The sequence below is a fragment of the Anopheles bellator genome, chromosome 1, assembly GCF_943735745.2.
Source record: "Anopheles bellator chromosome 1, idAnoBellAS_SP24_06.2, whole genome shotgun sequence".
Lineage (NCBI taxonomy): Eukaryota > Metazoa > Arthropoda > Insecta > Diptera > Culicidae > Anopheles > Anopheles bellator.
In genome coordinates, this window is record NC_071285.1 from 8,713,052 (window position 1) to 8,782,418 (window position 69,367).

General features: G+C 49.7%; 6 protein-coding genes across 8 annotated transcripts; 4 read left to right on the forward strand and 2 right to left on the reverse strand.

The window, feature by feature from the left end:
- Nucleotides 1-18,039: 18,039 nt before the first annotated feature.
- Nucleotides 18,040-19,810, forward strand: LOC131216685 (uncharacterized). Its single transcript, XM_058211244.1, has 4 exons — nt 18,040-18,050; nt 18,507-18,660; nt 19,396-19,532; nt 19,624-19,810. Exons 1-4 carry the CDS (start codon nt 18,040-18,042, stop codon nt 19,808-19,810), a joined length of 489 nt encoding a protein of 162 aa, XP_058067227.1.
- A 1,275-nt stretch (nt 19,811-21,085) lies between these two features.
- On the forward strand, nt 21,086-22,758 carry LOC131205757 (grpE protein homolog, mitochondrial). Of its 2 annotated transcripts, none has more exons than XM_058197998.1 (3): nt 21,086-21,246; nt 21,366-21,576; nt 21,639-22,758. In XM_058197998.1, the coding sequence occupies exons 1-3, from the start codon at nt 21,176-21,178 to the stop codon at nt 22,062-22,064; spliced, it is 708 nt and encodes a 235-aa protein (XP_058053981.1). In that variant the 5' UTR covers nt 21,086-21,175; the 3' UTR covers nt 22,065-22,758. The 2 variants fall into 2 exon arrangements, with proteins under 2 accessions (XP_058053981.1, XP_058053980.1); XM_058197997.1 differs by having other exon boundaries at nt 21,363-21,576; nt 21,639-22,757.
- On the reverse strand, nt 22,275-25,305 carry LOC131205756 (putative pre-mRNA-splicing factor ATP-dependent RNA helicase PRP1). Of its 2 annotated transcripts, XM_058197996.1 has the most exons (8): nt 25,135-25,305; nt 24,982-24,997; nt 23,682-24,942; nt 23,349-23,612; nt 23,164-23,286; nt 22,894-23,084; nt 22,660-22,822; nt 22,275-22,597 (listed from the first exon to the last, which is right to left on the reverse strand). In XM_058197996.1, exons 1-8 carry the CDS (start codon nt 25,182-25,184, stop codon nt 22,470-22,472), a joined length of 2,196 nt encoding a protein of 731 aa, XP_058053979.1. In that variant the 5' UTR covers nt 25,185-25,305; the 3' UTR covers nt 22,275-22,469. The 2 variants fall into 2 exon arrangements, with proteins under 2 accessions (XP_058053979.1, XP_058053978.1); XM_058197995.1 differs by having other exon boundaries at nt 23,682-24,997.
- Nucleotides 25,306-25,656: 351 nt separating this feature from the next.
- LOC131208445 (large ribosomal subunit protein uL14m) lies at nt 25,657-26,189 on the forward strand. The gene has a single exon (XM_058201204.1). It carries the CDS (start codon nt 25,716-25,718, stop codon nt 26,169-26,171), a length of 456 nt encoding a protein of 151 aa, XP_058057187.1. The 5' UTR covers nt 25,657-25,715; the 3' UTR covers nt 26,172-26,189.
- LOC131208435 (probable ATP-dependent RNA helicase DDX56) lies at nt 25,978-28,392 on the reverse strand. Its single transcript, XM_058201192.1, has 6 exons — nt 28,306-28,392; nt 27,491-28,239; nt 27,168-27,267; nt 26,755-27,098; nt 26,549-26,690; nt 25,978-26,490 (listed from the first exon to the last, which is right to left on the reverse strand). Exons 1-6 carry the CDS (start codon nt 28,366-28,368, stop codon nt 26,221-26,223), a joined length of 1,668 nt encoding a protein of 555 aa, XP_058057175.1. The 5' UTR covers nt 28,369-28,392; the 3' UTR covers nt 25,978-26,220.
- A 526-nt stretch (nt 28,393-28,918) lies between these two features.
- On the forward strand, nt 28,919-33,719 carry LOC131206998 (1-phosphatidylinositol 4,5-bisphosphate phosphodiesterase gamma-1). Its single transcript, XM_058199607.1, has 9 exons — nt 28,919-29,083; nt 29,149-29,350; nt 29,409-29,932; nt 30,030-30,739; nt 30,816-31,203; nt 31,272-31,453; nt 31,524-31,707; nt 31,772-32,840; nt 32,915-33,719. Exons 1-9 carry the CDS (start codon nt 28,919-28,921, stop codon nt 33,172-33,174), a joined length of 3,684 nt encoding a protein of 1,227 aa, XP_058055590.1. The 3' UTR covers nt 33,175-33,719.
- The last annotated feature ends 35,648 nt before the right edge of the window (nt 33,720-69,367 follow it).

Genomic DNA, 69,367 nt, shown 5'->3' on the forward strand with positions numbered 1-69,367 from the left:
TCAAACGTCTTGCTATAATAGGATTACAGCTTAATTCAGGCGACAACAAGCGGCCTTCGCTCCGGGAACCCAAACAAAAACACAATCACAGTTTATGAACCACAAAATTCTGCACTCGACTTTTTTCCTACCATTTGGGAGAAACATCAAAAGTTTGTCCTTTTTTGGAGACGGTAGCGGTCGGGTTTTCCCAGCCCAGCGGAGAAAAAGTGACAACGGCCCGTGCCCCGTGCGCGCCCATCAACACACTGTTCGGTCGGTTCGGGTCGACTTACTTCCAATTTGTAAAGGCCCTACCAATTTCTTCTTCTCACTATGATCAAATTTCCTAATGATGAACTCATCGCCGAATGATTGGTTTTAAAAGAAACCGAGGGCCAAGAAAAAGGAGCGAAAAAATGTCAAAAAGGATGGAACAGAAGCCCGGCGGAACCTGTCAGACGCGGGACCACGGGGCTGGGTTTTGGTGGCGGTGCATGTGTCGTGTCGGTCGCTGGGAAATGGTACAGAAAAATATAATGAAGTCTCGATCAGTTAGTAATCGAATAAAGTGCTTCCAGAGAACCGAGAACATTCCCGGGGCCTTTCTTCCCTAGCCTTCGGGCCGCCACCTTTTGAGGAAGCTCTGGTGGGGCAGAGCCTTCCTTCTCGGTTGGAGGCTGTAATGAGCACACGATCGTTAGCGGAATGAGTGCGCGAACAGCGGACGGATGTGAAACTTATCCTCTCCACGAGAGGACGTGTTCCAAGGAGTTCGTTTGGTTCGGGTTTCGTAAGCCGTTCACCTGTCAATTGGAGGACACACACTCTTTCGTTTGGTCTCTTGGCGTTCTTTGCAATCCCACTTCCATTACTGATGGGATTGGTGTCATTTTCCCTTCGCCCAGCTTCTATTTACTCAAAAGAATTGTCTCGCAGCGGAACGCGGAATCGCACCGCGAAATGAGTAAATGAACCGAGGTTGCGATCATGGCCGACCGTGCCGTGGCCGTGTTGTGACAAATGACGAGAGGTTGCTTTCAAATATTTTGACATATTCCCCAACGCGTTGGGCATTGTTTTCGGATGGCGACGCCGAATCCGTGCGCCATTATTGGACCTCTCCTAATGATCCTTGTTAGCCTTCGGTGGGGGATCCGATTCTCCCGGGATGTTGTGTTTTTTCCCTGCTCTGCGTTCCATTTGTGTCTGAACAAATGGGTTAGAGAGGAAGTTCTTTTCCTTCTTTCGGTTCCGAACCCCCTTGGTGGCCGGGTTCATTTCGAAGATGGCTTACGTTGGCGAAACAAAGCGCGGAATTAAAAATGTCAACCACATTCAGCTGGAGCTCAATTCACAGACGCCCGCTAGCTCTAAGCAATGGCCGCTGGTTTAATTGAAAAGTGAAGAAAGAAATAATAATGTACCACCGCAAATAGAAGGGGGTGGCCCCGTGATTATGGTCGTGGCTTCCGCTTCCATCACACGCATCGTCGCCGGGCCTCAAATGTTTGTCGAAAGCGAAGCACATTTGTGGGCCCCTTTGTGGCGCTATGCGAAGCTATGCTTTCAGCCGCATTACGGTGCACTACGGCGCGGAACTCCATAATGACTCCACTTCAGGTATAATTTTTTAGTTATTCACACCGGCCGCCGACATGGCCGCTGTGGACATAATTTGAGGCAGACACATTACGAATGGGACGATAATTTGTGTGCACTTCCGGTTGTATGTAGGCGTCGAAAAAAGATGGCGCCGATTGTGCATTGCCGTAATGGTCCCTGGCCCTGGTTGTGGTTAGCAGAATACATTTTTTGCCAAATGTTGTAGTAGAGAATTAGAATGAAAGCACTGTCAGCATTGGAGCAAGAAGCAGTAGTGAAACTTCTCGATTCTTTTCAAATATTAACCATAATATTTAAAAAGTCATTTCCAGAAGTTGTTAGTGATCGCTTTTAATGTTGAAATGAATGTTTTAATGTTTTAATGTTTGAATGAAGATTGAGAAATATTCGCTCCGTATGGCGGTCGAACGGTGCGAAGAATGTCCGGCCCTTAACGAATCAAAACAAAAAAAAGGAAACGAATCAAATATCGATCTGTTTTTTCTAATGTTTCAAAAATATTTTAACAACAATATGGTAGATTATGAAATGTATTCACTGTCACCGAGCAAGCAGATCATTTGCACTGGAGGGCCCAATAAAACCGCTTGTTAGCAGCATCCGATAAATAAACTTGTGAAACATTTCTGTAAGGTTTTGAGGCGTTTCAGCATTTTTTGCGCTAGTAATATCATTGTTTTCGTAGTTAATGTACTATAATTTTTTAAATTGTCTCTCTTCTATCCTTCGTACACTATTGAAGAAATTGATGCTAAACTGTTCACAAAAATGTATTCTAAAACAACAGCCTTTCAACAAATTTCTGCTTGACTTAGATATGGTAATCGAAGCTTAGTTTTCAAGTCACCTAATGTTTCTCTTAGATATTTTAGGACTTACAGGCAAAATAGGAGAGAACAATTTTCATGCAATGCAATTTTGTTGACCATTAATCTTTCTTAAATAATTTTGGAATCGGATTTTGCTAACTTTTTCTGAGTTGACTTCACAATGTTCCGTAGCTTGATTGGTATTATGTTCATGTTATGGTCGGAATCCAACCTTCAAACTCTAAAAACATTACATTCTGTTCGGTCCGTTAGAAAACCGATTAGTAGTAGTAGTAGGATATTTTATCAAAACATGGATTACATAGTAACTTCACCATAACTTTTTAAAGAATTATAGGCTTCTCCTCATTATCTGTTAACGATTTTTCTGATAGGTTAAGCTATTGTTTATTTATTGCTAATATATATAAAAAAATTCAAATTACCTTCCTTCTTTCTCTCTTGGCATTTCTCCTCGAACTGTGCCATGGAGGTTAAACTTGAGCTTTCGAACTTGTTTTGAATAATGAAACAGACACGAGAACTCGACACATGTATTAGCGCCTTTTGATAAGTAAAATTATGATTTGGGAAATTTCCCCCTGGGGTCTGCCCTCAATTCGGTTTCCTCAATAAGCAATTGACTGCCCGCACCAGACGGCCACTGGTTTAGGCGAACCTGTGTGAAGTGGAGCAACGGGAGGAAGCCGGACTCTATCAACCCCTCAAGCACTTCAAGCGACCAAACGGCCAACCAACAAATAACCAGTGAGTGGCTTGTAGCAAAAGGAAAAAAAAAAAACTGAGCCAGCACAACCAGAATATCTGCGCCGGACATTTTAGTCGCAGGCGCGTGATGGGTAATTTTTTTATTTACGCCTCCATTTTGACACTCCACGCTGCCAATGGAAGTGAGGGGGAAACACGCGCACCAAATGGTGCCAATAGCGGACCCCAGACCCGTAGTGGCCCCGTGGCTCTACATCTGCCCTCGGCAAGCTACCGCTACTTTTTATGTGGCCTCAGCACCAATAAACAGGACTGGTAGCGCCTCGGAGCCGCTGCAGAAGAATGAGTTGTTTGCATTTTCGTTTCAAATTTTGACAGCCCTCTCGTCACCACGAGGGGACCGGAGCCCGGCGGCCGGAACCCCCGAAAACGCAATGTTGCAACGGCCTCGACCGGATAAAACGCCATCATCAGATAGGGCCGAGATCGAGATGTAACGATTCAGCGCGGCCAGCTGCCGGTGGCGGCGGTGGTGGTGCCATCCGGAGCCCCTCGGAATCGGTGCTGATTGGTCCCGATACACTTTGGCTTGGGTGGCGTTTGGCGTGTTATTTATTAAAAAGAAGGCACACAGAAAAAGCGAAAAAAAACGGAACGTGAGGCACAGAGGAATCACTACCTCGCAGAGCGCGCCTTTCATAACCATAATTGACGTAAAGAGGATGTTTGTCCTTTCCCGGGTCTCAACAGTTTCACAGGCCACAACACTCTGCGGGCTGCGGGAATATCCTTCTTCGGTTTCGCCGTGGCCGAAAAGGACTCGAGGCTGAGTTCTTGCACTCGACAGGAAGGTGAGAAAAAGGTGCACCATTTTGGCACCGCTCCGATCGGTCCGCAGAAGGTGTAATTTATAAAGAGAGCGTCATCTTGCGCCGACTGTTTGTGGATGAGTTTCTGCTGCTTCTGCGGCTGCCATTGTTTGCGATTGTGTTACAGATGATATCTTATTTTTCTATTATTGTTGCCTCGGCTTCGGGCCGGCTTTGTTGGCTACCTGACAGACAGATCTGGACGATCATCAAATTTGGAGACTAAACTTTGGAGTTATCTGACAGGGAAAGAAACACATGGGTCTTGAGGATTAGATTCAAGCACACTTGAAGCCGTTGGGAACCGAGACCCCTCACAGCAGCGGTGGAGTTTGTTTTTCCAAACGTGGACCGAGTAATTCAAATTTATCTCCCATTCTACACGCCAAACCGGTGTCATCGGAGGCGATGTCCTTTGTGCAACTTTCAATCCCGGGTCCATCTGGACGGTTCGTCGCTGGGTCCCTCTTTTTTTGCGCACAAAGGCTATTGAATATGAATGCGAAATGAAATGGAGGCAAAAATACGTTTTCCATTTTCCCGTGCTGCAAGGAAGCAGTAAATTATCCCGCGCCTGTCCCATCGAAACTCCAATCACACCCAGAGCGGGCGACATTTTTCCGTTTATATTTCACTCTCTGGCCATCCGGGGGAGCCTTCCCGTCGGGGGCCCCACTTCCGGCTGGCGAGTGGCGAGAAAGGCAACATTTTCCATACCGATTTGCACATTAATAGCAGCGCAATGTCCCGTCCGCCGGCGCTTCGGTCCACCCCCCGGAAAACTCGTTGACGGTTGACGAGAAAATACGCCTTTTTCCTATTCATGCTATTCATCGCACAAAACCCTGATTCGATCATCATCATCAACCGGTCCCGTTCGGGAGTCCTGCGTGTTTTTTTTCTTGCGCTGGGTCCTTCGAGGACCACCAGACCGCCGCCTTCGCCGTATCGTTAGTTCGACATCTTCGTTAGTTCGTTATCGGCTGGCATCGTTATCATTTATGGTTTATCATTTGTCATTATCCCAACTCACTGGGCCGCCCACCGTCCCGGGGGTCGCCCTGGGAAAACGCGGTGCGGCGGTTTCGCTCCACGTTTTCGCCCGATTCAAATATGGTTTCGGAGTTTTGCGTCGCCAAGTCGTCGTCAAATCCGCTTCGCTCGGAGGTTTCTTTGAAAATGGTCCTGTCCGCCCTGCTTCTCGCCATTAACCTCACTCAATTCAAATTTTGCTGAATCATTATGCTCATCGCCAATGCAATCAGCATTCAGCGGTGGATTACGGGGAGAGATGTTTTACATACCGCAAAAAAAAAGAAAATCGTCACATCATTACCACAATAATGAGTCACTTTGGTGGAAATCAGTGTCGCAGGCTGAGATACTTGCTGAGGTCGGACGAAATTTTCGGGGCGGCTCCAACGGCGCGAGCAGCGCGAGACGACCGCAAATTTGGATGACTGAGTTCGGACCCCCATTCGGATTGTTATTTACTAAACCATGCGAAGAGCCTAGTTACAGTTTAGGTTACTTTACTCCTCTCGTTTGTGAATTGAACAAATTATTTCGAATTTGCACTTTACCAACTTCAACATAAAGATGAGCGTACTAAACTAATGAATGTCGGACTTTTTAAAGTCTTTATTTTGCCAACCAATTACCACAGTTTTCATTGTATATACAGCAACAGCTGTTTTGGCAATTTTTCATTGTATTTGACAACATTTCAGCAATTTAAAATTTAATAGCAGCAATTTTCGCTGTGATGTTAGCTTTCAGTCCTTCAATGGTCTTTGGTTGGTGGGCATAAACCTTACTTTTCAAAAAGACCCACAGAAAGAAGCCCAAAGAACTGCGGCATTAAGAGGACCAAGGTCCAAAGAACAGCGGAACAGTTTTCACTGTTGAACTATTATTTTCAATGCAGAGCGCTGCAGTTTTATTCCGTTTTTTGGTGTAAATTACTGCATAACAACAACGGCATAGACCAACGTTTTAAAATTTGGCTGACTTTTAAAAATCGACTAAAAAATGACGGAGTTATTTAACATTTTAATAGTATGGGTTGAGATGGAACACCCTACAGTTAGGGAAGAATCGCAATCACTTTTCTAAGAAATAAAATAGCACCAACCGCATTTTAAAAGCTGATGCTGATGGGTAATTTTTGTCAACAAGTATGTTTAATAAATAGTTTAAATTATAATTTGTCGGCACAACAATGTTCCGAATTTTTCGAAGATTTTTTTGACCGCTTTTTGCACCTTCAAGTGTCAACTAGGTTCCGTTCCGTCATTCCGTTGACTTGATTGTTGGCAAAAATAAACAAATGAAATTAAATCAAATCCACACAATCCACACGAACATTGTACCAAGATTATGAATTGGTGCGTTTCTAATTTCTGCATTTTGTTTTTAAAGATAGTCAAACTCAGTCAGTTTCAGTTTGTCAATCAGTTGTCAGTAGTCAGTTTGGGCAGTTGAAAGTTTCTCGGTTTTGTTTATTGATTGATGTAAAATTGTTTAATTTATAATAAGATTATTGAAATGGATCTTCAAGCTTTTAATGTCTGTAATGTATGAATGTTTTTTAACTATGTGTTTGAAGAGGATGCTGTTTTAGAAGTTCCTCATGTTAAAAGATGTAAGCTATGCGCCCTTTGTTGTTGTTTTTTATTTTTCAAAAGGACACAGCCCTATTGTGCACTAAATACATTTTTGCACTCAAGTTGATTCGAACTGACGTCTTTCGCTTTGAAAACGATTAATCGGTCTAGACGATGATTTACGGGCCAGCCACGATGATTACTCTTGATGGCCTCTCATTCGTTGAAATTCTTTTTCTTTGAACCAAAGAATTCCCAGCCCAATAAATCATAACCATCCGGATCTACAGACCCGAACGCTGAAAATAAAAAAATAGCCTAATGAGATGGAAATGGTTAGATAAAATTACAACCCATCCCGGGCACCCCACAAATGAGTTCCTTTGAGGGCTTAGGACTGTTTGATAAAACACACGGCCTTCAACCCGTTCAGTAACCCGTCCTTGTTGCGAATATTATGCTGCTGCATAAAATATATCCTCATTATTTCTAATGCGCTCGTTATTCCGATGGATGCATCTCGATTGCATCGCCGATTGATTTCGGTTCCGTTGCATTTTTTTTTGCGCCATCTTTCGGTTGGTCCCTGACAAAGTGCATTCGCTCCGTGTGGGCGGCGTCATGTCCCGTTCCTGCCCTGCCCGAATGTAATCATTAAAAGCAAAGTACCATAAAACAGCCATATCAGCCACCGGGCCGGGAGCCTTTTGTTCTTAGCGTTGGCCACCGAACACGGTCGCGGCGCGCGGCACCCCCCTCATTTGCATGATACGATCCGCCCAAGGAAGCAGCAAGCACAAGATATGGGATTGATGTGTGCCGGTTCCGTTTCCGGGCTTTCCGGGTAGCATCCGGGGACGGCATTCGATGGCAGTGAGATGGGAATAATTATGCTCTTCTGTGTCGTGGCGCTCGCTCGGCCCCATTATGCGGTGTTTATAGGAAAATTGTGATGCCAGCGAGCGTTGTGAGTGTTTGAAAAGCTTCTTACACAGCAGAGTTCTGTGTCCATTTCAAGGAAAATTACTTAGATAAACTTGTAACCTATCCAAAGATTGGAGACCGATGTGAGCGCTTTTCGAATTGCTCGAAAATGTGAGGTTCCCAAGCTATTGAATGCATCTGACTATGGTAAGTAAAATACCTTTTCCACAAAAAATGCCAATCCCACGGAGCGGTTCCCTTATCAAGTATTGGGGCTGCTCCATACTGCACCAGAGACCGGGAGAATCATCTTCCATTAAACGGATATGGAGGATTATAGTCCCACGTTCCACACTCCGAAACGCTCTCGACTCTTTTCTCAAGAGGTTCCCGTCCGGTTCCGCGAACAGCGCGTCCGGAACGCTCGGTCCACTGTCCTGGGGGGTGCTGGTGGGTGGGAAGGATCCGCCACAGGATCGACGATAGCTAACGATGCCGCTTGCCAATCCTCCTCCTTATGTGCCGTTTGGCTGTGTTGTTGGTTCGCTCGCTCATCAGAAGGACGAACCGTGCCGTGTGCGCGTATACATGGCCGCCGCGGACACGAACTCCGGGCGAGGACCAATCGAGAAATGAGCGTAAAACGCCGGGCAAAGGAAAAAATCCCGAGAAATGAATTCGCCCAACCCCAGAACATAAAGGACACGGGCGGGCAGAAAAAAGAAAACCGCTGTGCAAACCGTTGCGCAAAGGAAGCGGACGGACACATAAGGCCCGGAGATCCCGGGCGTGCGAATATGTCTGTCACGAAGGGCCGGGAATCATAAATCAAACATTAAACCACACATACACGCACGTATGTGCCCGCCCAGAACCGCATCGGTGGACGACGAATCATCATCGTTCGCCCGCTCGGAACCGGAACCTCGCCAAGCGGAACTCGCTCGCGGAAAATGGTAATGAAAAACCAAGATCGCCCCGAGCCAAAAGGGATCGGGAAGAAAAAATCGGAACAGAAAAGTGAGTGGGAATGGATTGAAAATGCCGCTTCTCGAAATCGAACTCCCGCGAAGTGAGGAGTCGCGCGGAAAATGGCACGGAAAACTCACGCAAATCACCACCCACCGTCCCGGCCTGCCATTGGCTGTTTGACTCCTGGCGGCCCCCTTCTTTCTGGTGGTGGTGGAGGCCTTTGTTTGGCCCATTCCCTCGGTTGCGTTAATGGCATTTTTTAATAATCATTAGAACGGAGGTAACGAGCGCGAACGCGGCAGCAGCATAAAGCAGCATAAAACGGGGGTGTTCCGGTGGCAAGGGCCCGGTGTGTCGTCAGCGTAATGGCAGGAAGCCCTCTCCATCGCCGCAACGTTGCACACGAAGGAATAATAATTTCTGATTCCACGGCCGGGGGAATTGGGTAGTGTGTGAGCGAATCGCCCGCCGGAGTTGGCCGGAAGTGCGCCCCCTTGCTTTCCGGCCGGCCCCGGGCGGCCATAATGAATATGGGCTCATGGCTTCGGTTCGGTTCATCTTTGACTTGCCGCCCGTTGCGCTAATGCGCTCGGGAGGCGGCGCACAAATCGGGAGAGTGGCGTGCGATGTTTGATTCACGTCAACCGTGAACCGGGTGCATAAATTGGAGGCCTTCTGCACCCAGCCACGGCGAGAATGGTTTCTATCAATTCTTTGCAATTCGAGGAAACAATCTACAGTTCGATACAGTGTCCGCGAGCTGAAAATGGGCAATAAGTTAAAGTACCTCCGCCGAATCCGAAGATGGAGGGATCGACTGATTAGTAATTTGATTATTAAATTGCTATTATTCGTTCATTTACCTAACATCGTTTGGCTTTTGAATTCCGAACGAATTTGGTGCGTAACTGCGCGTGTAATGAAAGTAGTAGAACGTGCAGAAAGGGTTTGCGGTTTGTTGGCCACCTTTTAAATTCATTTGTTTGAAAGGCACTTTAATCAAATATCCGTGAGGCATTTATAATCCTATGGTAACTTGGATGACTTCATCGGATTACAACTTTTGTGGTTTGTTGACGAAAAGAAAATCGTTATATGAGGAAAACATTTTGAATGTGACGTAATGGTTATATTCTGTGGCATTCAACACAACAGTAAAATTCCACTAGAAATTTCTACCGCTTCTATAGAAAGTGCTACTTCAACGTACATTGTGATAATAAAGTATCCGGAAATTTGTGATTAAAAAATAATGCTTTATTCGATTTTGTGGCGTTAGATTGCTACACATGTCAGTGACTTATGGTGAAAAGTTCGGCCATTTTAAATTATCACTTAATCTTTGACAGCTGTTTTACTGTGCTCGTGTCTTGGCCCATCGCCGATTTTTTTCTCTTCCAAAAAATGGATGGCAAGGAATCGATATCAAATTTTGTGTAGAAAACGAAATTAAGGGCGCGGACGCCTTCAAAATTTTGACTGTGGCTAATGGTGAAGCTATTGAGACCAAAAACAGTGCTAATCGGTGGTTCAAAAAATTCTCAGAGGGCCGAGAAGATGTAAACGTCGAAAAGGTAAGTTTGGTTGAATGTGAACAGTTTCGCTTACAGTTTTCTTCCATTACAGGGTCGTGGTGCCACATGAGTTGTTGCCGATAGATAAAACGGTCAATAAAGAATATTTCCTGCGAGTTATGTGCAATTTGCGTGAAGCAATCCGCCACAAACGTGAAATCCAAAAACGAAACCCAAAAGTCGTGAAATTTTTTGAAATGACCGCTTTGTGGTCAATTAATTTGGGAGAAGGCAGAAATCGCCGATAAGACAAAATACGTTCAAGCAAAACAGCTGTAAAAAATTAACTGGACTTTAAAAATAGCCGAAATTTTTAACATAAGTGAGTAACATATGTAGCAACATTAGGCAACAAAAAAATCGAAAATCAAATAAAGATGTTTTGTAAATCACAAATTTACGCTACTTATTTGACAGAATGTATAAAAGATTTGGTGTGTTTGTTGAACAATTAAACTTTTCGTACTTTTCGTGTGCCAAAGGAAAATTGCTACAGAATTGTAATTTTTTAGAATTTATATTGCTTTGAATACAGTTTTTTTATCTTAAAAGAACGGACCGGTATTTATGAATACAGTCAATTGAATCCTAATAAGGGCGCACTAGAATTGATAGAGTAATTACTTACGATTCATCTTGTCAAACTCATTTTTTTATTCTGTTACTACAGATAATATTCTTTATAAAATTAAACAGTATAAGATAAAAGTGATGCTTACGCATTCCGAGCGCTCCGATAACTATTTAAGCCAGATTTCGAAGCAACGAATCCCCGACGGTTCCTCAAAAATCCCGTTTCCAAAGATTGCTTCGCGATGCTCTTGCGAGGCCACCGCGGGAAGTAAACAATTATGCCCACGATTCGGCCAACTCGCGGGTAAACGAATCGAATTAGTTTGTCATTGAGGTGCAAATTTTGGGTGACGTTCTACCGTCTTTTTGCCTCTATTGCTACTGTTGACTCTATCGATAGGACTTTTCGGAAAAACTGCCCGTTGCCTCACCGGGTGGACGAGAAAAGTTCCTTCGGTTGTTCGCAGTGGCCACAGGCAAACCGGCAAAAAGTCACAATAAATCAAGCGAAACGAAGCGAACTTTTGCGAGGCGGGAAAAAGCGATTCTCCGCATCGGTGTCGGTCACGAAATACGGATGAAATTTGAATATCCTTCTCCGACGGTTCGGGACCAGGCCTTTGGGCACTGGCGTCCCCCCCGGGGAGTGGGTAGACCGGAAAATAGGTGATTGGAAGACGCGCACCTTTGGCCTTTGGTGGTTGTTCATTAAAACTTCGATTCAAACTTGTTGGCCGCTGTCGTTGGGGCGCGAAAAACAGGTATTTATCACTTTAGTGTCGCGTTTGGCGCACCAACATCAAAGTGCCGTGTTCGCGGGGCTATTGCTATTAATAATGCTTTAATGGCGCTTCCGTTAGTCATTATCTCGTTAGTGGGAAAATTGTGCGAAAGTGGCATCGGACGGGGGATTGGGGTTCGCTCTTTGAGTTTGAGTTCCTCTCCTGTTCGCCCGTTGCTGTCCAATGAGGCGATAACAATGGAAAAGATTTCAGTTGAATATTTACTTTTGGTTGTGTCGGAATATACAAGATACTACTATTTAACTACTACTACTATTTCATCTCATATTGACTGTAACATGTCTGTTCATAAATGTCGTAGTTTCCTTGATCTCGCATCCTTTTAAAGGCCACAAATCCGGTGTGCACGGTATTACGCATCCCAACCCTTATGGACATGTATCAAACGACCTCTTGACCCACAATCCTTGATTGACCTTGATCAATTGAACAAAATGAAAGCAGTAATCAAAAATTACTGTAGAAATACAAGGTACTTAACAAACAATGGTGATAAGTCTTCAAATCAAGAGCATAGAGTTTCGGTGCGGTTTCAATATTCGTTATATTTGGTTAAACCAATCCTACAATTCAACTATTCTGTAGAGACCTTAAACCTATTACAAAAGGGAAAACGTTTCATTCCAACAGTATTAAATTCGATTAGTATCACTTCTAGTATTCCATTATTAATTTCAAAAGTAACGAACCATTTTGCTTTCAACATTAAGCGTAACATTGTAAGAATAAAGAAGGTGTTTTCAAATATTTTCAATTTGAATGTATGATTTATGTGATCGATTAATGTTGCAACTGCAAGCACGTACTCATAAGTATCCACCTCGCCCAAGGATTGTCGAGGAATAATTTGAACAAACCGTAAGCATAGCAAAGCTAAAAAGGGCGTTCCAGATGAAGGGACCTGAAAGTGCTTCAGGTTTTATTCATTTATTACAAAAAACAATCCCAAAACGCTTGACACCGTGCGCTTGTTGCATAATTTGCATAACGATGCAGCGCCATTTTCCGAAAGCCGCTTGCGCTTTCGAAAACCCTCGCGTGCCAAAGGTTAACTGCAAACGGGAAGCTCTTTTTGTATACCGAAATTACCGTACCGGAAATGGTTTTCATTGCGGTGACCGTTTGAACGTTGGCAAACAAGCGGCTCAAAAGCGGCGTAACATGCACAAAAACATCAAACGTTGGGTGAAGTGGTTGTTGGGGATGACGCAAATTTAATAAAATTTAACCTTCGCTAAAGTACACTTACCTTCACTTTGATCCCGTCGGCAACGGTGAGCTTTTGATCGTTGTTGTGGCCAAATTGCAATTCCCGAATATTAAGCATCTCACACCGCTCGGACGGTGTATTTTAATGGTGATTCTTGGTGGGTGGTTGCTCGTACTGTTCATTGATCTAAAATATGTTTTACAAGAGACTTGTAAATTAATAGACGAAGCAGCGCATAAATTTAAATGCTTAATAGAAATGTTAATGTTTCTGACCTTATTTCAAGAGTATTGAATGTTTATAACGAATTTTCTAAGTAAAAAATTGTTTGTAAATCTTTAACAAATCGTTTTCAATCGAATCTTAACTTTTTCAAATCCCCGAAACAATTGCATAAAAAAATTAAAAATGGCGGATCCGTACAGCGCTCTCTGTATTTGAACAGTGGTAAGCTAACGGTGGTGAATGTCACGGCTATTTTCCCACCACCACGATCTTTAGTTGAAGTTTTCTCCGACAGATGGACTTTCCAGGATTTAGAAACTTATCGATTATAAAAAGAAAAAGATTTTCCAATTTTACATTAGATTGGATTTGAATTTCTATAGTTCAACAACATTTTGATTGATTGATTTGTGTTGATTTGTGTTACACAAGTTTCTTGGCAAACTGTTTGTTTGGTTTTCAAATGCAATCATGTTCTTTCCTATCCTTTCCTATCCTCCATCTGAGATTAAACAAAAACATAACCAACAAACAGCATTTTCAGTTTAACAACGTTTCTAAATAAACGCTTTTCTTCATACCAATAAACCTAGTATCACAAAGTTACTAACTTACCTTGATTTTTTCAGTAACTCACACGATTAACACAAGATCACGAGATTTTCACAGAAGATTTTTCACAGAAGAACAAATAGAAAATGTTTCCTCTTACTTCTCCAGAGAACGTTCGCGACTGTTGTTAAATTGCAAGGTGCATAGGAAAATAGGTATGCAAGGTATATCAAGATCAGTAGAGAGAGGGTAGGTTGGGATTTTGGGGTATGAAGTTTTTTAGTGTGTAGATTTTCGGGGTAAAGGTCCGTAAGTCGCTCAGACAATATGAAAGTATATAATAGTAATATAATAATAATATAATAGTAATATAATATCGGAATATCTAAATAAACAAACTTTTTAATTGTATTCAGTAGCGAATTCAGGGTTTTTTGAAATGTTACTAATTCGAGGATGGATTCATCGCGGGTAATTAATTGGGCCGATGTTACATAATCACATAATCATTGTTTCTATAATTCTTTAATCTATTAACAAATGATTTCTTTGTTGTTTTATCACCTTCTCTGTCTAAACTTTCTAAATTGTAAGTTGTTTTTTGGAGCATTTGTTAACAAAGTTCAATCAACGTTACTTATAATGTCGTCTTTCGAAGTGACCTCCGAGCGGAATTTTGCAGTACAGATACTAGCAATGGCAGTGAGTATACTTGTCTGTTTTTAACGTTGATGTTCTGAAATTCGATGTCATCTGAATTTTTTCAATGAGTTCATTCAAATTTCGATTATCATTTAGGAACTTATCGCCTTCATTTGCTTTTAAGTGCGCTTGCAACACCCGCAGAAAATAAATTTTATGCTAAAGTTACTAAGTAAGGTGCCTGAAACCACAGAGGTAGAGAGCGCAAAAGGAGCACCATGCCACAGCAAAACGAGCGCTCGTTTCTCATTTCCGTCCCGTTTTTAATTGGATTCTACCGATCCAAACGAGCATCCGACTGCACCAGCCGACATATATTATAACTTTTAGTTTCTTTCCCGTAATTAAACACTCCAGCGATGCACCGACTCGGGCCAACGCGAAAGGAAGCTTTCCACACGTCTTCAGCCGGCAGACGGCAGAGCACACAGAAGCACCCGATTCTGAATGGATATTGAGCCGTGGTGCAGCCTTGGGGACGGAAAAACCACATCTTTTTCCTTCCCGTACAACGTTTATTACTTCGTTCGCGGCCCAGTGGGCCGGCTGGCATCCTTAGCGGGAGCGATTTCGCCGAGTTAATTTTCCCCGATGGCCGGGCCACCGTCGCAGCCGGCCCGGAGCGACGGAAGGCGCCGAAGCGCAAATGGAATAATGATGATGCTTGAATTAATGCTTTCGTCCTTACGGTGATGCGATCCCTCCCGCGGCCGGTACGGCCCTTTTTCATAATAATTCGCAAAAGCCAGCGAAACACGCGATTTGCGGAACAGAGTGGCGGAAAGGTTCGTAATGGTGAAATTCAGTAATTAATTTTATGGACGATTCTCAATTTTTTTTGCGCTCCTGGAAAGCAACAAATCAGCAGCATCACGGCTTTGGCTTTGGAGTATAATGAAAGTTGCGGCTACGATTTTTTTTGCGCTCACGACGGATCTTTCACCCCGCAAGTATTGTTGTCCGCTGCGCTTGGGTGACAATAATCGAAAGGATTCACTGGAGATGCATATTCATAAGACAAGCGCCGGCATTAGCGATTCTAGCCGTCGGCTCCGGGGCTGGGAGGGACACCCGATTCTTACTGGCTGCACTTCTGGCTCGGTCTCATAAAAGACTTCTAAAGGTTTGGCGGCCGGCCCGCTGAATAGCTGGCGAGGCTGGGGGAGACATTGTGTGCACGTTGCAAAAATGAGACCCTCCAAAGACGCTTCAAAAACTGCAGATCAAGCGGCCGACTCGTTCGTGGCCACTCTGAGGGGCAACTTTTAGAAGAAACGAAGCCATATTTAGCATATTTATGCTTCTTAATTTTTCATTCGAGGATTTGGAATCAAAAGTGATACACATATAGTGAAGACATACATTTGAAGTTTCTCCAATTGAGATTGAGTTGTCCAATTTTGAGTTATGAATTCCTACTACTGTATGGTGCCATTATACTTAAGGTTCATACGTTCACACTCGTTATCAATTTATCACTTGCTGGCGTCCCCAAACGCAAGAGGATTGCAGTTGTTGGCCTCAAAATAATTTGACGCTAACCACCGTAGTAAGTGGTCGCGCTCGGATGATAAAATATTCAACACACCGACCGGACCCGCCCAAGTGCAATTGCAACTGAGGCGCCCAACGCCCCCATTCTCGCGTCAAGGAGGGCCCAAACGAGAAAATCTGCTCACCACCATTAGATAAGTATAATGAGGTTGCTTGACGTCGTTGCTGCCCTCATCCGGCCCGGGAGATCACAGGAAATCGGATTCGTCAGCCATCCTGTGGGCCGTGGAAAGGGTGATGGGTTCATTACGCGCCAACCGCATCTCATTTTCGGTCTCGTTAATTAAATTTCCATCCAAACACCTTCTTATCACATTGTTCTCCGGGGTGCTGTTGAAAAGCCATTGTGGCGAGCAACAATTGCCGAGAATCTGCCCAGGCGTGATGTAAATTTGCCATATATTTGCCACGTGATGAGCCCCTTTCATACGGTCTTATATTATCATTATTCAATTCGATTCCTCTAATGAAGGGCATCTTGTGGGGCTTTATAAACATAAAACCTCAAACGATGGAAAAGTTATGAGAGGCACTTTGACTGATTGGAAATTGGAAAATTGCATCATTAGAGCCACCGGAATGCTCCACAAAGCAATCGAAACTGAGGAACTAAGGAGATACATTCACCCGAAAACCGACGTTAGAGTAAGGACTCAATTACCGTCGCTGGTTTGGAGGGTTTTTCCTTTCTTTTCTGAGTTTTTATTGAAATGGACTATGCTGTTGTTTGAAATTTTTTGTATTCCCAATTTCTTTTGAACGACATGTTTTTTTTATATCAGAACAACAAGATACCTTGGAATGCCTCAGAGGAATCGGATATCTCGATATGTTATCGCTAGCCGTCAGTTTAGCTTAAGTAGATTCTCGTTGGCCAGTTAAGGAAAAATGGAATATAACTCACAACGATGATGCAATTGCATTACTCGGCCACTTACGCATACTTTAAACGCCATCCCATTAATATCCTTTTTGATAAATGGACAGACCAGCGGGGCATTGTGACAAAGGGTCATCAATTACATTAACCTTTTTGGTAACGTACCAAGGCGTATGGATTCCTTTGGTAGCTCCCAAAGTTACTTGGTCATGGCCCCGCACGAAACCTTTGAAACCCCGGCCACTTTACCAACCGAGGCACCGGGTCTTAAGGTACCCGATTCACACGGCACGTGTTAAACCCTACCCTAAGGATGATAAAGTGTCCGATCCATCGCAGGTCCCATCTTCCGCCTGGTTTAAAGTTTCAACAATTGCTTCCTTAGGTCTCTGGAACCGCCACGCCGGTTATGCAACAGGGGCCCAATACCCAAAGATGGTTCCGTCTGGATCTGATCGGACGTACCTTCGGCGAAGGAGAAAGTACCGTCGGTTCACCAATTTTTAACGTACTTCGCTGGCTGTTAGGCTTCGTTGTTTGTAGGCCACTCGTGCGAGGTCCGTCGGTGGAATGTAGGAGAAAATGTCAACTCCAGGTTGGTGTAGGCAGATGAAACATAAACCCGTTTAGTGGGGGCCATCTTCATACGTGCATCATGCAGGCTCGTGACTCGTTAGGGTGAGCTTGAAATTAAATTTATAGCCCGTAAATCGAATGGCAGCGTGACGACCTGCCTCAACGACGACTGGAATCACGTGTCAAACCAGGCAACGGCGATACTGTTCGTGTCTAAAGTTCCATCACCAAACGCACCCGGAAGAGGCCGGTACCAAACCCGGTTTCGAGTTGACCGGTGTGGCCGCGCAATTGAAACGTAATCCATCGTGGCGAGTGAATCGCGTGGCACGCAACTCGTACTGCGCCACTCCGAGAAGGTGCGTAGACTCGGACCGATTTCGTCCCCATCTCCCAACCGGTTGGCTGAAGAATCCCAAATAGTGGGACCTGGCCACGACGGCGACGGTGACTCCCGTGGCACTTGTGGGGATGCCGATTGCGCGCGCCCACTTTCGTTTTCGGCCGCCGGCTCGGCCACCGCGCGGACTCACTCGTGGTGTGCGCAATCGACGAAAGCGTTTAAGTCCGCTCCGTTGGGCTCGTTGGGCTCGTCGGGTACTTCGGGCCGAAAGTGCGCCAAACTGGGGCCCAGTCGCGTAACCCTGGCCCAGCTGATTGGAGGATCTGCGCCGCAGCAGCACGCGATCGAAAAGTCTGGACCGATCGTGCGCTTAGTCCGGAAGCTGGAAGTCGTTCTTGCGTTCCGATTTTGAGATCGAGATCAATCGTTTTGTGATCGAACGAACGGTTACGCAACGGCAAAACTTTAAAGTGATAAAACATTAGCGACGGAAAGAGTGCCCAACAACGTGATTTGTGATTCGTTAGTGCAAAATGGGATTAAGGTAGGACACAAGACGCTGATAGCATTATCAGTCTGATACGGACAGTGAATAAATAATTTTAATTGGTTAAACCGATTGGTAAAAGTTGTTGTGAAAGTTGTCAAAACGGGGTTGGTGGCCGTATTTGGCTTTATTGTGAATTATTGTTTGAGTGATCAACAACCCCCAGTTTGTTGCGTAATAAACCCATAAGCAGCGACTTGTGAATTATTTGTTAGATGAAACCACACGTAGAGTGTAAATTGTTTTCTGACGCAAGGCGAAAGTAATTAATCATTCCAACAAAAAAATCATTCGCTCATCATTTAAATATTGACAACATTTCCCAATAAGGCAGCCAACACTGTGGGTTGTGGGTCCCCACAAAACTTAAGCCCCCGGGCGGTGCATTAAATGATTACAATTTCGGGAGTGTCGCTGGAGTAACGGAGCCCCCCATTCGATACGTTGTTGCAGGTTCCTGGTTCTTGCCATCGTCACTTTGGGATCGCTCTACACGCTGCACCTTCTGGCGCAGGACTTTATGAAGCTGTCCAAACCGCTGTTCATGGCGTCGGGAAAGCGGGACCTCGGCCCATCATTATCCTACAATCGGACGGCAACGCTAATGGTAAGCAGTGGGGAAAAATTAACCGACGGCCGTCGCCAAAGTGCACCACCCGTTTCGTGTGCGGTTCTCATTCAGTTTCCCGTGGGACTGGCGAATGGAAAACCACTTGATTCTTTTCCATTACGATTGGGAATGGAAAAGAGCATCTTACGCTGACACGGGAACCGGCACATTCCATCAGCCTCCGTGTGTGGCAAGATCCTTTTCAGAAAGGCTGGGAGAAAGACACGGGCCACGCCACGAGATAAATAGAGTGCGAGTGGAAAGTGTGATTATATGGACTACTTGTCCAGTTAATGCACCAACGTTCCGTCATCCATTTCTAGTTCTCGGGAAAACCAGAATGGCCCGCCAGCGGCTTGCGTAACCGCCATTAGTTTATTATTTCCCGTACACAGGACGGCAGGACCACACACACGGTAAAAGGACACCTCGCCATGGAAAAGCACTATGTTTCTGTTCCGTTCTCGTACTCGGTCCGGAATCAGTTTCCGCCATGCGCTCGAGCGCCGAGACAGCGTCAGAAAATAGGAGGAGCGATGGGCCGCGATTTTCCCTTACCCTGGTGTGCAGCGTTTTCCATTACATAGGGAGTCCTTTTTTTGTTGGCCACGAAGCCAAACCTTTGGCGGGCTGCCGATTGTAAATCCCACATTCACAATACTTTTTACACAGAATTAAATTATGGATTGCTCCAGAAATTAACGAAAGCTAAACTACCTTGCCATGTTGCAGGATTTCGAGGCGAAAATTAACTGGAACCAAATGCTGCGGGCCGATCCGTGGAAGTGTGCCCTCTCGCTCGTCTGCCAGCTGGCCGCCGGCGCCGAGCCACGCGATGGGCAAGCGAAGATAATTTATGAATTTATTGCGTAAGTTTTGGGGCACATCATATTTGGACCAAATGCCGGATGCCGGAACCCAATTGGCCGATCGATAAGGGTTAATGATTGCTCTTTGCAGATTTAGTGTGGAAAACAGCAAAACGGTCCCGAAACCGCTGCAGGAAGCGTTCGAAAGTGGCCTCCGGTACAACGGAAACCTTTCGGTGGCCAACAACCACGAGAAGTGCTACGGCCGCTACCCTTTATGTCTGTACTCGGCCAAAACGATGCTGCGGCTGATGAGTTTGTTTGCAGCACAGCGATAGAAAAAAACGTGGAATGTGTCATTTAGAAACTACTTTGGGTAGGAAAGTCAAAAGCCATACTGTAGGAACCAATAGCAAATAAAGTAATGTTAAATAATTAGTTCGTTTCCGTTAGTTCGTTACCAAATAGATTCCCCATCAATGTGATACTCCAAACTTGCTCCATCGGCACCAGGTAAGTCTCAGCCTAAAGGCAGAGTGAGAAACGATCCTTCTCTGTGCTAGATTTCGCATGTGAAGATCCTGCCTTTGTGGTGCCCGAACCGGGGCCAAATATTTTGACATACTTCAGCAAGGAGCTATTGTTTCTCGAGGACAACCTTTTGTGCGCTGGCTGACCTTCAGCAGACGTGAATCCAAGACACAGCAGTTTCCCGCGACGGATGGATATCAAATTTCATGCCGAAGGTGTAAAAAGGGATAAAGGATTCGCAAAAGAAGAGTACAAATATGTTTTACTTTCCATTTTATTTTAAAGAAGATTAAAAACAAAAAGTACTGATGCTTTGTGCCAAATGTTCTAATATTCTGAACACTGCCAACAGTTCCAGCGACAAGTGCAATTTAAACCGACGGAATCATTTTAATATAATAAGTAATCAGTAACTCAATTTGCGAGCCTGCGACGCAAGAATTACACATCTTTCGATCCTGAGTGAATTTCAAGCATCTTGTTTGTTGCTTGCCATTTATTGTTACTACTTGTGTAAAACTGTTGCATCTTATGTGTTTCGTGCGTTCTTTACGAATTTTAAATATTGAAATTGTTAAAAAATGAATTTAAAAAATTATAAAAAGAAAAACTTATCAAAAGAGCACCTAAGAAAATTGAGGTTTCACGGCCGAAAAGATATCAGGGAAGCATCAGTAGCAAAAGCGAAACAAAATGTATGTTACAAACAATTTTGCTGCTTGTGTGCAACATGTACAATATATTATGAAACACTTCTCATACTGGGAGCTACATGAGGCGAGAAAACTAGCGTAAAAATGTTAAATCGCTTACGCTTCGTGTGGCAGCAAAAATATAAAGTGTTAACGTTCGTGTTTTTGGTCCGAGAAAATAGAAATAGAAGAGAAATAAATTGATTTCTGAATATTTTTTTTCTGTTTTTTCGATTTTGTTGCTATACCAGCAAATAAGAACTTGAATTATCCTCTGTTTGCAAACAAAGCGTTTTCTAACGGTCGGATTTTCGCCCCATAAACGCTTTGACAGAGGCGCAGCAGTTTGGCATTAATCTGAAATGTCAAAAACATTACGTCAAAAGAAAACACAAAAATTCAGAAGAGCGTTTTTGCGTTCCATCCTAAACATTCGGTGCATCGGTGCATTTTCGTGTTCTGTTCCCTAACTAAAACATTATGCATCGCACGAAAACCGCACTCAGCTTGCTGGTGCGGCTGGACCGTCTACGGCTTCCGGCGACTGTAAGGTAAGACTTACCATCATCACCCGGCAACCCGCGTGGAGGGTGATGTAACTTGAGTGCCGCACAACAACATTCTCGGCAAAGTGGACCCTAATCTGCCGCTCTTTCCCCCCCAAAAGCAGAATGCAATCGACGTTACTCCCAGGACATGCCCGGTCAATCCTGCTCTCGGAGGCAAACACACTACGCACAGTCACAACACGGGACTTTAGTACCGAAAAAGACACGGCACGTGTCGAGGAACCGAGCGAGGGCGAAAAGAAGCTGACCCTGGAGATTGAAGATTTGCGCAAAGAGACGACAGAGCTGAAGGAGAAAGTCAAAACCCTGGATGTACGTACGGGGAAGCTAAGGATTGAATCCATTATTCACCGTCATCTTCTGGCCACTTGCAGGATAAGTACAAACGAGCGCTAGCCGAGAGTGAAAACATCCGACGGCGGTTAACGAAACAGATCGAAGATGCCAAACAGTTTGGCATTCAAGGGTTCTGCAAGGATCTGCTGGAGGTGGCCGATATTTTGGGGCACGCGACGGAAGCAGTGCCGAAGGAGGAGGTCTCTGATCGCAATCCACATCTGAAAAATCTCTTCGAGGGCCTCACGATGACCCGGGCACAGCTCAACAGCGTGTTCCGGCGACACGGACTGGAGGCGGTTAATCCGATGAATGAAAAGTTTAACCCGAACCTGCACGAAGCCCTGTTCCAGCAGGAGGTGGAAAACGTCGAGCCAAACACGGTGGTGGTCGTGAGCAAGATTGGCTACAAGCTGCACGATCGCTGCATACGTCCCGCACTGGTCGGGGTCACGAAGGGATAACTAACGAAGGGATGCTAACGGCACTCTGAAGTGGGAACCGATTGTGTGTGGTGAGGCGCACCTTGTTAATATTATTCGATGCGGTGGCCCACCGAGGGAAGTTTTGGGTAGCGCAGCATATTCCACAATAAATAAAACGCTACATTATGTTCCGATTGGACAACAGAAAACGGCTCATTACCAAACAAAACGATGAAACGGAAGTAGTGTGTACAATCTTTATTGCGCTATATGTTTCGTTTCTCGCCACCCGCCGGCGTCCTCAATTCGGTAGGTGCAGATGAATGACGAAGGAATAGGTTCAGCACCCCCGTGCGTTATAGTACAACAGAAATAATATTTCCACTTCAACCGGATTCACACCGTCGCTGAAGCAGAACTACGCAAAAAGTCACACGAAGCTTCTTAAAAACCTTGCTGGAACTGCTTCGAGTCCAATCGCGCCATTATCAGCTCCAGCTGCCGCTTGGCCTCACACAGCGGGAAATTGTTCATATCGTAGTACTGGGGTGCTATCTGAAGCAACCATTCGGCTGAAAGTGGAAAAAGAGGGGTAAATAATTTTCCTTTTGCTACCTCTTCATAATATGCTTACGCTTCACGTCCGTCACGGTACGGATGTAGTTCTTCGTCGTCAGCACAAACTCATTGTAGATGACCCACTCCGGTTTGTGGTCGAGGCAAGTGGACGGATGCAGCTGTACCACTTGGTTGTCCTTTATCGTTTGATAGTGCTTGGTGCGCTCCAAGTGAGCAACCTTATTGAGGTAGATGGTAAATAAACAATGTTAATATATACTGTCACTAGAACGGAATACATTGCTCCAACCTGCATGAAAAAGCCCTGCACCAGAGCCTTGCGAATGTTAAAATAGTACTCCCGGGAGGTAAACTCGGTGCTGGTGCGCTGCAGCTGGAAGCGGTCCATAATGCGGGCCAACTGCTGCCGCACGTTGTCGGCAGACTTTAACGACCGATAGTTGATGAAGTTATCGTAGCACCAGCTTTGGTCCTCATTGTCTACCGGGAAAACGGGAAAATTAGTTAAATCAACGGTTTTTCAAAACTTCACTTCACGAGCCAACCAATCAGTGCTTACTTTGTTTAAAAGCATGATATACATTCAACAGCGTAAGATGGTCACCATCGACGTGCGCGAACCGCATCTTTGCATCGTCGGCAGCTTTTTTCATTTCATTCGGCCGCACAAAACACTGGGGAACTGTGGAACAGTGGGTCGATTAGCATAAGCGGCCGTTGAAAGGATTGAAGCGCTCCACCTACCCGAAAGCATCGCAGTGATGGAAAGGATCTCGTTGGAGCAGTTGTGCTGGCAGCTGGCGATTAACATTTTGGCCAGTTGCGGATCGAGCGGAAACTCGGCCATCACCGCACCGAGATCGGTGAGGTTGCCATCATCGTCGAGCGCCGCAAGGTAGTTCAGCAGCTCGAGCGCTCGCATCAGCGTTTCCGGTGCCGGTGGATCCATAAAATCGAAATGCACCAAATCGTCGATGCCGAGCTTTTTCAGTTGCAGCACCACCGTTCCTGAAAGAAGGGAAACCAAAAATGTGAATCATCTTCCGGTTTGGTCAGCTCCCCCAACACGGTTATTACCCAGATTGGAGCGTAAGATTTCCGGATACGTATTGTCCTGCATTTCCGTTTTGTAAGCCTTCTCCGTGTAGAGCCGGAAGCACTTGCCGGGACGCGTACGGCCGGCGCGACCAGCCCGCTGCTGGGCCGACGCTTTGCTGATCGGCGAAACGAGCAAACTCTCGACACGGATACGCGGATTGTATACTTTCTGCTTGCTGAACCCGGGATCGATCACGAACACGACCCCGTCGATCGTGAGCGACGTTTCGGCAATGTTGGTCGAGATGACCACCTTGCGCCCGATCGCACCGTTGGCCCGCTTCGGTGGGGCGCTTTCGAAAATCTTTTGCTGCATGTGCGGCGGCAGGGTCGAGTAGAGTGGTATGCACTTCAGTTCGCCCACGTCCGGCCCGAGATTGTCGATCTCGCGTTTTACGCGCTTGCACGCTTCCTCGATCTCTTCCTGGCCCGTGAGAAACATTAGAATGTCCCCTTCGATGTCTTCGCACATGTGTATTTGAATGACGGTTCGGATGGCAGCCTCCAGATAGTCGCGCTCCGGTTCGGGCGTGTAGAAGATCTCGACCGGGTGTGTCCGGCCCGGAACGTTCATCAGCGGCGCGTTATCAAAGTACTGCTGGAACTTGCCGGCATCGAGGGTGGCCGACATGACGACCAGCTTCAAATCCTTGCGCTGCCGGATCACCTCCTTCAGCACACCCATCAGCAGATCGGTGGCCAACGTACGTTCGTGTGCCTCGTCGAGCAGAATCACCTGGTAGGCCTCGAGCATCGGATCACTCATACCTTCCCGCAGCAGCATACCGTCCGTCATGTACTTCAGGAGCGTTCGGGGTGACGAACAATCTTCGAAACGGATACTGTAGCCCACTTCCTGGCCCAGCATTACGTCCATCTCCTCCGAGACTCGCTGCGCCACCGACATGGCGGCCACTCGACGGGGCTGCGTACACGCGACACCTTTCGTGCTCGACTTGAGCGCAAACTCGACGCACCACTGAGGTATTTGAGTTGTTTTGCCGGAACCGGTTTCACCGACCAGCACGATGCACTGGTGCTCGGACAGGAGCCGCATAAAATCCGTCTTGTATTCAAACACCGGCAGCGTGATACGCTTTTTGTACAGATTGTAGTAGTTCTGTGTGTAGGGAATTCCGTTGAGAGGATTTTTTCCACCCGCTTCGGCTCCACCGGCGGCTGCCCCTTTCACCAGCGCGCTCGAACCCGATCCGTACGACGTTCCCCCGCCAGAGTCCAGCTTCGAAGAGCTGGCGCCGGAACCGGCAGCCGCCTCGGCAGCTGCCTTTTCTTCCCTGCGAAGCAGAACGATCCGGCGTTAGTCTTCCGGCTATCTGTCCGTATTGGAGCACCCCCCGTGGGTTCGTTGACGCCATACCAACGACGTGCGGAAGCATACACACACGCACGCTGGCCACAATGCGGTGCTTACCTGCGTTTCTTGATGAACGGATCCATCACCTCGATCCGGCGTTTCGACATCGTACCGCGTGTTCGGTGCGCGACCCAAATTCGATAACACTATCACTACCGCTCCGGGAACGGCTTGTAATTGTTTCCTGTGCCTGAGTTTTTCCTACGCGAAACGTTTTCCTGGGAAAACACGATGAAACTCGCTGGGAAAACACAGGCAAGGTTTTGTTGCTTCCGCAAACTTAAAAATGGCGTTCGCCGCTGTCAAAACGCCTTCCTTCACACGCCCAAGGTTGCTAGCGAAGTGCTGTACAGTGCTGGGCGGAAAAGGTAAACACTACAAAACGTAGCTTCCAAAATGTAGAGTTCGTCATTGGGGCAAAATCAACTATAACTGAGAGACTTTTAACAGAGATTGCAGAACGTTTTAAGGCAGTTCCGCGAGTTTAACTGCGTAGGGCAATTATCCCATCTTGCCGGTACCACCGTCTGCTTGTACAAACCTTGTGCTCCATGTGCTCATGTCAACCGAGCAAAACATTGCAGCGAATTTCGTTTATCCGGTTACGCAAAGATCCTCTGCTCGGCAATCAACCGAAAATGCTGACAAACGGCCTTCTTCAGCTGTTCCCGTTCCGTGCCGTTTCCCGGACAATACACACGACGCCGGCATGCAGTGAGATCCGCAAACTGGCGCGACTACGGGTCGTGGACAACAGTGATATCGGCAAACGGGCGATGGCAGAAGGGCGGCCACCAAAGTGTATACACGTCTACAACAAGCGGCACGTTGGCCTCATCGGGGACAAAGTGCTGGTGGCCATCAAGGGCCAGAAGAAAAAGGGCATTTTGGTTGGGCTGCGCCAGTTTCAGAAGCCGAAAGTGCCCAAGTTCGACAGCAACAATCTGGTGCTGATCGACGATAACGGAACACCGCTCGGAACGCGCATACACGTGCCCATTCCGACCATGCTGCGAACGATTCTGCGGGAAAAGACACAAGCGAAAGGCGCAGACTACACAAAGCTACTCGCGATAGCAAGCAGATTTATTTAATAAACCAAAATGATAGTAACATTATATTGGTGCGCTTTGATTGCGGTGTTTACACTCTCCGCTTCTTCCCGTAGTCCATGCCGTCCATCAGTAACGGATTTTCCGCTTTCGAGGCTCGTTTCCGCTGGAATCGGGCGGTTCGCCAATCGGTTGATGATTTCTTGTTGCGCCGGGTGTTGGTAAACGCTACGATTGATCGTAGTGACGGCGGAACGAGATAATCCGGCACGTCTCCCAGGTGTTCTTGTACGCGCACTGTGTGCAGGGATCGATCGTGCCGTAGCGTTTGCAGGTCCCGTGGATTTTCCTCAAAGAAAGACTTAACACAACCAAAAGCGAAATCAGTAATTTTCTAAATTACCTTGCAGCCGTCTTACCTTCAACTTTTCCGAGTTGAACATTTCTGCCTTCAGCTCTTTGATGCGGGCCTCTCGGATCGAAAACTTTGTGATGGCTCTCCAGGCATCCTTTGCGCGGTACCTGAAAGCTTCTACCTCGTTGAAGTTAAACTGGAAATCCCTGCCAATAACCAATTCCCCATATTAGTACGGAGAACTGTATCTTTTCCCGAAATAACGCTTACTTCATTGTGAATCCTTCGTCGGCCGCCAGTCCTTGCAGGAATTCTTCTACCTCTCGTTTGCGCTCCACCTCATCGTTGGCCACCAAAGACAGCACACTGCCATTATTCTTACCTCGCGCCGTACGCCCTGCCCGATGGATGTACGAGTTGATGTCGCTCGGAAAGTCAAAGTTTATCACGCACGACACGCACTGGAAGTCGATGCCACGCGAAACACTCGATTCCGCTTCGGAGCTCTGTTGCAGAAGCTTTTTGGTGGACACCTTTTTCGCTTTCTTCTTGCTGACCCGCTCCGGGTTATCGGTCATCAGCTCGTCCGAGGCAATGATCGTGTCGTAAATTCCCTGTGCGAAAGATATCATTTGTTGGCTTACAGAAGAAACGTGATAGATTTTGCGCGCCGCTGAGTATACCTGATTGAACTGACTGACTGCATGGCAGCGGATTTTGATCGGTAGCTCGGAATTCAGAATGCATGAGCGAATGTTGAACTGTTCCAAAAATAGTTTCAATCTGGAACACGAACAAGCAGAAAGTAACAAATTAGTCCAGACAATGGACAGTTAAAAGCACTAAGATGAAGTTAAAGTAGAAATCAGAGAGAAGATTAGTCCAAGTGTCACTCGGTGGCCAAAGAAGGACGGTCCGAAGAACGTCGATCAATGCCACCTCCATAAGGGTCCATTAGACGTTCATCATAAAGTGGTGCTGAATATGACAAGAAAGGGTAACTTACCTGTAGCACCGCTCGACAGATTTAACGAAGATGATGCACTTGCCCTGAATTAGCTTCAGTTTGAGGAGCGTGTACAGAACCACTGCTTTGTCCACTTCTTCCACTTCAACCTGATAGTGCGTTAACTGGCTTCCTATTACCAGATCCGGTTCTTCCAGCTTCAGCACGACCGGATTGTGAAGAATCAACTTCTTGAGTGACTCCACATCTTCCTCCAGTGTGGCCGAACACAGCACCGACTGATGCACTGGGGGAAAATGTGTCAATACTTCCCGAAGATCCTTCTCAAATCCGAAGGAGAACATAAGGTCGGCCTCGTCGATCGTAACACAGCGCAGGCTTTCACGAACGTTCAGCGTTCCGTCGGTTAGCACGGTGCGTAATTTCGCCGGTGTTGAGACGATAATATCGGGTCGTTCGGACAACAGGTGCCGGTGTGTGGCACGATCTTCCTTCGACGAAAGATCGACCACGCGTACCAAAGCGCCGCACGAGGACGTTAGCTCAGCGAAAACTTTAGTGATCTGGTGGCACAGGTCCTGGCTTGGTGCCATCACGAGCACCGACGTCTCACGGTTGGCCGATTCACCCTTCCGGCTAAGGATGCTCTGTATGATCGGGATGGCAAAAGCGGCCGTCTTCCCGGAGCCGGTGCGTGCACGAATCAACACATCTTTGCCCTCCAGCAGGAACGGTATGGCCTTTTCCTGCACGAGTGTCGGAGATATCCATCCCAAACGAGCGATATCCTGGGGATTTCACACAAGAGATTGAGTGAGTGAGATTGAGATTGAAAGTGTTCGGGGCGTACTAACCTTTAGCAAACGATCGTCCAACTCTAGCTCGTGAAAGTTTAATTCCTGCTCCGGGTTGTCCATGTTTACCCGCGATCTTTTTACGCCTTTTCCTGCAAACAGCGTGTTCGTTTTTGACAGCTCACCTCTGGAGACATCACTCACTGGGCACACAGATTTCAAGGTGCATATAGGAACGGTCAACTTTAAGAGCAACACAAAATAACGATTATACGAAAAATGCCCACGTAGGACTTCGAATTACCGCGTTGCCGAGGCTCTAAGCACTGCAATCTTTATCAAACCGGCATTATCGCCGTTTTCCGTTCGCTGCCTTTCAGAATTTCGCACGTAAACATTGCGCTGCTCTCTCGCTCCATTTCACCCGCTCGCTGTCTCTGTCGCTCGTTTATTATCGCTTCATTAGATTGACATTTCACATCCGACCGACGATCTCCTTTCCGCGCGATTAGTGAGCAACTTTCTTTTTTTATTGTCTACTTGGTTGGGCGGAAATAATGTGTCCCAAGATAGCAGTTCCGCTCAGTGAACACGTTGGGCATTCGTCAGACTAGTGCGGGATTATCGGCTCGCGTTCTTACGTCTTCCCACGCCGTGAATTCCGGACCACACGATGAGCTTCAGCAGTGGTAGCGCTGCTGGCAGCAACTGCCTGGCAGCACTCGGTGAAATGGAGCAAATAATCTGCCAGCTGGAACGCGGAACCCTGATACAGAAGTTTTATCCCCGGAAGCGGCCGGAAAAGAAAACGCTTATGCTACGCCGGGAAACGCGCCAGGTTAGTGCTTCGCGCTGCGGTGATCCTCCGCAGACTCAAGCCTGACTTATTTTGCTCCGTTCCAGATCATATGGTCCCCTGTGCAGACCAACGGGCGCAGCAGCTACGAGGGTTCGCTGGAGCTGCGGGAGGTCAAGGAGGTTCGGCCAGGCAAGAAGTCGAAAGATTTCGAAAAATGGCCCGAAGAGGCCAAGAAAAGCGAACCGCGCAAGTGTTTCGTGGTGCTGCACGGGAATGACTTTAAATTGCGCACCGTTTCGATCGTTGGTACGTTTGGGGCCGCGGCAATTTCTCCTGCGTTCTAACGTTTCGTCTCCTTTCGTAGCATTCTCCGAGAAAGAGGCTGATATGTGGCTCAAGGGGCTCAAGTATCTCATCAGCGATACCGTCACGGCCCCCTACTGGCTGCAAATCGAGCGCTGGCTGAGGCGTGAGTTCTATCTGATGGAAACCAACGGCACGGCCAGCGTGAAGGACATTCGGTCGTTTCTGCCGAAGATAAATTGCAAAATTTCCACCGCCAAGCTGAACGATGTGTTCCACGAAGTGGACACAAGGCGGCGGAACGAGCTCGGGTTTGATGACTTTACGCGGCTCTACCAACGGTTGATACTGCCGCCGGCCACCCTGCCCGAGTACTTTGACGGTGTACGGCTGGCTTCGTACACCCAGGACGGCCAAACGGTGACACTGCAAGAGTTTCGCAAATTTCTGACCAAAGAACAGGACGAACAGGAGGGTGACGCCCCGGACGGTGCTCGCAGCGAGGAGGAGGTAGCCAAATTTATCAGCGACTACATCCAAGACCCGGCACGTGACGTTCGCGAGCCTTATCTGCGACTGCACGAGGTAGGTCGGCGACGGGGATCGGCGGAAGTGGTTCGCTGTCGGCTGCACCATCTGTTACGGCGGCACACTACAGTGATGACACGGCTCTTTTTTGCAGTTTATCGATTTTCTATTCTCGCGACAAAACGAAATTTGGAACAGACGGTGCGATACCGTGTATCAGGACATGACGCGACCCCTCTCGCACTACTGGATATCGTCGTCGCACAACACCTACCTGACGGGGGATCAATTTTCTAGCGAATCGTCGGTGGAAGCGTACGCGCGGGCACTGCGTATGGGATGCCGGTGCATTGAGCTGGACTGCTGGGATGGCCCGGACAATATGCCGCTGATCTTTCACGGCCACACGTTTACGACGCGCATCAAGTTTCTGGACGTGATCCGTACGATCAAGGAGCACGCGTTTGTTACGTCGGACTATCCGCTCATTCTGTCGATCGAGCAAAACTGTTCGCTCACGCAGCAGCGCCGCATGGCGCAAGCGATGTGCGAGGTGTTTGGTGAGCTGCTGTTGACGCAACCGATCGATAAAACCGAAACGCAGCTTCCATCGCCCCAGCAGCTGAAGCGCAAGATCATTCTAAAACACAAAAAGCTTCCCGAGAACGGAATGGTGGTGGTCGATGAGGGCGGAAAAGAGTCGGCCATTCTGATGCAACGTGGCGGCGCCGACGACGGTGAACTCGACATCCGGAACACGGTCAAGAACGGCATTCTGTACCTGGAGGATCCGGTCGACAAGGGATGGAACGCTCACTTTTTCGTGCTGACGCAACACAAACTTTTCTACACCGACAGTCAGCGGTATGTGGCGAACGAGGCGAACCGGATTTGGAGGAGGCCAAATTTAATGGTGAACGGCGGTTGTGTTTCCTTTTAGAACCGATCGTGACAACGATGGACGGGACGAGGAACGCGAAGAGAATGATTTCGGAAGCCGCACCCGCGACGGTACGGTCGTGTCGAATGATGAGCTGCATTTCGGTGAAAACTGGTTCCACGGCAAGCTGAGCGGTGGCCGTGAGGAGGCCGAAAAACTGTTGCAGCAATTTTCACACCTTGGCGATGGAACGTTTCTGGTGCGCGAGAGTGTCACCTTTGTCGGCGATTACTGTTTGTCGTTCTGGCGCCAGGGCAAACCGAACCACTGTCGAATCAAGTTGAAACAGGACAAGGGCGTCACGAAGTACTATCTGATGGAGAACGTGCTGTTTGACAGTTTGTACAGTCTGATCATGTACTACCGACAGAATGCACTCCGCAGTGCGGTAGGTGTCCCCCGGTTATCCGGTTGTTCAACAGCGAATGGACATTTGATTGTTTTTTTCTTTTGTAGGAATTCTACATTACTCTGAAGGAACCAGTTCCCCAGCCGAACAAGCATGAGACGAAGGAGTGGTACCATCAGTCGACCACCCGGGAGCAGTCGGAGATTGTGCTCAATCAGGTCCCGCAGGATGGGGCGTTTTTGGTGCGACCGAGTGAAAAAGGGCCAAAGGCTTTCGTCATATCGTTTCGGTAAGAATCCACCCTGGCCCGCTGGTCCTTATGCCAATCGATTGAAGAGTCTCCATCTTCGCAATTGTAGCGCGCACGGAAAGTTTAAACACTGTCGGATACGTGTCGAAGGCCGCCTGTACGAGATGGGTGGCATGGAGTTCGAGAGCTTGGTCGATTTAGTCAATTTCTACATCAAACATCCGCTGTACCGCAAGGTTACGCTCACCTATCCGATTCCGCGCGAAATGATCCGACGTATCAACACGATGGACGTAAGTGCTGCTCCGTGGCCGCGTTTTTGAAGCACGTTTTCTAACTTGATTGAACTGTCATTAGGTGCCGGAAGAGAGCGGCGCATATGGCTACATGGATCCCTCGTCGGTTACGAGCGAGAACGTTACGGTCAAGGCACTCTACGATTATAAGGCGCAGCGAGACGACGAGCTGTCGTTCTGCAAACACGCCATCATTAGCAACGTCATGAAGAAGGGCAGCGACTGGTGGGTCGGGGATTACGGTGGCAAACGGCAACACTACTTTCCGGCGAACTACGTGCAGGAGCTAAGTGCGGCCGACGATGGTACGCTGGTGGATGAAGCGGCCAACGAGCCGCTGATGCTCGGTAGTCTGCAGAAAGGATCGCTCGATGTGCACGGCGCGGTTGTCGAGATGGCGTACAGTAATCACCCGGATATTGCGCGGATTCTGCGCATCCAGAACCCGACGATGCAGAACGTGTTCGAGGTGGGTGTGCAGACGAAGGAACTGGCGTTCGAGTGGATGAACGCGATCAAGGAAGCGGCCCAGAACGCGAGCGTGCTGGAGAACGAGCGGCGCAAGATGGAGCGCAATTCGCGGGTCGCAAAAGAAATGTCCGATCTCATCATCTACTGCCGTAGTGTCCCGTTCAAGCATCACAGCGCCTCGTGGGTGTTTTACGAGATGTCCAGCTTTCCGGAGACGAAGGCGGAAAAATATTTTCTGCAGCCGGAAACCCGCGGGCTGTTCGTGCGGTACCATCGGCACCACCTGAGCAGGGTGTACCCGAAGGGGCAACGGTTGGACTCGTCCAACTACCACCCGACGGCCTTGTGGAACTGTGGTTCGCAAATGATTGCCCTCAACTTCCAGACCCCGGACAAGCCGATGCAGTTGAATCAGGCCAAATTTCGCGACAACGGGGGATGTGGTTTTCTGCTCAAGCCAGATTTTATGTTCCGCGACGAGTTCGATCCGTCGGACCCGAACACGCTGGTCGGGGTCGGTGAGGTGATCGTGAACGTGCGCATCATCGGAGGGCGCAATTTGTGCAAAGTGAGCCGTAACATCACGAGTCCGCTGGTGGAAGTGGAAGTACTGGGTGCGTCCTTTGACGGTGGCATGAAGCACCGTACACGGGCCATAGGTAAGTGTCTTAACCTCGTGCGTTTTGCGGGCGTTTATCTCATATCTCTTATTGGTTCCCAACCCAACTCACAGCGGACAACGGGTTGAATCCCATCTGGAACGAGATCTGCGAGTTTCGCATAGCGAACCCACACTTTGCGATGATACGCTTCGAAGTGCAGGACGAGGACATGTTCGGGGAGCCGATCTTTATCGGCCAGGCCGTCTTTCCGCTCGGCGCCATCCGGACCGGCTACCGGAGTGTACCGTTGCGCAACAAGTACAGTGAGGAGCTCGAGCTGGCCACACTCCTGGTGCACACCAGCATAAGACCGCCCCAGACGGAGCTCTAGCGGCGAGCGGTGGTGGTGGTGCGGTCTTTAGGGCAATCGAATAACGGGACAGTGCAACAAGCTCCCTACTATTGTGTCTCTCTTTCCCCCCTTCTCCCCAAAATGGCATCGGAGTGTCTTGGAAGATAACGTTGTTTTTGTTGTTTGTAACCCTACGAAGCAGTATTTATCGAAATTGGACGCAATCGGTTTTTGAAGTAGATTTTATATGTACAATACGCGCAACGCGTAACCATCTAATGTGCCTCCTACATATTATGTATTGCTATATACACGTATACATATTTACACGATTTACACAGCACATCGCGTCCCACGGCGAACTTGGGATACGGATTGATGGGAACTCACGGAAAAACACGCACGGGAACGTGGGGGTTGCAATGGATCCCGGGCGTTCCCGGGAACACGCGCACACACAGCAATGTCGCACAATCCGTGTTCCGAGGGTAATGGGTTGAACCACACTTCCATTTTACGGTGTAAGGTGTGAGCGTGTTGATCGAGTTTTTTATGAGCCATAACTAGACGGAAAAAGCTGGACAATAGGCAACCGCCGTATACGTGTCAAACAAAAGTGAAAGCAATAAATTATGACCGATTGAAACACGCAACGGATTGTTTTTTTTATGGCTTAAACAAATCTTAATTCCACAGGCGAAGAAAATTAGAAACAGGCGCACTTAAATGGTTCAGGGTGAGTTTCTTTCATTTTTACATTGTGGCTTAAAAAAAACAGGAACACAGAAAGCCGAAGCCCCACCAGTTGGCATTTGACAACGATCGGTTATTGTCCATTGGGAGATAATTTATTGTTAAATTAAAGAAACGCTCTCGTTAAAACTCCATTACAGAATAATTTAGTTTGATTTGTATGCGATTAAAGAATACTTTGAATGGCAGCAAATGAAAAGCGCCGATGGCCACCGGCGGCACGGTGATGGTGAACGATGGGCGAAAGCGCGGTGGGTGCATTGCGGTGCCCAATCCAATGGTTGATGAAAGGAGATAACAAAATTTTGAAAACTAATTAAAGGAAAGTTCAAATTCTCATATACTGCCGCTCTACGTGCCAAGCATTAGAGTTCTGCCGCGGTGCCGGCTGATTAGCGTTTGTTTCGTTTCCCAAAAGCGAATATTGGCACCGTTTCTATTATGTTTCACCATTAAGCGGAGCACCAATTAGTGTGGCATGTTAAGTATAGTTCGTGTTGTATTTTTTATTCCTACCCCTATCTGTAGCCATTTTTGCTGTTGTATCGCACTGTCCATTCTATCGGGCAGATTTGTTTAAATATAATGCGTAATGAGATAGAATAATAAAAAAACCGCTGCTAAACTTAGTGTGTTCTCTTTATACAGCTGCTTAACCGAATCGATTCCTTTCTGCCGCGCAGTTATTATTAGCTATTTGGTACACCAAATCAAACCACATTCCAATTAGTTTCAATCGCTGGCGCTGGCTCGGTCCAAAAGACCCAACCGGGTGAAAAGCCCTAACGGAAACGGAAAAGCGCAATAGAAAAGCTAAGCCAATACCAAAAACCGGCCATAGGACCAAAGCATTGAGAGAGAAGAATCTAACATAATGATAAAGAAAAGAGTACAGACACACCCACACACACAAAACCTCGTTTTGATTTGGAATGTTCATTAACGTTGGCTTTTTATTGTTTCATTTGTTGAAGAGAATAGAGCGCAAAGCGATTCTTCATTTCATCCATATTTTTGCACTCACTCGACTCGTCTTTTCTGCGACTGCGTCATCCTTTGACAATATTAGCATTCTTGTGTTTTGTTTTGTTTGTTTTTGTTTTTTGGTGGGCTCAACCCTCAACAGGTTCCTTCGTTTTGTTTACTTTTTTCCCCCCCTATTTTCCCCTAGTCCTGTAGTTGTTTCCAGTCCAGGTGGTGGTGTTGGGTTCTGCGTTTGTTAGTTATTGATTACTTTCGAGATTCGTTCTATATTCTGTGTTGTGCATTGTTTTTGCATTGTTTTGTGTGTTTTGTCTGCTGCTCGCGCGCTCTGTGTGTTTAGGATTTACGTGTTAGGTTTACGAGATTGGTTTCTTGCATTTTCCAGGCGGTGTTTTCGGTTCCCCGTTTGCGTTAATGCTTTGTTTAATCATTACGAGCTTTGATCATCGTTATCATCGGGAGTTTGTTTATGTGCGCACGAAAAGATATTGTGTGCGTGATTTTTGTGTTTCGTGTGGTTTTTGTTTAGTTTTATTTGGTGGGTGGGTAGCTATACGGTGTATAGTGTAAGGTGTGGGTATAGAGTATAGGCAAGGTAAGGTTCTACTAATTTTCAGCTTTACGTCGTGCTCTCTCTCTCTCGCTCTCTCTTTGTGAGATTGGTTTCCGATTTTTCAATGCTTCATACTGTTTGCCATTATTCTCCGTTCGATTAGGTTAATTTTGACCACCAAGTTCTACGAAAGGACAGAGTGTATGTGTGATTTTGTGTTTATTTTTTGTATGCAAAACGCTACCGTTACTTATCTAATATGCGCGCGCACGCTACTTATCTGCTCAATGCGCCATTCCATTCAAGTTTGCTTATGCGGGTGTGCTCCTTTCTGTTTGTCTACTCGCCGCCAAATACATTCTCACTGCTATCGCTACGCTACACACCACAGACACATTAGCCACAATAATGCCTACGACATACTCATTTGCCTACCGCAATACCAAATAGTAGTTATTCGCGTGAACTAGAGGCACTCACACAGACACACACACGCATTCTATTGTTTATTCGAACTTGGGGCAGCTCGCTGCTGCTGTGTCTAGTTGTGGTTTTGCATGCATCAATAACTGGGGCTGCGGTGAACTGGAATGCGGTTTTCCGGAAGAAGGATATCCCTGCGCAAAACATGCCTGCGGTTTGGTTGGTGCGTTTGATTTTATCCGGTGTTTTCGATTACTTCTTGTTTGCTTTTCTAGTGTTACTGGTAATACTGATACATTCTAGACATCGCCGCCATCATCATCCTCATCTGCAAATACCAATATGCTTGCCAAACCCTAGACGTCGACAGATAAATACGCAACGGACGCGCACACGCCACGTGCTTGCACTCCCTCGGCTCGGCTCGGCTCGCGGTAAAAATGGCGGCGGCCGGCCGGATGCCGCTCGTCGAAGCTTGAGGCTGCAGTTTTAAGCGCTGTGATTTGTTCCATTTTCTTTTACTATTGTCTCATAACAATTATGGTGTTTTGTTCGATTTGGTGCTGCTGCGGTTTCGTGTTGTGTATGTTTTGTTTGAGTTTCGTGGTTTTGAAACATCTTGAAGGTGGCAAGCATGCACATCATACGCTGCTTATTGAAGGCTCGTGTGGGAAGGACCAAGAAAAGGCACAATTTACTTGTTTGTTCTCCGCTCCGCTACTCCTTTTATCCGTTTTATGTGTTTGCTTTGTTTTGTTTTATGTGTTTTGTTTGTTGTGTCCCCGTACCCTGGTCGGTGCGGCTCGTTTCCGGTTGTCGCTCTACTCGATCAAAAGCTCTACTTGTTCGGTTATGTGCTGTGCTTCTATCTACTTGTTTCACTTGCTACTTTTGCATGGTTATCGCCGTACTTTCTCCTTCTATTGGTTTCTATTGCCTATTCTGTTCGTGTTGTGCGTCACCTATGGTTGTGGGTTCCATTTTTGTTCTATCAGTACCCTGCTTGTGGCTATATATGTCCATTGTTAGCTATTAGCCCTCTCTCTCTGTCTCTCTCGTTCCCGCTGCTCGCTGCCCCAATCATCCGTCCTGCACTGTCTCTCATGGCACATCGTATTACTAGGTTTCGAACTAAACGTACAGAGCCTCAGAAGTAACCCCTCTAGCTAGCTAGCCTTCTAGTCCTCCCGACCCCCGAAGCAAAGGAAACCCGCGCCGTTCTTCGTTCGTTCACTCCAAAGCCACCAAATCGGAATCATTCAATAAGAAAAGAAAAACTACGATTTGCTTCTGATTCGCTTCAGCGCTCGTTTTGCGGATACCAAGGGTGCGAAGAAATCATATTATCGATACATAAACTACATAAATAGAGAGGCGTTATGAAGAGAGGAAAGCGCAAGGCCCCACTTGGCCCCACACAGCACATCACACGGCGCCTGAGCCTGATGACTCGAGCAAAACCCCGATGCATCGATGCAACTGCAGCGCACGCGAAACCCCAGCGCCTAGTTCCTTCTTTGCGCTGCTGCGTTGCTGCTTCTCGCTTTCCGTTTGTCACTTGTGTTGTTCGGTTACTGTGGGTCTGTGTGCGTGCTTTTACTTGTTTTGCTTGTCTATTTGTTTTCGGTCCCGTCTAGGTCCACTTTCTATTTATTTGGTTAACTTGCTTCGCCTCTCTGTTGCTGCTGCTGCTGCTGGTGGTCGCTGTTCTCGCTGGCCCACACTCTATTGCTCATGCTTCGTTTCTACATACACATACACAAACAAAAACTAAAACAGACCCTAAACGCTACACATTTACACACCCATACACACACATGCACAAACACATACATACGGAAAGACCTAAGAGACGAAGAAACGCCCGCGGCTTAAGACCCGGGAGAATAAACGGCACAACTAACGTTAGAGTTTGAACGCTGCTGCTGCTGCTGCTGCTATTATGCTGCGTTACGTTCGCCGCGCACTTACGAATACTTTTGTGTGTGAATATTAATCAATAGAGTAATACAAGTATAATAATATATTAATATATAATAATAATATAATAACCCTAGCCTAGCCGCTTCTGTGTTTTTATCTGTTTTACACGCGCACACTCACTCCGGCGACTTCCGCCGGAAGTCAACCCAAGTCGAAATAATAAAAAAAAACTCCCGAATAAAATAATACAAACATTTCTCGCGCACAACATCACACACATGCTCTCAAAAGTAGTAGTGATGGGTAATAATATTACAAACAAGAAAACGGCCCGCTACTACTGCCTGCAGGAGGACGAGGAGCTGCTGCTAGCCTAACATTTTCTTCTCTCCCTTAAACTTCGACACATGGCGGCTTCCGGCGGCGGCGGCGACGGCTCCGCTATTGCTGCTGCTGCTGCTGCTGCTGCTGGAAGCCTTTTTCTTGCCACTTCCGTTGCCGGTGCGACCGACCAGAAGCTCGTGGCTGGTGGCAGCTGGTGGCACGGGTGGCACGGGTGGCCGATATTCTGCTCCTCCTGCTACGCGCCGGAAGTGGACCGATTGAGATGACTTTAATGGCGGTGGCCTCGTGAAGACGGTCGGGCCCGCCAGGATATCGCCGAGTAGGGGATGGTCGGTGAAGTGGAGGTTCGGGTGGCTCCGCCGGCGTCCGCTGCCCCCCTTCCCGCTGAGTGACCCACCGCCACCACCACCACCACCACCACCCCCACCATCGTCGTAGGTCGTGCTCGGTGAGCTGGCGGCGGAATCGAGATTCGGGTGTTGTTGTTCGGGTGGCGGTGGCGGCGGCGGCGGCGAGTGGCGCGAGGCTTTCGGGCCCTTCCGCAGGGCGCCCCCTCCACCGTGTTTGTGTCGGTGCGGGTGCGGCGGTGGCGGAGGTGACGGGTTGCCGTAGTGCGCCACCCCATTCACCGTGTAGCCCGCTTCCGTGATTAGAGAGTTCCCGTTGAGGAGGACATCGTCCGGTGCCACCATCAGCAGCTGCTGGCGCTGCTGGTGGCGCAGGGTTTTCTGTTTCTGCTGCTGCCGGTGTCCCGCTTCCTTACGCTGCGATGGTGGTGGTGGTGGTGGCGGTGCCGCTGTCGGTGGTGGCGGCTGCGCCTTCGTCGCGTCCATCAGCAGCGAGGTGGCGTTGGAGCGCTCAAAGTTGAAGCACTTCTCGTTGATCTGTCGTCGCCGCTCGCGACCACCAGCGCGGCCGCCACTGACCACCTTCGCCTGGCCGCCCGGGGTTCCCGCGGCAATGGGTTTACCGTTTTTGTGGAAACCTAAATACCAGTCCGGAAACGCGACCGACTGGAAGCGGAAGGCGCCACCGTCCATGTGCTCGTGAAACAAGCACCTTTTCGGCATATTGGCTTTGACGCGCTATCAGGAAGCGGGAGAGAGAGAGAGAGAGAGAGAGAGAGAGATGGTAAGGTAAATTGGTGTCCTCAGCAAATGGCCTCGACGAAAAGTTCGTGACTTACCCGGGCTTTGGGCCGACCGTTCGTGTCTAGGCAGATGTACTTCTTCGTCTCTTTGGAGTAGATCGTTGTGGCGGCCCCGCACAGGGGAAAGCAAGGCTCCGTGGGGGGTACTGCCTCCAGGGTAAAGATTTCTGCGAACAAAAGGGACCCCAGGTTAGATTATTGGCCATTACTAGATCGGACAAAGAAATTAAGGTCTCTTGCGTCTCAAGCATTATGGCCGCATATCCTTTTCAAGATCAGATCCAAAAATGGAAGGTAATACAGGGATCTTAAATTAAAATTGTCCGGCTTTCAGTATAACTTTTCAAATATTTTGAGTAGTAATTATCTTGGTTAATTGTGGCAAAAGGTTCAATTAAAGGTTCATATTGAGAGCGGAGGAATTTATATAACCTTGCTAGTCACATTTAAAACATTAATCCGACGTTTTCAACAACGGCACCTGGTTTAACAAAACGAATGAAACAAATGGTTTATAAATTTCCCCAAAAAGTTGAATGTTGAGCAATATTTTAAAACGCTGACAATTCTGTACGCTGTACGCTTGACAATGCTGTTTCATAAGTTAAATTGATTGAATTGAATTGATTTTATCCGAAAAAACGAAGGAAATGTTCAAATTGTCCTGGGCCCACATTCCTGGGAAAGCACCCGCCAAACACGTGGTCGCCATCGAAGCTACGAAAGAGTTCTTACTAGTTCTGATGCAATGCTGATGCTGAACGTTATGTCACAAATCCCCCCCGATCACAGGACTGTTTACTTCACGTGTCTCCGATCACTAAGTTGCCGCGCCGGGGAAACATTAAACCCAACAACAACGAGTGGTGGTCGCTGCGTGTCAACACAGCGCCCCACACATTAGAAGATGGCAGCGAAAGCGTAAAAAATCCGATCTAACCCTAAAACAAACCGCAGATAAATTATCTAACGGATCCCGGATCCCATCAACGATTCATTCACCGACTGACCGACCGAACCGCCCCGGACGCGATCACTTGTCGCGGCCCGGCCGCCGGTGCGTTTCCAACCGACCGACCGCGATTTTGCGCAATTGTTTACGCAATGCACAATCGCGCCACAGTCCTGCCGCGGCGCGGAGAGCCTCGCGGGTGCTCTCCCGGATGGTGCTTGAAAGCTTCGTCGCCCGGCTGCCCGGCCTACCCGGGGGTGATTGGCACCCGGCCGCGGGTAATTCCCCGTCATTTGGCACAAAAAACGGAGAAAAAACAAACCACAAACACGCACGCACTCACGGCGTTCGGCGAGACGCCACCGTCATCAAGAGGCGTCGTCGGGGCATCGAGGAGCCACTTTAATTGCAGCTAATCGACGTCGCCTTTGCCGCGCAACTCGCGCACGCGGACCGCGCGGTGACTAAAACGCTCGATTACGATACGGACCCCGTCTACGTGATACGCGATACCCACTGCCACTGCCTGTGCCTGGCCCTGTGTATGTGTTTGGGTTGGAAATTGATGTCCGCAAATCGATTTGCAGTTAATGGAAAAATCAAGGCGAGCGCCCCCCGTGGGCTCACCGAGACGCCCAAGCGGATTGTGGTTTTGTCAACGGCCATTTTTGGTCGGGAGCTTTATTAATGTGGCGGCGCTGATGGTTATAAAGTCATTACAATGACTGGCCCATCGATTCGGTGTATCCGATATCGCTCCGCCGCCTTATCCTTGGCGCACCGGCGTCGGCGCCGGATAATAAAGATGCTCACGGGTGAATTTATTGAATTGAACGGCGAGTGTCCGAATGGCACCAAGAAAGAAAGCTTGCGCCACTTTCGCAGTGCAGTCTGCTGCAGCTGCAGTTTTTGGTTTGGAGCGAACCGAAAATTAAGCGATTAGCGTGGGACCCCGGAACCCCCGTTGTGGTGCTGATTGCAAACGTTTTATGGGGCTCATTCGGTTTGAGGCCTGCGATGGGGCGATCATTAGCGGGTTTTTTATTGTTTGAAGGCAAGCGCGGGTCCATCGTGGGCTAGGTGTCCCAAATTGGCACAAAATTTCCTTACCGACGTGACGGCCGCTTTCTTTCGATGGGAAAAGTGCAGCTGAGCGGTTGGTATTTTAGTGAAGCGAAATCGTTTCGACACGTCTGTCGCCGATCGTCCCAATAGGTAGGTTACAGAACCAAAGAAGGCGAATAGGCTCGCACTTTAATGTTTATGGTAGAAAATACCTCTTTTCAAGCCTAGCCTATAAAAGCCCATAAAATGAATACTCATATTCAATTTCGCCGAAGAACCAATCAGCCAACCTTTTCTCGGTAGCGGACACAATCGACGGTTTCGGTGGCTCCTTAGAAAAAATGGAAATAAGTTTTTCATACTTCCCAATTTTCTTTAACTCAAATTGTATTTTATAAACCAACCTGATGAATCAACCAAAAATGGTGAAGCATCGATTAATCGATTAAATATTTAGTCGTTTTATTTTTATATCCAAAATGAAATCATTACTTTTAAATGGACCTCCTTGTAAAAGACTTACAATATAATCTTAACTGGCAACAAAATACAAATAACATTATTAATAACATTAATTTAATTTAATTTAAATTAAATTAAAATTAAATTATAATACAAACATATAATACGAGACGTTCTATTAATCGAATATAAAGACAACCAAGATATTAAAAAAAATGATTGGCTACAGTACTATTTTCCGATAAAAATAAACACATATCCGAAGAAGTTGTTAAAGAACATCAATGTTTTTGTCCATAAAATCTCAACATTTCGTTTAAATTTTTTACTCTCAGAGCTTATACGAAGATGAATGCAGAAAGATATGAATGAATTACTTATGAGAAATTCAAAAATAATCATACAAACAAAACGTTTAGCTCAAGTCTTCGAAAAAACCATAATTTGAGTGAACAGCACTGCAAAAACAATAACCAGTGCATAGGATTCGGACAATTTGGAGCTTCTTTGGAACGTAATTGCTAAAACATCACTGCTTAAATTGGAAATTGTTTGATCCCCTGATCGTATAACCTAAACTTCCTTTCGTGTGGCTACAGACCCTCGAATCTAATACATAAGAGTAGACTTCTGACAGTTATAGACGGCAAGGTCAGACAGCAAAAACGGTCCCTTTCGATCCTGAGCGTATGGATTGCGCTGCTATGATGCATCGAAATCCCTGGAACCTGATAAACTACTGCCATTACCGTGAAAATAAATGTATGAAAATGGGACAAATATAACCAAAGATGAGCTTTCCAGAGATCTTCTCTAGTTATTCGCCCGACCGACCGTTAGCACTTGAGCTGCACTTGAGCAGAATAATCAACCACCAGCCCAGCTGATCCGAGCTGAGCGGTGGGCAAAAACATGATTTATTAGCCCCGATGACCAGAACGACCAGACTGACAGAGGGACGCATTCTTCACCAGCCTGCCGTCGCGTCGTCCAGCCTGCGTAGCCTGCGGTGCGTTTCACGATGTCAGTCTCCGAGAGCAGAAGAAAAAAAAGGAGAATTAAAACAAGTGTCAGCACAAGCCACCCATCACCAGCAGCAGCAGCGGCCGCTCCGGCGTGAGTAGTTATTATTAATTGTGCAAAATTACTCCCGCGACCAGCCTCCCGCAATCTGGCCGCACCACCAGGCCACGCCATTTAGTCCGCTGATCGATTGCATTTGCAGTGCGCGAGGCATGCCAGGCCGGCCGTCGTCGTCGCCGGGGTGCGGAAAGTGCAATTAAATGGCGTTCTATTGATAGTGGCGCGTGTAATTGTGTCGCACCTCTCTAATGGGCCACACCACGCGGTCCGCGGCGTACGTCCTTCAAGCCACGGCCCTCATTATTCGCGCCATTTCGTGTGTGGTTGGTGTGGTGCGCGTAAGTGGACATTTGGCTGGCGCCAAAATGTCGCCTCAAGTAACCTAGACCTCCTAGAGCTCCTTAGAGGGCGTCGTGCGGCCAACGAACCGGCCGCGGGTGGCCACCCGTGTTGTGGGTGGAATGCCCAAGCATAAGACCGCGTGGGGTCCGAAGTCCAAAAAACCGTGGGAAACCCGACGCCCGAATCCGGATCATCCTCCGAGGTGTGCGATCGAAGGCGTTACGAACCGAATCACTTGACCAAATCCGACATTAAGAGCATCAAGAATTGGGGTGAGTCCGCCCCATTCCCATGGCGGACCGCCAGCACCTCGAATTGATGTGCGCTTGAAGACCCGAATGAGTGCTCTCACGCTTGAAATGGTGCAATTTGAATGCAGTTTTAGGTATCGATCTCATAAAAACCCCGATTAGATAGGTCCGCACCGCCGAGTGCCACTCGCCCACACTGGTGGGGCCGCCCTCTAATCCCTCGAATCGAAGCCGAACCCTTCCCTCCGAGGCCTATACATTCCCATTCCCCTTGACCTGGGCTTTCTGGGCCGCGTTTGTTTCTCAAACAATCTTCATCTGTCTGGGACAGCATAACGCACCACCCGGCGGAGTATAATTTATGAATTCATAGGTTTTTGAATCGGCCCCGGGGATCGCCCCGAACGAACATGGCTTTAATTTATTTGTCTCCCCCCATCGCCACAACATCGCCATTTCGGCCCCTTTTTTCGGAGACAATCGATCGAACCTCGGCCGAACGAAACCAAAAGTAATCCAATCCAGTTCATCTCGCGCGCATCATAAGTCCCTCCCGTTGGCCAACCGGCGGGGGACTTATGTTGGGGGCCTTTGGCTTGGCTGGCTGGGCCGGAGGACATGTCAAAGGCACCACCATCCGGTGCCGCACGGTATCGAACACGGTGAATAAATCATCCAAAGTCGCCGACGAGGGCCATGGCGCTGTTCCGTCTGATAGAGATATAATCAACACAACAACGCACCGACCGACCTGACCCGACGCGACCCGGGGCCGACCCCGCGAGTGATGGAAATGCCATTTTGGGTCGTAAATTTAATATTTCGCTCAGTGCGCGCTGCCTCGGACAGATCCTCTGTCGAGAGTTGTGGGTGAACGCATAAGACGCCGGCCCGAAACACAATGGCCCAGGGATGGACTCGGGATATTGTGATATTTATGGCGACAAATCTGGACCACATAGGGTGTGGTTGTGTGCACGGTCCTTTCGCTTCTTGCGTTTTGGGCACCGCGAAACCGCGTTCAGGAACTCCGCGGGATGTCCGCGAGTTTCGGATTCCTTGGAACCCGACCGATCGGATTATGCTTTTCTTGCACAACCGGAGCGCGTTGTTTTATGTTGAAAAAGAAATTAAATTGAATTGAAGAGGGCGCCAAGAGGGCCGAAGAGAAGATGCGCCGCCCTCGGTGGCGCTTGATTAATCAACATCCTTCGCGCAAAGCCGGGCAGCGGAACCGGGTTCGATTACTGAAGCTGTCTAGTTAAGAAAGGCCGGCCGGGAGATGGGTTAAAAATGGAAGTAGATTGAGTTCCAGGCCTCGGGGAGTTCCAGGAAAGCTGGCCACTGGGGATTGGGGCCTCCGGGGCGGACCCGTATCATCGGCTAATGCCTCCGGTCATTGGATTCCATTTGCTAATAGCGCCGAGAGGGCGAGATCCATGATAGCCATCGAGAGGGCCTACAGGCCCCATTTAGCCCCACAGTGGCTGGTGGCCGGTGGCTATGAAAAATGTAATGGATAGTGGCAGCAATTAGTCGCGGAACTTGTTTCGCGGCCGCGCACACTCCCCCCAGCATCCCGAGCGGGCTCTATTTCTTAGTAGTTCGGTCGTCGGCGGTATGACATTTCGCGATTCTGCGAGATGCATGAGACATTCGTCTAGAATCGGAAGGCGGGAGGCTAACTAGTGGCGATCGGCAAACAGCCCGCAGCACACAGCTCAACTGGGAATGATCAAAGAGGTCCCGACGAAATGTCACCTCGTTTCTCAGAGGCGCGCTAAATGCGTCTGTTGGCGCCATTAGTCTTCCGGAGACCGGCCGTCCGGATCGAGAGAAGATGCGCGCTGGCCGACGAGATGCCTTAATTGTGTCCCCGGACGGCCGACCAACGGAAACGGGTTCTTTCTTCTTCTGGGAAGTCTGGATCGGTGCCTAAATCGGTTCCATTTTTTCACTTGGCTCTCTCTCTCTCTCTGGGCGCAAGGAAGACCGGTACCTCGGTCCAATCCGGGATGGGAATCCGGGCTTCAAGTAGCATTTCCGTCGAAAGATGGTTACTCTGTCGGGATTTCAATTGGCCTTTAATTCAAATGGGACAGTATTTATTTCGATACGATGTCTTTAAAACTGATCGTCGGCAGCAGTAAGCAGAACTGTATTGATAGTTAAGCATTCTTGATAGCGATAATCTGAAAATAATGCGCAAAAGGATACACAGCAAGAAACAGATAAGGGAATGAGATAAGGCAAGTCCGGTTGGCTGTAGATGAGGGATGATCTACTGGAACTCCCAAATTATCTAATCAAAATGCAAAACAGGAACTGTGGTTCATATTCATCGGAGTCCAATCTGGGCTGGCACCAAGCGACTATAATTTACTTTCAAATCTACATACGGACCATTCATGGGCAAAGGATAAAATTTACATCTGCTTCTAACAACCCGGGGCTTCTAACCTCCAGGGAAGTCTTGGACATTACGAATCTAAGCGAAACAAAGTTTATCGCCTGAACATTTACAAAATATGTGAAAATTTGTATATGATGAAAACGATGAAATGATGTTACAGCTTGATTAATAAAAGCTTGAAGTTTCCTTTGCTTCGCATCTTTTTCCTTCGGTTTGCTCGGTATCGAAGCATCTAGATTCAGTTATTTGTGAATAATGAATACGATATTTTTTACATGTTTACACCTCAAAAGATCGGTTGTAATGAAACACTTTCTCATGGTGCGACATGGTTTTTCCCGGCAGCCTTACGTGATCCCAAACATTTATCCAGAAAATGGCGCCGGACCGAGTAACTTCCAAACCGGCATAGGGGAAAAATGCTGCTAACAACGCGCGCTGAAGGCCCTATTTAGTCCCTGCCTAGGGGCCTCTCCTCTCGAAATCGCAATCACCGCGCGTTTCATTACTAATGGCGATGCTCTGTTCGCCACCGCTGCCACCGCTGCCGCTTAACAACATTAAAATAAATCGCTAATGTTTCATAATAACACCACCGAACAACAACCGAACGGGAGGTGCGCGTCGATCGATCGACCAAGGTCCTAACCGAGGATGGAAGCGCACGCTGCTAGAGAGTTGGCCGCTATGTTCTGCATCGGTAACACAGTTTTGGTCAATAAATCTTCGCCCGGGAGAGGTGGTGGTGGTGGTTCGACACGTCGCTCCCCTCCCCTACTCGTCGCTGATCGCGCGGGTGCACATTACCCCGTTGGGTAATGGAGGCACCTCGCGCGCACCTGCGTCGCCGACCGAGACAAACCGATTTCGCGTCCCTAACCTCACCGACCAACCGAGTAATTCGAGCCTTCGCGCCGTGTCCATGGTACGCAAAAATCCGTTCACTTTGAAGAAAGTTGCTGAGAACGCGGGAAAAGAGACCCCGTCCGTCCATCCGCCTGCCGTTGCCACCGTCGTAATCGATCGTGTGTCTCTTCCGCCATACGCGCGATCCGGCCGGCAATCCGATATCGTACAATTATGATTAGGAGAGGGATGTACGGTAGGTAATGGGCCCGTGGCCGTGTGTGCGTTAAGTGAAAGATTTATCGGTGGCTTGCTGAACGGCTTGTAACTTGACTCCGCGAGAGTGGCGCGGTTGGCGAGCGGTGAAATCAAATCTGCAACCTGCTGGGGCCTTCTTACGCGGCGCGTAACGCCAACCCCAAACCGAACCGAACCGAACCTCTCCACTTTCAGGCTCAGGGATTGCTGGCCGGCTGGCTGGCTGGCTGGCGGGGCGAGGGCACTATTTGAGCACCGAGCGATCGATCGGGGGGATTGTTGAACGGCAAACAGCAAACGCAACCGAACCGAAATCATAAAACAAAATAAAAGGGGCGCGGGTCTTCGCGGTTCCATTACATACCCGGCCCGGTGATGGACACTTGCCCGTCAGTGTGCAATCGCCTGTGTAAGCATTTCGAATCACAACCCCTTTTTCTGTTGGCCCACAACACGGCTTCTCCACAAAGGTCTCCATTACAGAGCCCAGCGAAAGGGACCCTCATCTTCGGAGCGTCACCGTCGGCGGTGTCAGGCAAGTGTCAGGCAAAACACTTAACCCCTCGTGAAATGTCTTCACTGGCTCCACAGCGCCACAAGTGCCAATTGAACGGTGGGCGCGCGAGAAAGCATCGCCCACCGGCAACCGGATCCGCACCGGAAAATTGACGTAACGTCCGGGAGGCGGAGGCCCCAGAGTGTGGCTAATCGAAAAGAAGCGATTGAATTACCACGCCGTAAGCCGGGAAGCTTTAGTTCGCCTAATTGTGTGGACCCTTTTACGGTCAACCCGTAGCTGCAGAGAGGATCCCAAAGATCGGGGTCCGAGGGGCCTAACATCTGTGTGCCCGATCGAGAAAGGAGTCGTGTGCCCGATGATATCTGTGCTGTCGCGGACGCTGCGATTTATGCTGCGATTGGGAACAATTATTGTACACACATACAGCTGGGAGGGACCCCCAGACCGATCGCTATCGGCCCCTTGTGCGGCTAACATCGCCCCGCACCAATTTCCATAATAAGCGTCGACACCGACACCAGCCGATCCGATCGCTGGGGCTCTATCGGGCGACCAAAATCTAAGGCCAACCTCCGAGACATCATCCGGCGGTCGGTGGCAGGGTGGGACGGAAAATCGGAACGCTTAAACGCGATCACGGATCGGTACGGTTCCAGGGAAGATCGGTGGGTTAGCTGGCTGGATGCGTGCGCGCGCCCCCTAAACGGTGATCGTTTAGGAATCGATCGTCGATATTGATCACATTTTTCAGTCCATTTTCTTTCGTCTCGCCAGTTTTTTTTTGCACGTGCCCGAAGCAAGGTTGCACGAAAAGTGACGTGAAGAGTCGAGTCGAATCCGAAAACAATGAATGATCCCTTGCTACGATCGGGCAGTGTTTAGTGGACCAGCTGGAGCGGATCCCACCATCAAGTGAGTAGAGTTCTAGCCTCGAAAAATCGGTGTCGTCCAATGCAATCCAAGAGAGTGTCCTTGCTGAACGCTTCTTTTCAATACAAAAATATATTAATTTGTTGGAGTTACTGGCGCAACCCTCCGTTATCATCGGAGACTCGGATAGGCATCTAAAAGCGCGATCGCACGGAGAATCGCATCCGCTACTTTGAAAGTTGCCAAAGCTGCACTCTGCCCTCTCTCTCTCTCTCTCTCGTCCTCACCCGCTGCCTTCTTCCTTTCGGCGTCGTGTTGCACGGCGTTTGTTGTTAAATGTTGTTCCGCCGATTTGTGAGTTGTTGCTAATGTTGTTGCCGTTTGGACTACGCCTTTCGCCCGGCCCTTGGCACGATCAGTCCACAGCGTCCGCCTGACGCCGCCACCACTGATGCTGTTCGTTCGGGGACGCTGATCGCACCAGATTATCGATCGTTTGCGATCTTTAAGCCAACATTAATCGTCTGTTGTGGCCGTGTCTGCGCGCGCCCTTCTACACGAGCGAAACGAAACGAAACGCAGAGCAGTGCAGAGTGGAGCGCGAGAGAAAAAGAAGAAAAACGCAAAGAAAAGGAATCCTCGTGGGGCCGGTGAAGATTTTATCCAATTAAGTACCGCGGCGACGCTGGTGTGCCTTTTCCCGACCGCCACCGCTCGATGATCCTGCGCGATGATCTCCGATCTTGGCGGCCACATAGAAAACGGGCTGGTTGGATTCCCACATTTTCGGGCGAGGAGAAGCGCCTAGTGTCTGATGTTCAACCGAATCCTTCTCGGGGTGGCGCAATTAATTTGGGACGTAATTTTTTGGCGCCTTCAGAATAACGCCCAAGAGTGACGAAGCGACGGAGCAAAGCCCAAAGCTGGCGAAAAGCGTGACTCTCGTGCCGTGGCATCGAATCGATTAAAGGATGGAGCGGAAATATTATCTCCACTTGCGTGCCATGGCCCCTCGGAGACCTCGGCGACGGCGGCGGCCCCGAAGAAAGCAATCAAAGGCGCGCGCGCGCGCCCAAGAAGACTTCGGAGCGCACCGTCCGCGGAGGGTCTCTCTTCTGGCGGTGCGACATAATAATTCATATCTCTTATTGCATTTGTTTGGCCTGCCTGCGTGTCGCTGTGTCTGTGCGGCGGTTGGTGTCGAAGGCGTGCCGGGAAATTGATGCCGTTTATGAGGCAGAATGTAATTTGTTTTACTTTATGGTTCTTTTATGGGGAATCGGCGCGGCACGGTGCGGTCCAAGTTCTTGGCAGCCGTCGCTGGGTCGGCCTCGGGGGGCTGGAGAGTGCCCCTCCCGGCACGCAGGCTTCTTGCCAAAGGCCATGTCAAATTAGTGCGACCAATGGGCTTTTAATCGAAAGAAAATGGAAATGGCGTGTGCTGTGGTGACCCGAGGTGCCAAGCCGCGGGTCCGTTCTCCGGTGCATCGGATCGGTGCCAAAATTATGCTATCAAACTTACATGATCATATATTTCACACCACACTGATAGAATGTAAAAATATACGTCTATGCTTCAGAGGGACCTCACACCACGATGTCCTTCGCCCAAATCGACCGTCACGACCGGCCACTGCCAGGAGGAGGTGAATCTGACCCTGACCAACCGGGGCGAGCAGCGATATATTTATCCCATCGGGGTCCCACCGGGGGTGACTGCCGAGAAGGACATCGAAATGACATACACACAGTTGCCGGTAGTTGGGGGCCATCGAAGCCAGACGACATTTTAAACTGCACGTTTGGCCACCGTTTTATTTATGGTTCTTGGGTGGCCGCTAAACGGTCAGTGTTTCCGGCCGAAATGGCAGCGCCAGGCGCCAGGGACAGCCATTATGCTGCCCCAGGAACGTGGGATCCCACAAATCGCCACCAGGACCACGGCCTTTATATGGTTCGTAAATAATCGCTTTTGGGAGCAACTCCCTCCCAGGGGAGTTGGGCGTTGGTTGGGTGAGACAAAGGCTGCCGGATGGTGGCATAAATCATAAATAGAGATTCGACTGACCACAGCCAGCCAGCCAGCCAGCCAGCGAGTCAGCCGGCGCGCCAGGGCCAGTGTCGCGACGTGATTTTTTGTTCGACAATGAATGAGATGTGCTCGTAAAAATGGCACAAATGCTTCATTGATGTGAGTCTCCCTTTGGTTTTCCCATTGGTCCGCTGATTCATTCGGTTCCAAGAAAGCCGCCTTTTGCTGGGCCGTTGAACTGGCCCTGCGATTGCTGAAACGATTTGCCACGGACCCGGGGCCAAAGCTTCCAGCTTACGCGTCTGACGGGGCCATCCTTCATCGCAGAATGGTTGGCTTTTGTGCGGTGCCGATTGTGCCGCGCCAGAGTTGAGCGAGCAAAATTAAGTCGTGCCTTATGACACATTTTATTAGGGCCTTTTGGACCTTCCAGAGGTCCAAGGGCTGGCTCCTTTTCACCGATGCATTCACAACAGAGCACAAGAATCGGAGGGTTCACACAGCGGGCAAAGCAATCCTTTTATTACGATCCGGCGAATGGCCGACCGTCGGCCGCTTATGAATGGGCGCTTGGGTTCAGGAAAAAAAAGGACACCACAGCGAGCGGCGATTAACGACGATTTCGCTTCCTTTTGTGTGTCTCACATCCAGCAGGCCCCCCACCGGGGGTTGCCGGTTGCCTTCTTTATTTGCCTATAATGGGTTTTTGCTGGCGACGACGACATGCAAATGGTGAGAAGGATGGCGGGCCCCAGGCCACCTAAGACACCACCGATGGGGACAACAAAAGAAAGGTTGTCAACAAAACTCTCGGATTTTTGCTTCTCTTCGACCTCCGGGCTTCGCGGTTGCCCTCGCCGGGTCTAATCCTGCCGCAGGACTAATTGAACACGGCCAGCGGGCCCGGGGATTAGGGACGGTTTTGTTGGACGTGATGAAAAGCTGTGTCCTTCCGGAGGGTTGGAGGTCCTGGGTTGGTTGGAGGAACTTGATCAGCCCCTAAGCCGCACACACTTGAGGTGGTCCGCACCTTGGTCGGAAGGAGAGGCCCCGCTAACGAGCTAAGGATCATCGAGCGTGTGCTGTGGGTTATTTGTCATCCGGAATTAACGATCGAAAAACGCCGGACCAAGCGTGGCCACAATAATGGGAGAGCGGCGTGTTTTCGGTGTTTTGTTTTGGATGCCATTTTTCATGCCCAAAGCAGAGACCCATTTTCCCACACGCATTTCCGGCGATGATTTCTCGCCGGTCCCGCACGAGGAAGACACTGTCCGTGGCTCCGGCTTCGATTTGGGGGCCCAAAGCAGCACCTCATCAATCATTTATTGGCTGTGAATTTTCACACTCCACCCGCTTCCCTGCTTCCCCAAAGAAGAGGGGGGGCCGCCCCCTTCGGAAAATGAGCCGATGATTACGACAAATCTGTCGATCGAAGGATGGCACGATCGATAATTGCACTGTTAATTTGTGACTCCGGACCCGGTATCGGGGCCCCGGACTTCGGACTCCTACAATGTCGAGGATGGGTCGAGGAAAACAATCGGAGCGTCCCGGGGGAAGAATGAATGGCTGGCCCCCCTGGCTGGGCGCGTTAACAACCTGACAAAGGATGGGATGGAATCGACCGTTTTCTTTTATGGCGCGCGAAGAGGACTAGAACTTCATAATTTGTCTGCTTAAGCCGACGGGAGAGGGTGTCGTTTTTGGGGGGACCTCCGGCGGGGGGCGGGGTCTCTCGGAGTCGCTGCGCAGTAGGGTTAAGTGGTGTGACCTATCGTCGCCCGTTGGGGGGTTCGAGTTGGCAGGTTCGATTACAGGAACCGAGTGAATGCACCGGTGGCCGCCCGTGCCCGTGTGTTGGTGGTTCTAGTCCGAGGCCAGTAGCCTGCTCCGCTGCCACCGCCCCCAGGAGCCAACCCCTCCCCGAACATAGGAAAAGCCGAATGTGGCTTTGAAAGGGGCTATAAAACCGGTCCGCTCGGTGGGGCGGCCGCAGGGGTTGGCGGACACCTTCGAGTTCTTCGAGACTTTTTTTTGTTCTCCCACCCACCTGCCACCTCCCGGTCCGGTCCGGGTCTACCACCCAGAGCCTGAGCCTCGCACTGTTACACTAATAAGCAAATAAGTGAGTAAGTTGTAGAGGTCCCCTGCATGAGCCGTGTGAGAAACTCCCCCCGAAATGAGTGTGTATGTGTGTGTCCAGCGTGGTGTCCGTCGCCTTGGTGTGTTTATGAAAGATGACCATTCCATTTTCATAGATATTTCAGGAATTTCTACCCACCAGCGGACTGGACTCCCCAAGCGCAAGTCCCGCCCGGAAGGGATGTTTGATGAGCATTATGCGCGCGCTCCTGCGTGTGTGTGGCTGTGGCTGTGTATGTGTAGGTCGGGATCGTGTGACCGACCGACGCCCCGAATATCGAACACTGCGCCATCCCCGCGACTCGGGACTCGAAATCGATCCGTATTCGTTCCGTCTGCATCCGGCCCCGGCTATGCCTCGTCTCAGTGTATGTGTGCGTGCACGGAGCAGGCCGTGTGCAGGCTTGTGTGGTAATTTCATTATCACCTGTTTGGAGCGGAGCCCCTCTCCCACCACAGCCCTCCTACCGTATGCCCGAGGCCAGGCCGGTCGCAGAACAAATAGCCGGGCAGCGGACGGAAAGGAGCCTTGGGGATCGGGGAGCCAGACGATCGTACGCAGCGCAGCGGCAGCACACACAGGTGGCGTGTCCCATCGACGCCACTCGAGACGCGCATTCTTCGCCGACCGATCGGCCACCACCGACCACCTCACCGCCGCCGCCCCGTGGATCAATAGAAACGTCTTACCGTTTTTTTTTTTTCTGGCGGCGGCGGACTTTCGGGTCAGCGATTACCCAGTGGGTTCCCCGAGGCCCCGGGTGGGGGAGATGGTTGGAGGTGCTAAGAGAGGACCGGTTAAGAATGGGTGAGAGAGACGCCTCACGGGTTGCCGCCACCGCCGCCGCCGCTGGCCGAACCGGCCGGCGGCGGGTGAAAATTAATCATACGTTGTGTGTATGGGCGCATGGTCATCGCTTGGCCCCCTGGGGGGGAGGGGGGCAGTCACCACCAGCACCGGACTCCCGGCGGTCTCAACGAAGCGAAGCCATAGTGAAGCCGCCGTCGATCGAAAGGAATACCAATTAAACGGCGGCGTACCGTACCGATTTCTGTGTGCCGTGGCGACCTGCTGCAGGACGCTTATCAGAAGCAGAGAGAGCGAGAGAGAAAGAGAGAGAGAGTGACCCATGCACCGTCGGGTGCACCTCTAAATGCAGTGCGGTCCGAAGTGGTTCCCACCATCGTTATGGATATTTGATTAGAGTCACAGCCAGATCTATATATTGGAGTTACAGGGTGTTACTGTCCAAAGTTGGTCAACTTCAAGTAGATGCATTATTTTTCATAGTGCATCAAAAAATTATGTACACCTCTCATTTTAAAGATGTTTTTGTGTAGTATCATACATATTGTTCGGTTTTGACATTTGCCTTTCATTGGCGGAAATGACCTCGACACAAGAGAAGAATCATCTAGAAAATATGCTCCGGCGCCAAGTTATTGTTCGGCGAAATTGTGGAATATGGCCAAATCAACTGTCACCAATGCATTAAAAGTGTTTGGAGAATGTTTGACGACAGTCAGAAAGACTGGAAGTCAACTGGAACGTGTGGAAGTCAGAACCAGGAGACCACTAAAAAGACGAAACGAGTTATCAGTTGTTTCAAGCGGAATCCCAAACTCCTGAAGCAAGCTGAAAGTATCATCTACAACCGTGAATCGAGCTAAGAAACGAGCTAGTCTGGCGACCTACAAGAAAGTAATGACTCCATATCGTGACGACAAGCAAAACATGTCAGCCAGAAAATGATCGCGGAAACTGTACATAGAGATGTTCACGAAATTCGATTGCGTAGTCCAGGATGATGAAACCTACGTCAAGGCAGACTTTAAACAGATTCTTGGACAGGAGTACTATACGGCAACCGGAAGAGGAAAGATGGCAGAGATTTGCAAGACCATAAAACAGTCGAAATTCGCAAAGAAATATCTCGATTGGCAGGCTATCTATTCGTGTGGGATTTTCATCGCGATCGGGACCATCAACCAGTAAATTTATGTCCAAGAGTGCTTAAATAAACATCTGTTGCCTTTCGTAAAAAAGCACAAAGGTTCCGTTATGATTTGTCCTGATTTAGCATCTTGTCATTATGGGGGAAAGGCCATGAAGTGCCTGAGCTTTGAATGAGCTTTGAAAGGAAACATTATTTGATTTTTTAATGAAATGATTGACTAATTAACACATTTTTTGTTTAACCAATTTTGGACCGTAATACCCTTTATCTGCGACTTGATCTGATCCGAAGCACGAGGTTCGTGAGTTCCAATCCCGTTGCGAAGTCCTCGTGCCAGTATCTGCAATCCATCTCTCTCTCGAGACACATCAAAGGCATGCAAAAACGGCACATTTGGCCCCCATTAGCTCATCCCAGAACCAATCGGGGGCATCTTCTCCTTACCACTACGACGTTGATTCCCCCGTTAATTTCAAGCTTCTTATCTTTACGACTGCCGATGTCCCCCCGCGGGGAGGGGCCATCCAGAATCATCCACGCACCGACCCGTGAAGGGAGAGATTGTATCGCACTTTATTACCCCGAAAAATTAAACTTCAACCAGTCCGACGCTCGACCAGTGTAAGAACTTCATCCTGGCCCCTGGCCACTGGCGGTGCTAATGCAATTCGATGCACTTTTTAACACGGACACCACGTTTAGCAACCAATCCACGGCACCCGTGCCCCGTGCCCCATGCCCGAACCATGAAACATGATCCGGCCGCGGCCCAAGTCGTGCGCTTCCACCACCCGAACCACAGATTGTTTCTTTAATTTTCAATTCCCAATGATTGGCACCTGCACCGAGCGAGAGAGAGAGAGAGAGAGTGGCCCCCTTCGGTGTTTGCTGTGATCGGCCAGAGCAGCGCCGCGCCGCGTGCATGTTGTTAGCGCGATGTTAAGGCGGTGGCGTTGAGCAGACGATGACGATCCGACGGCAGCGGCGCGGCGGACAAGCTATCACATGGCTTTGGGGGTATTATCCTTTCACCCGGGAAGCCGCCCCAGGAGCCCAGCACCTCCGCGCGGGCCGAAAGGTGAGAATTTTTAAAGAACCTCATAACACGCGGCGCGCGCGCCCGCGCGGAGTGTGAGAAATCGTAGGCGGAAGTCGAGGCGGAGAGCAAGACGATCGTTATCAACGACAGGCGGCACAAGGTGGGCCTCCCGCGCTCCTGTTCCTGCTCCCTCGGGTCGACAGTAATGCGCGCCCAAAGCCCTGTCACGGTCGGCCAGGATGAATATGTGCGCGCCCCTCCTGTGTGTGAGCCACCAGCAGAGCCGGCCACGGATAAAGGCCGTGACGGGGAGAAGATTAATATAATGAAAAGGCAGCGAACGGTCTGGGCACCGGGCGGGCGAAGGTGTTCGCAACATTCAATCGTAATAATCCGCATTCGAAACGAACTGGGCGCGAACCGGGAAGAAATTCATATTTCGTGAAGCACCACGACCCCGGCAAATCCTCGGAATCGGCAACGGTGCTGTGCCCGGTGTGCCCTACATTTCTTAGGGCCGATTTAAGGGCATCGGGGCCATCTCGTGACTTACTTGGGCAGGGAGTTTTGGCACGGCTTAGCGAAAGTCCCATCGATCGGCTACTGGATTCTCACGCACCGTACGGAAGCCGTACGTACCGTCTTTGTCCGTAGCAAAAGCCTCTATACCAAGTGCGTATCAATGATCACCTGCAATCTCTGCCTGATTGGAGTCGGTTTTAGTCAATCTACCTTAGCTTCAACTCCATGTGGTTTTGGAAGTGTATGATTTCCACCAAGTACCATGATGTGCTTTTCCATTTCCTCAGAGCCTCAAGAATATGAACACTCGAACCGGGCAGATTGACGCAGCTCGGGAACTGATGCTTTTCCACCTCAAAAACCGACCGATTAAGAATCGATTCCAAGGGCCTCGGGAGTTGTGAGGCCAGGTGAGCATAATCTAGGGCAAATAGTGCCACATTCCGAAGATAAGCAGCAGCGATTTATGATCCAGCACCAACCAATTCCCTGGGTTCCAACGCTTTATTGTGCAATAAAATTGGGCATTACAACGCTGGCTGGCAGGCAGGCAGGCCCCTAATCAATTCATTTACGCCTCCCCTTCGTGCCGTGCCTTCTCACGTTTGTTTGCTCCTTTTACAGACCCCTTACAGCCCGGCCGGCCAGGGCACACCTCGCCCCGGAGAGGTGTAAGGATTTTTGCATTCACCTTCCGGGAAGAACTCGAGACTCTCGGAGCCGGACGGAGCCCCGGGGTGAAACCCGGGTGGGCAAAGTGGAGGAAGCAAGGGCGGGAACGTCGAGGTCCTCTCCGTCGTCGCGCCATGTGAACATCTCATCCTCATTTACGGTCGGTAAATATTGTCTTACCAATCAGCCCCGGGCCGGCCCAGGCTGACCGGCGCGAGCTCCGAAACATCGAAGTTGCAGTTCTCTCTATCTCTCTCTCTCGGGGTGGCCACGAAAACCGTGGGTCATACATCATCGCAGGTCGACGCCGCCGCTCGTCTGCCCTCCATCCCCGGGACAAGTGCCAAACGTGTGTTTACACACTACTCCTACACAACCCGCGTAACATAACCTGGCGATTCACACCACCGACCGGCGGGCCGGTGGCCCAAAGCCCGCGGCCACACAGACCGGGGCGCGCGATGGTGTCTGGTGTAAAATCAATAGCCAAAAATTAAGGCGAAGAAAAACAAAACCCAAAGCACCGGCCCGGACCGGACGGGCCACCTTCCCAAAACAACCCGCCACGCAATCCGGAGAGCCGGTCTAAAGGCACGGCGGCTTCTTTGCCTTCCACTTTGTTAACTTTTCTCCGACTCTTCGACTCGATCGCCCACAGAGAGCGAGAGAACGGTTTCCATTATTACGACAAGGACACTCCTGGCCGCCGGCCGCCGGGCGCACTTAACGAGGACGCTGCCGCTGCCGTCGTCCGCAAAAACTGCGTACGCGTACCTCGTCGTGTTCGGTCCGGAGGGATGCGCAATGTGGGAATCGAAGCGGCTACGGAACACCCGAAGGAAGAAAATGAAAGGAAAATGACGAGTCGACGAGTGGTGAAAAAACAAAAACGCAGTGCCAACCAACCAACAATGCGAACGCCTCCCGCGGGGATGGAAATAACGCGCAATGTAGCGACGTGGCTCAGAGAGATGTGTGGCCGACGACGAGTTAACGAGAAAAGGCATCCAATGTCCAACGTCCAACGTAGAGCAACCCGAGAGGCTTATTGTCGGAGTTGGAAGTCCGGAAACTGTAACTGCAGAGCCCAAGTCCAACCCATTCCTCCAACTGCTGCCGAGAGCTTAACGAGCACGCTGAAAAGCCGATCGACTTAACTCTGGCTGCGGGATGATGTTAGAGGCCAAATATTGTGTCAAGGCGGCGAGGCGTCATAAGTAGCTTAATGCACATCCGCAGAACCCACAACGTGAGCGCCGGTGGTCGTTGGGCTTTCGGTTCGTGCTCCGGATCTGGAAGTGCTAATGGGAAGAAATACACGCGCTGAATACAGAGAATGCAAGCCCCGGCGGGTCGCGTCGTTGCAATGTTGCGATCGTCTAGCCGCGATCCGCTTCCGCAACTGGAGTTGGAAGCATCATACCTCACCAGAGCAATGGAGTCTGCTCATGAGTGGATCACCAATAAACCACAGGTTCTGTTCTGAACAAAGCCGGAGCCGTAGGTCGATCTACCAGGCTTAGAGCTATGAAATCGGATTGTGTAAAAATTGGCTCTAGCTGTCAATTTGGTCCTCCGCATTATGCTTTTTTGGCAACATCAAGTGCTTGTCGAAGCTTGTTTTTGGAAGATCGCAGTGCTTTAAGCGGTTTAAAAAATTTAAAAATGCGATTAACAAGCAAAGAGCGTCGTAGGACCGCAAACAAAGAGCTTTCTGATGTGTTGGGATCAGAAAGGTGTGGTCTATCACAAGCTCCTAAATTAAAAAATTTTCATTTCAATGTAAGAACCATGTGATTTTTTTGAATAAAAATGTATGTAAGACCTCACCTTACGAACTTTTCAATTCTCCCCTACAGACTACGGACGGAACATTGGACGGACGAACGGAACATTGGATCCCGGCCCAAAGAGCGTCCCACAGAAGAACAACGGATCGTTAAAGTGTTAAAGAAGAGCGAGAAAGATGAGCACAGGACATCTTGAACGGGGCCGGCCGCCACACGAAGGAAGTGTGGTCAATAGACACGAAGCACCGCACGCATCACCACCACCCATCGCCACCACCCATCGGCACGCCTTCCCCGAACTCGCTTGTGTGCGATATGGGGTGTTATTTACATTTCACATTCCTTCCGTTGCGTTCCGGCGGCAGCTACTTCAAGCGGCCTCACTGACGACGTTACACGGCGGCCTCGATCGCTGGCCTCACTGTTTCGTTTTCTTTCTTCTCTCCGGAGCGTTTATGGCCGCGGTTTCGGAGCTCCCGCGAGACCACAGCATCACACAATGCTTTCTTTTCGATCCTTCGTCCGCGATCTTCACAATTCAGCATCAGCGCAGGGAAGCGAACAACAATGCTTGAGACGAGACCTCGCTCGGTGTCGGAACTCCCTTCGCGGTGGCTACTCGAGTGGGTCAGTGGGGCCCAGTGAGCCGTTTTACAATTGGAAAGGATGAGGTCCCTCACAGATGTCTACGTAGTTCACCCAACAAATTAACAGACCATTAACTAATGGCCATATTGGAACCGAACCCCAATCATCTCGGGGGGAGTTACTTTCCAAAAAAAAAGCGCACCTAAACTATGCACCAACCCCGTCGTGTGTTTCATCATCCTCCTTCTCGGTGTGCAATTGAAAATGTAACTAATGGTGCCCATATCCGCTAACGCTAACGATCAATGGAGGAGAGGAGCGTAAAGCGCGAACGGCGGCGGCGGCCCGGCGCAATCATGGATTTTTATGTTTATTTAACGAAATTGACAATAAACGTCACCCGCTTACTGTCACACTCATAACTTGGCGTCCGCCAGGGCCCCTTCTTGGGAGGAATCTAATTTAACCCGGCTGCCCATTTCGCAGGAGCAGCCGCCGGGAGGGTCACGATCATCACTCAGCGCACTTTATGGGCGGCCGTTAAAAAGTAAAACAAAATTGAATTCCACGCCCAGAGCCCCGGCTGAGGTCGGTGATTTAGACATACACGTTGCGCTAAATGGAATCGGCGGCTCTCGAGCACCTGTGCAGCAGCTGACCGACTGAGCCGACGATCGGCGAGGTGAAAATCGGCATCTGAACAGCGCATAAGTACGCGACGACGGCATACTCTCTGCCAAGGACCACTCACCAAGGGGTGGCCTGTCTGAATCGATCAGTTCCGTAGAGTTGGCTCAAAATCCCAATTCTTCGGTGGAATCCGAGCTGAAGCTCCCGTGTGCCAGCAACTTATCAATCGCAAAGACCAAAGTCTAGACACCGCCGAGGTTCAGAAAAAACGAGAAGAACCATACCACACGAGATGTGACATAAGATGTACGAGGCGGCAAAAGGCCGCCCCACAAGAGACGCCAAGAGACTTGGACACTCGAGTCGAAAGTCCGGCAAGTCCAAGTCCACCAAGTCACCTGTGCACCTCCGTACAGACACACAGAGTGCGAGCACGGGTTGCTGAAGATCAATAGCAATTTGACATTTGCCCTACCCCGCCGTGCCTCCCCGGGGACACTCCGGACACCTTGCGGTGCGGTCGCTGAGAGCACTCAGCACTCCTAGTCGCAGATGGCCGTAGCGGTGGCAATGACTGGTCGACAGGACAGAGAGCGCGAGAGAGAGAGGCTCCAGTAGAAAGTCATTTGAGTTTATTTTCCCCCCCGCGGGCCGGTGGCGTGGTAGGGTCTGGGAGGGCTGGCGACGAGGTCGCATTTCGTCTTTAAGTGGTGTCAATTTTTCTTCAATGAAATTGACACAAAATCGCACACCACTTGGCACCTACCGCTCGTCGTGTCCCTCGGCCGCCTCCACGGCTTCTGGTGGCCCTGGTGGCCCTGGTGCCTGCCTCGGCACATTCTTCAGTGTAGGTCGTTCCGCAGTACTTGCATTTGTGTTGTAGTGGCCGGGCGCGATAATGCGTGCCATAAAATGAAGAATCAGATAAACGGTAGCCAGAAACAATGAGGAAGCGCGCTCGTAAATAGAGGCGCCCGGACCGGGACGGGTTAATTGGTCAATCCGATTACAGTGCCTGGGGGTGGGGTGTGTCCGAGAAAAAAATCGTGCAAAAGTAACAGGAGCCCATAGCCACCGTGGTGTGGCATTTCTCGATTGCATAACTTTGGGCGTTTCGCATACTAAGGGGAGGTTAGATCGCAAGAACCTAAAGTCAAAGACCGAAACGCGGCAACCCGACGGTGTCAATTATCGTGAAATATTAGACAAACAAGAGCACGGGTCTCTGATTTATGCCCCCCGACGGCCAGTCTGGCGGGTCGGCTAGCGGATCGTTTTGCATTGTACTGGGCAACTCCGCGGACCTCGACGACGGTGGCACCTAAAATGCCGCGCTTGTGCATTTGACGCGTGCCGTATGGGTTTGCAATTTATTTTACTTTCTCTTTGCCAGTTCGTATGTGCCGTGCCGTCGTCGCGGACGACGGGGACAAAATGTTGTTGATTCTCCTTTTACAGCTGGCAATGTTTGCGCCGCCATGTGCCGCCTCTCCCGTTATTAACGTTCCATTTCGAGCGCTTAATTAAAGTTGCTGACGGGCCACGGTCCCGGTCCGAGTGAAATGACGTTAAAATAATCAACGGCAAACGCCTGGGCAAGCAAAAGCCTGCGCGAGGCTACGTCGGGAATCTCGGGGAATGTCCACCGGATGCCGTGTCGCCGTGACCGGAGAGAGACCGGAAAAGGCTGACCGATTTCGACCGAGCCCAGACTGAAAACGTGGCCTTTTTGGGGCACCGGCACCGGTCGGGTGGTGTTTGCGCTGATGATGGTTTCCACAGGAAAGTTCACGCTCCCGAGGTACCGTTATGTTTTCCCCATTTCCCGGCGAACGGGCGAAACATAATTTCCGGCCGTCCCGGCGGCAGTGTCCCGGAATGTGGATTTTCCAGGAAAATGTCCAGCCATCGAGCAGAGTACGGGAAGCGAATCGTCCAAAACCGTTCACTGGTCAATATGCCTGAAGTCTGCCGAGCCCCACCAGATAACACCAACGTTTACGCAACTTTGTTGGGGGCACTGATTTTCCTTCCCGCAGAGTCGGTGTCGGAATTACGATGCCGCACATCGATTCTTCGGAAGGCGACCGAGGCCCAACTTTCCCACGTTATTTATTCCCCCGCTGGCAATCCCGGTGGAATAAAATGTCGAAGAATAATTAACGCCACCGGCCCGAGGGGGCCCCGACCCGGTACAACAAATCGCCGGACATCGCGTGTGTAATAAATAATTCCCGGGCCTAATGTTTTAATCATTCGATGCGCTGCGCACGATCGAGAACATGATTATCACTAATTTAATCTTCCTGCGACCGGGCGCCTTTCGCCCGCGGCCGGTGCATGACTAAACTCCTAAGTGATTGGAGAGCGAGAGAGAGAGAGAGAGAGCGAGCGAAGGAGAAGAATGCAGAAGGACGACCTCATTGAACGAATCCTTTCCGAGACCCAAAATTAGATAAACATCTCGAGTCGATTGGTCCGATCGAGCGGAGTTAATAATTCACGATCGCTCCCCTCGGAGCGATTCGATCGAGTTTCGGATGAACGAAGCAATACATCATCAGCGCGGTCAGGGCAATACAATTGTCATCGGCAGCCGCCACTGCGCCGGATACAGCTGCAGGTTCCGTCAGGAACGGGCTGCTGCTGCCGGCTCCGGCGGCTGGCTGTGAGATAGGGGATGAAAAGGCACACAACCAAAGGACTCATCATCGACACACCTTCCTCACAATAGAGGGCCCGCGATGGGCTGCGGCCCTAATGGGCCCCTTTTTCCCCGGGACCTCCGCAGGTTCACTCTCCGGCAGCGCGCGGCTAATGAACGGAACGGTTTTTCAATTTTCGAAGAATTTTTACAACATCGGCTGATAAGCCCGCACCGAAGGGCGTGTGGGTCTGAGGTGAAGTAATCCCATTGTCCGGTGTGCGTCCGGCGAAATGCACACCTTCACGGGCTTCACACAAAACAAATTGGCCTCCCACTGTCCCGGGGTCCTCATTAGACGAATTAATGGGCTCTTTCTCTCTGTCTCTGTGTCGCTTCGCTTTGTTCTAGGTGCTGGACCACAGCATCATTGCTGGCCCCGGGGTTTCAAGGTCCTTCGGCAAACGAAAAGGACCTTCGCAAATCGGACGGTGCATGGTCCCCGAAATGCGTTTTCGATGTCCGGAACCCCGGGGGGTGAGGTGCGTGTCCTGCAATTATTTGTGACACAATCGCACACATCGCAGGGGCCGTGAGTGAGTTCTGCGCCGAAAGCGAACCCGATTAGATTAAGTGCTGTCTGGGGATGAGCGTTCAGGGATTCAGTTCCCGCAGGGAACTGCCACTAACGGAAGCAGGACTTCAAAGTCCGGGAACAGAACGAGAAATGGATCCACCATTAAGCACCCGGCGATAGGGACATCAAAGCTATCGGAGTTACCCGTGTACCGATAGCGCGAAACATGAAGTAATCGGAACGCCAAACACAAATATCTTCGTGTCATTGCGCAGGACGCTCGGGCCAGCACGGGTCCATTAAAAAGGGAACCATCCGCCCCGACCAAGGCCGGCTTGTTATAGCCACCGCGAGTGGCAACTTAATCCAACCACTCTCTGGGGCCCCCGAGTCCTCCCCGAGTCAATTTGCCATCAATTTATCATCGAGCATTAATCTCGTCGCAAAACATCGTCGTCCGCAACCTTTCCTACTTATCCGGACGACGACGACGACGACGCCGGGACGCTGACATCTTCTTTGACGTATGCCGCTCGGTGTCTTCGGACTCCGATAAGCTGCCCGTGGGCACCGACCGACGTGGAGAACGTTTGTCGGCTTCTGGAACGGAAATCCCGAAGAGTGGCTGCGCAGGGTTTTGGGCTTTTTGAGTTCTCGTCTTTTTTTTGCTGCTGCTGGTGCTGGTTGGGCGCAAATGAGCCGCACCGCGTCCTGCAAGATCTCCCAACTGAGATGAGGTCCGCACCTACACGTTTTCCTTTCACATACTTTCCTTCGGACCGTGAGTTCGTTTGCGCCCACACACTGATTTTGGGATACGGAGAGGGCCACGGAATACCTGATGGGCCCATCCGACGTCCGACGACGTCCCAAAACACACAACGAGCCGTGTGTGAGGAAATTACTAAAAACAACAAAACCCGACCGGGGAGGGCCCCCGGGGCCTTCTCCCACATTGATCTTCTTTGGGACGAAGATTTTTTTTTGTTTTTTTTTATGTTGGTCGGCCTTTGGTTGACAACTTTCTCCCGACAAAGCCAGAGACACGGCCCACTCCTGGACGCGGACGGACTTGCCGGAACGGGGTCCAGTGTCCAGCAAGACGAATGGATGCATCAGGAATGCGTGTGGTGCATGTCATGGGCTCGCTAGGTGCGTGTGGCTGTGTTTCGATGACGCAGGTAGCCCCGGGAAGAACTGGAAGGAAATTGTTCCCCCGGGGTTCTCGGTCTTGGAATGTCCAGTTCAGTTGGTTCCGCGTTGGTTCTCCCGGCCCCGAGGCCAGATTATTCACCATTAACTGTTCTTTTGTTGTTTAAACTTGATCTCAAACACCCCACAAGTCATCTTTCCCTCTGTCCCCTGGACCGCACCTGGACCAGCAGAGTGTCCCTCTAGCGCCCCCCCGCACGGCTCGGTTGGGTTGGGTGTGTCTCGCTCGTTATAAGGTTCTCCCTTTCTTTCTGGGCCCATTCTGGTTCACGGGCGATTGATTTCCCAATTCCTTCGACTTCTTCCGTACTAACAAGGTTAACGGCAATCGTCCACTTTCAAGTTCCTCCGACGCAGCGTGCCACTGATCTCCAGCTGAGACCATTCTAGCGTGCGCATCCCACGTGTCAGACCACGGTCCAGAATCCGCCTGGCCCGGGAGAAAGTACGCAAACCTGATCGGCGGCGGCGCACCGGGTCCAGGTGCGGAGAAAGTCCTTTTTGCCTGCGCCACACAATTGGCAACAACGGAACGGAACGGGCTGCCACAAATCAATGACAAGACACCCCTGCACCGAAGGTCATCCCTCCAGCATCCAGCTGCCAGGCAATGGACGGGACCACCCCGCTATCGACAACATTGTTGCTCTGTGTTGCCGCACGGCCACGGCCGGCCACAAAACCGATCACTGCGCGCTACACGGTTAATTGACAGATCGACCCGAGGAAGAACAGGATTCCCGGAGACCGAGATCGTCATCAACATTTATCATCCAGCCAGATCCGGCAACGCGAAGGACACACGTCACAATATGCACAACCCGGACAACCAGGAATCCAGGGGTCCATCGAGGATGGTCGGGAGGCGAACACGTCAAAGACACTTGTCAAAGTGGAGGCATCACAATAACCTCGACGAAAAACAAATGACCATCGCGGCAACGTTTGACATCATGGCCAGGGGCGGACGATCCTCGAAGCACACACGCAGGAGGAAGATCCGCGTTGCGCGATGCCGGGACTCCCGGGAAACCGGGAGAGGGTTGCGTGGAATTCGACGCCACTCCGAGTTCCGAGCATTCCGGACTGGTGACCAAATCACGCACGGTCGGTCGCTACCGCTAACTTAGGGTCTCGGACCATGGCGTGAAGGGGTAAAATATTGACTTATGCGCCGCGGCTACGTAAGCCACCCACGGAATGCGAAAGGGGACGTCCGTCGGAGCCCCAGCCACCAGACACCGCAAATGATGCCGCAATTGACGCAAACTTCTTCAATACTTTTTGGGGGTCCCGTCAGTTTCGTTTGGTTTTTTTTTTTCGTGCCAACCGTCCGCAGATGGCGGCAAAGAAGCAAACGAAAACATTGTGCCATCGGAAGAGGACGTGTGGACCGACCGCGTGTCGACTTGCGCCAACAAACGATCGACACCGAAAATACCGAAAATAAACGAAATTTACAATTCAAAGCACGTACACGTATTATGTGGCCGCGACGACGGTAGCCGGACACCCGCGGTACGCGCGCGCCACTCGAAGTGCCAGTTTGAAGGCTCGATTAATTAATTTGAACAGACGCAAATGCCAAAACATACACGGCGGTGGACGGGCGAGACAGCAAAAAAGCTCCAACTCCGTTCGGCGTTCGGATCCACGGGACGTCCAGCGGCGACAGGGAACTTCTTTATCATCCCCCGTCCGCCCGTTGCGGGAATCGGCGGCCGGGGGTCAGCGAGTGTTAGCTTAGGCTAATTGGCGCTGATGGAAACATCAAAATCGCTCATTGATGCTGATCCGCGTCGTCGCACAGTCGTCACAGTGGTCATGTGATACGTCCTTAAGAGCCTGGCCAGTCATGCTGCTGGAGGCGCACGAAATTTGCATTCCCCGCCCGCGGGTTGGTGATGCCATTTTTTGTTCGTGGAAACCCGGAGCGACCACCCGAATCGTCGAGATGAGCCAGACGACGGATGGGCGTTTAAAGTTTTACGACGAATAAATTCCGAAGCTACGCCGAAATGTGATAGGCGATGGGGACGGGCCCCGCCGCCGCGGGCTCATTCTTTATCGACGAGACGAGCGAGCGCGAATTATGAATGTTTTATTCGGAATAGACCACGAGAGGTTTATGGAGGCCACGGTCGCTCCATCCGATCCGATGTGCTGCTGACACCTCCGGCTTCGTGGCGCGTGGAATTATTTTATTAAGCTCGAGGTCGAAATTTTGTAATGATTTTTTGGGGAATTTTTGGGGAAAGGTACCAAAACGCCGCACCAAAGCTGCCAGCCAGTTCATCGAACTTGAGTAATATTTCATATTTTAATCCAATAGAGCGTTGAAAATTGTGCTCCACACCACGGCCATTGGAAGCCCGAATTATTAATACCCCAATGGAAAGCACAGCACGAGCATTAATATTGCATCGTAAAACGAATGGCATTACGTGCGGGGTCCGCGCCCTCAAAGGTCAGGTGCATGAAAAATGGATCAGTGATAAAAAACACAAAAAGACGCGAGACGAACGATCATCATCCCGGGACTCGGGTCGGGGATCGTTTGGCCGATCGTCATGCTTACCGAAAAGCCGATACAGCACAACCAACAACACCACAGAGAGAGAGAGAGAGCCCAAACCAAACACAACAACAAATCGAACACTTATCCAATTTTCGATCGGCAATTTATGGGCGTTCGGGTTTCGTATTTCATTTGGCGCCACGGGATCGTAAATTTCTCGAGCCCGGGCGCCCGGAATCCGGTACGACACAGCAGCGCGGCAGCAGCATCATGATGTTTAGTCCGGGATCCCGGGTTTGTGTAGGCACCATCGCCACCAGAGGCATTAGGACGCGGGCGACCCATTCGTGTTTAGTCTACCGAAAAGCGCACCGATCGATCGATGAAGTCGAGCCACTCAAAACATGAGCCCGCGATCGATACGATCGCATACCGCATCTCGATTCTTTTCGTCCTCTTCTGGACCCTCGCTCTATCCCTCTCTCGCTCTCGCTTACGCAATAGATTCTCGGCTAGCAGAAGATTTCCTCCATCCGAGTGGCCACCGAGACACAGTCCAGAACAAAAGAGCTGAACGCTCGGAAGACGAAGAACCCCTCGATGAAGTGGTCTCCGAAATTTCACCGAAACGGACCCCCGTCAAAATTGCATCCCAATCCCTGTCAGTGTGGCAGAAGCACCCTCCACGTCTCCCCCGGGTTGGCTCATTAATTCCTGCGGGTGCGCGCTCGCTGCGAAATCGAGGAGCCCGGACCCCGGGACTCGGACCGGGAAAGCGCTACTTGAGAAATGCATAAAAATGAAGTCATCTCTCGGAGAGGCTCCTTCGGGTGTGTGAAGGACTCGACTGGACACCACAAACCAGAAGCCTCACAGCACTCGAGGTCCGGGCTCTGTTTGTCCTAAATCACGCAAACGCACATGGCGTCGACACGACCGTGAGAAACCTGCAGCCCAGACAGGAGCGCACGTGAGCGTTCTCGGGAAGAAAATTAAATCGCTCGGCCACCCGGCCCCGGGTAGCGGGTGCGCTGTGTGTGGTTTCGCCTCATTTGGTCACGCAGGAAAATTAAGAGCCGGACAAAAGATAAATAAAGCCGCAATATAGACACGCAGCAGCGCCGCAGCAGCACGCCAACGACGCGCTTTGCGCGCCATTAGGACCAACCACCACACGCACGCCAATCGCCGTGCGCTGGAGAAGAAGTAAGAAAGGCGAGAAAAATTAAACTTCAAAACACAAGCCAGCCAGCGGGACACGATGCAACAATCGCAACAATGCACCGAGACCGCTTTTGATTGAGCCACTCAACTCCACACCGAACATCGAGTCCTGTGGGGAGCCTGACTGCCAACAGGACGGAGGAAAAGCGCGCCAACCCCTTGAGCGGGTCTCTCGCTCCGAGCTCCTGGGCCACCGGCCACGGGGCCGACGAGGGCCCGGCCACAGGGCGGGAGCGGTGGTTAAATGTTTATGGGTGTTATTTTCCTCACTTTAAAAAGCAGGGCCCAAATAACTTAATTCCTCTTAACACCGCCGGCCGGCCGACCCTTTTGGTGCCCTTTTTTGGCCACTTTTCTTTCTTCTTCGTGTGCGCCGCGCGCCTTTCCGATTTCCACCTTTCCGGCACTTTTTTTGCCTTCACTCCGCTTTCATTCCTTCGCTTTGGCCGTTTTGTTTCGCATTTTATTACCCTCTTTCGTTCGCGCCCTTTTGTTGCATGATCCTTTTGGCCCTCTTTTTGACCTCTCTCTTTCGCTCGGTTTTACGATCTTTCCGATCTTTGTTAATCTTGGCCGGTTTGCTGCTTCGCTTAAGCTTTGCGTTTGCTGTTGTTGCTGTTGTTGTGTGTTGTGTGCCTGTTTCTTGTTTACTCCTCCCGGTTTTGCTACGTGCCCGCGGTTTGCTATTAACTTTTCCACCTTTTTACAACACACCAACGCTGTCGTTTCCACCTTTTCCCTGTTTTTGTTACTGTTGTTGTTGTTGTTTTGCCTTCTGCTTTCCACACGCCCCCAACCGTCGCCCGTTTATGGTTGTCTCTTCCCGGTTGGAGAGCCGTTCTCGGGCAGCCCGACGGCTCGTCGTCGACGTTTGACGTGGTGTCCTTCCGGCACAACACGCAACGCATTCCATCAAAGAACGCATCTCGGACGACACCGGAGACACCCGAAGGCGTAGTTGAATGAAATTTCCGCCCTTTAAGCCATAATCCTTTGACCATAATCCCCCGCTCTGGTGTCCCCTAATCGCACCAATCAAGCAATCCCCTGATGATGCCGCTCAGAATGAGCAGCTTAAAAGCGTTGCGTTCCGGACCGGAACCGACCGGCCGTCGAAGACGAGAGCTGAAACCCTTCTGCTACCAAGGGTTGAAAGAACCCGCCAGCTGACCGACAGCCACAGGTGCCATAATCGCTTCACAACGCCAACCGGCTAATGCTGGAAAGGTCCCTGGACGCTTGCCCTGGACACAGAACAGCCTTTCATCCGCTTAGCCCCTTTGCCGTTCCAGACACGCATCAGGCGTCGTGATTCATGTGATTCGCGCGAAGATGAACTCCGGCTCCGGAGCGTGGCCTAAACCCGGTGGTGCTGGTGCCGCTCGTGGTGCTAAGAAGTAAATTAAAAACGCGAAACGCACTAAATCGCGGATGGATAATCGGACGCCTCGCGCGGGAGCGGACTGCCCATCTTGGCCCTTGGCAGAA

Bases quoted from the DNA above. Each gene is read 5' to 3' on its own strand.
- LOC131206998 (XM_058199607.1), top strand. From the start codon at position 28,919: ATGAGCTTCAGCAGTGGTAGCGCTGCTGGCAGCAACTGCCTGGCAGCA. The intron at 29,351-29,408 runs GTACGTTTGGGG...CTCCTTTCGTAG, and splicing joins GCGCACCGTTTCGATCGTTG to CATTCTCCGAGAAAGAGGCT. The intron at 30,740-30,815 runs GTATGTGGCGAA...GTTTCCTTTTAG, and splicing joins TTCTACACCGACAGTCAGCG to AACCGATCGTGACAACGATG.
- LOC131216685 (XM_058211244.1), top strand. The intron at 18,661-19,395 runs GTAAGCAGTGGG...GCCATGTTGCAG, and splicing joins ATCGGACGGCAACGCTAATG to GATTTCGAGGCGAAAATTAA. The intron at 19,533-19,623 runs GTAAGTTTTGGG...TGCTCTTTGCAG, and splicing joins ATAATTTATGAATTTATTGC to ATTTAGTGTGGAAAACAGCA.
- LOC131205756 (XM_058197995.1), bottom strand. From the start codon at position 25,184: ATGTCGAAACGCCGGATCGAGGTGATGGATCCGTTCATCAAGAAACGC. The intron at 23,287-23,348 runs GTAGGTGGAGCG...ACTGTTCCACAG, and splicing joins CATCACTGCGATGCTTTCGG to TTCCCCAGTGTTTTGTGCGG. The intron at 23,085-23,163 runs GTAAGCACTGAT...TTTTCCCGGTAG, and splicing joins ATATCATGCTTTTAAACAAA to ACAATGAGGACCAAAGCTGG.
- LOC131205757 (XM_058197997.1), top strand. From the start codon at position 21,176: ATGCATCGCACGAAAACCGCACTCAGCTTGCTGGTGCGGCTGGACCGT. The intron at 21,247-21,362 runs GTAAGACTTACC...CCCCCCCAAAAG, and splicing joins CGGCTTCCGGCGACTGTAAG to CAGAATGCAATCGACGTTAC. The intron at 21,577-21,638 runs GTACGTACGGGG...GGCCACTTGCAG, and splicing joins AGAAAGTCAAAACCCTGGAT to GATAAGTACAAACGAGCGCT.
- LOC131208445 (XM_058201204.1), top strand. From the start codon at position 25,716: ATGCTGACAAACGGCCTTCTTCAGCTGTTCCCGTTCCGTGCCGTTTCC.
- LOC131208435 (XM_058201192.1), bottom strand. From the start codon at position 28,368: ATGGACAACCCGGAGCAGGAATTAAACTTTCACGAGCTAGAGTTGGAC. The intron at 26,691-26,754 runs GTAAGCGTTATT...GGTTATTGGCAG, and splicing joins GACGAAGGATTCACAATGAA to GGATTTCCAGTTTAACTTCA. The intron at 26,491-26,548 runs GTAAGACGGCTG...GGTTGTGTTAAG, and splicing joins TCAACTCGGAAAAGTTGAAG to TCTTTCTTTGAGGAAAATCC.